Genomic DNA, 71,422 nt, shown 5'->3' on the forward strand with positions numbered 1-71,422 from the left:
ATTGTCCCAATATTTACAAGGTGCTTGAGAAATGGCATGCTGTTATTTATACTGTTTCTGTTGATTGTCATTTCATGACAATTGTGGTTGTTTCCATAAAAATTGATTTCTGTGTAGCATGCTGGTTCAGTTCTCTCAATGCTTGGCCTTACACTAGAAATGACCCCACTCTTCTCTCTTAGCAAATGAAATGCATTGATTGCTCAAGTCTGGCCCTCCTTCACATAATCAAGTGTATATACTGTAATATTTCACCCAGAATGGACTCCATCTGTTTTTCTCTCATAGCATTTCCCTGCACCTTCATGAAAGAGGGAAAGACAGACCAGGCAGTTAAAGTACATATGGAGAACAAATGTGGGATAACATGTGTCTTGTAACTAGCATCAGACCCTCACCCCGAAGCCTCTTTACTTTTACCTCCCTCTGACATTCATTTGCTTCAGTTCTGAAGAAATTACAAAATATAAGAGAACCATCTTATTATAAAAGCCACTCTAAAGCTGGCTGTCCTCTTGTGATTTACTTCTGATACTTTTTACACATAATTCCTTCCAATCAGGCCACTTTTTCAGCTACAAAGTTTCCATGTGTGTGTGTGTGTGTGTGTGTGTGTGTGTGTGTGTGTGTGTGTGTGTGTGTGTGTGTGTGTGTGTGTGTGTGTGTGTGTGTGTGTGTGTGTGTGTGTGTTTTCGTGCGTGTGTGTGTGTGTGTGTGTGTGTGCTTTGTACTATGTAGATTTGTGGGGTATTGGCAGATCTCAATATTTTTGTGTTTTAACAGCAAGGAATTAAGGGCTAGTTCATGATGTTCATTTTTGCATGTCATGGACATGTACACAAACCTACAACATGCATTACAGACCGGCCAGGCAAAAGGAATAGCAGCTTACAAAAGTTTCAGCTTTTATTGGTAGCATGTCTTACTTGCTGAAATTGTTTTGTGTTTTGTATTATTATTATTTTGTTTCCTGTAGACAAGTTGCGAGCCATAACTGAACATCATATTCTTGTGAACTGAGAGCCAGTGATTGACATTCTGGAGAACCCAGCCTAGAACAGCTGGTGTCGAGGTTACTTGGGGACTGACTGGTCAAGAAATACCCTGGGGTAAACACACCGATGTTGATAGGCTATGTTATTCATCAACACAATTGCAGTGATGACCAGCATTATAAGAGACAAATTAAAATAGAAAATAAAAATAATTGCCATTATACTGAACAAAAATATAAACGCAACATGTAAAGTTTCATGAGCTGAAATAAAAGATCCAAGAAATGTTCCATTCACACAAAAAGCTTACTTCTCTAAAATGTTGTGCACAAATTTGTTTACATTTCTCCTTTGCCAAGATAATCCACCCACCTGACAGGTGTGGCATATCAAGAAGCTAATTAAACAGCATGATCATTGCACAGGTGCACCTTTTGCTTGGGACAATAAAAGGCCACACTAAAATGTGCATTTTTGACACAACACAATGCCACAGATGTCTCAAATCTTGAGGGAACATGCAACTGGCATGCTGACTGCAGGAATGTCCAACAGAGCTGTTGCCAGAGAATTAAATGTCCACCTCTCTACAATAAGCCGCCTCCAACATCGCTTTAGAGAATTTGCCAGAACATCCAATCGGCCTCACAACCACAGACCACGTGTAACCATGCCAGCTCAGGATCTCCACATCCGGCTTCTTCGCCTGTGGGATCATCTGAGGAGGGGGAGGGGTGGTGCTGAGGAGTATTTCTGTCAGTAATAAAGCGCTCTTGTGGGGAAAAACAAATTTTTATTAGCTGGGCCTGGCTCCCAAGTCGGTGGGCCTATGACCTCCCAGGCCCACCCATTTCTGCGCCCCTGCCCAGTCATGTGAAATCGATAGATTAGGGCCTAATGAATTTATTTAAATTGATTGATTTGCTTCTATGAATTGTAAAAGTAAAATCTTTGAAAGTGTTGCATTTATATTTGTGTTCAGTATAAATACAAAAGCTACTTCCCACAATGTAAATTAAGACAAAATCTTGGGGAATCTGAGGTGAGGGAAGTGAGAGAGAGTTCTGGAGCTCTGTAAGAGTCTGGTTCAGATTATTACTAGTCTCCCTCCTTCCTTCCCTCCCTCCCTCCCTCCCTCCCTCCTCCTCACGGCACTGCTGTCTGGACAGAGTCTTCTTATCTGAGACTGTACAGTGTGCTGGCAGTTCGTGAGCTTGAGAGATTGATATTGATTGTCAGACAGACACACAGGACCAGACAGAGAAATACTGACAGTGTGGATCTCGGGCTGGCTTTGATTTTGGTTGGGACACACAATCGCTCGTGCATCAGTTTGAAGATACTTCCGCTTGTCTCCTGGTTTTGGATTTTTTAAATTTAAGACTGCAATGCTTCCATTCTACCTCTTCACCCTGTTTGGTGAGTATAGAAAACAAATCTACAGTGAATATGTGCATGTTTTTATACATGCAGTGGTGCTTGTTTTAGTGTCTGTATGATTCATCCATCTTCTCTCTTCTCCCAGCCACAGTCCAAGCCCAGATCCAGCACTTGCCAGGCTCCTGTAGCTTTGAGTCCAGCACCTGTGGATACACGTCAGACCCAAACTTTTTAAGCTGGACGCTCAACAAAGATGGTAGGAGACTTTGAAAAAGGTTGAAGACTGTCCCTTTTAATAACACTGACAAGTGCTTATAATACAGTAGCTTCCCACTGTGCACAGACATCAATTCAACGTCTATTCCACATTGGTTCAACTAAATTTGATTGAAATTACATGGAAACTACGTTGATTCAACCAGTATGTGCCCTGTGGGTTATCCCCCTTAAAGTGCTTGAAATACATGGCAACTTGTTGCTTATTGAAAACATGAGAAGACTGTCCTCTCTTCTGTCTGTAGTAGTGCCTGTAGTAGTGTCTGTAGTAGTGTCTGTAGTAGTGCCTGTAGTAGTGCCTGTAGTAGTGTCTGTAGTAGTGTCTGTAGTAGTGTCTGTAGTAGTGCCTGTAGTAGTGCCTATAGTAGTGTCTGTAGTAGTGCCTGTAGTAGTGCCTGTAGTAGTGTCTGTAGTAGTGTCTGTAGTAGACCTAGTTGTACTAGTTGTACTTGTTGATGTGGTTTATGCAGTTGTTGCTCTGATGGAGAGAAAGTGGGGAGAGAACCATCTGGACTGTGTTTCCAGCACACATCTGGAAACAGTGAAATAACAGATTTAGGCATTCACAGCTCTCAGATTTGGTACTTAGTAGTACTATTATATCCCAGAATGATCAAAGGACACATTAGAATGCAGATTAGATTTTTTATGACAACTACTATATGTAATCATTATGTTTGCCTTAAGACAGTGACTACTATATGTAATCATTATGTTTGCCTTAAGACAGGGACTACTATATGTAATCATTATGTTTGCCTTAAGACAGTGACTACTATATGTAATCATTATGTTTGCCTTAAGACAGGGACTACTATATGTAATCATTATGTTTGCCTTAAGACAGGGACTACTATATGTAATCATTATGTTTGCCTTAAGACAGTGACTACTATTTTTATCATTATGTTTGCCTTAAGACAGGGACTACTATATGTAAACTGTAAGCAGAATGTGTCTCTTCCTGTTTTTGTCTATTACTTGTGTCCTGTTGTGGCAGACCGTCCACCCTCCTTCCTCTTCATCATCTGGTTCCTCTCTTCCTTTTTTCATTCATCCTTCCCTGCCACTGTCACCCTAGGCATCCTTTGAAAAAAGCCTAATGACAATGGAGGTCCTGTTATACTCTCTTCCTCTCTTGCTCTTTTCATAGAACCTCTATTCAAACTGTTTCTCTGTTCTCAGGGTCTTTCATCTCAGTGGACCCAGGCCTAGAGGACCAGGATGGGCAGGAAGAGAGGTCAGAGGGAGAGGAGAGGTCAGAGGGGGAGGGCAGGGCAGTTCTGCTGGGCCCATCCATGGAGCAGGAGGACTGGAGCTGTCTGAGGCTGGTGTACCAACTTTCCGGGTCAGGCTTTCTGCAGGTCCAACAGCGCAGAGAGGGCGAGAGCTTCGACCAGGCCCTGTGGAGCACCCAGACTGCCTCCGACAGCTGGCTCATCTCCAGCATTGACCTCCAGAACAGCACCGAGCCGTACAGGGTAAACAACACACCCTCAGGAACATGGGAGGCACATACACACTGTTAAAATGTATGGGCTAATATAAACACTGCCATACTTAGGTGGAGGAATGGGGCCTGGAAAATATTCTAAAGAGCCCCCCAAAAGATAAACATTGATAAGTCCAAACATGAAATGACATGCATGTACAGTATCTGCTGTTCAATCTCCGGTCTGGTCTGATAACTGCTGCTATGTACTGCATGTGACATCTTAAAGGTGCTTCCTGCTGCACTCAACCTGACTGGTTTGATAGAAATAAGGGAGCATGATAGAAACATGCACTGCACACAGGCAGTCAGGCATGAGCATTACAGTAACAACCATGCACTTGAGAGCTGGGAACCACTCACCTGGGAGCTGGGAACTGTACCATTAGCCTATGGTGGTATAGTCTATATGTCGTACATTTCCACCCAACATAATGGGGCACAGACATACTGTACAATACCTCCATATCCCCTCCTCATTCATTACCGATTGAGGGCTATTACTGAACATCTGTTTCCATCAGATTGCCATTGACGGCAGACCTGGTGAGAGCAAAGGTAGTAGTGTGGCCATCTTTGAGATACGCATCAACCCTGGATACTGCTTAGGTCAGTGAGTCACACCCATATCATATACCCTCGAGATTTGTAAGACTTTGAAAGTGACTGATATCATGCACTACACACAGGTACGCATGAATGCACACACACACGCGCGTGCGCAATGACAACATAATGACTCATTCCGTATCACTTTTCATCCAACAAAACATGTTCATTATGTGACAATAACATTACAATAGTCACATTTATATTTTATCTAGTATATATGAAATGTTAATGATATATAATGTATGTGCTTTCCTCTTTTACTCCTTTTATCATCTGCCTGTTTAACTTGCTCTATTTACTATAATAAAATATAACAAGAAGTTTGTAATGAGAGAGGCCCCTCGGTCCGCTTCCTCACAGTGAAGTGTTGTATTAATGGTTTACTGTCCTGTTGTCTCAAGAGTGTGACTACGAGGAGTCCCACCTTTGTGGCTACAGAAACCAGTGGAACACCAATGTCAACTGGTACAGGGGAGGAGGAGCTGCCCGGGACACTCAGAGCAACATACCTTACATCCACAAACAGCACAACGGAGCAGGTGAAGCCTTAGCAACTCACACATTTAAATGCTAGTAGATGTATAGCAGATATCGCAGCTCAACACTCAAAAAGAATATACCACTGCTCAACACAGGACACAAGCAAATGACACAGCCAAAATGAACAAGAACCAAAACAAATAACTCAATACAGTATTAACATTCAACAGAACAACGACATTTCGTACATTCAGCAGGGGACACTCAACTGGCCTCCTGCTAAGTTCACAAAATCAATTTTTTGTTTTTTTCATATGGCAGCAGAATGCCAAAATATTGTAGCTTGAGGTAGTACAATGGACAACAGAATCTAGGAAATTTGGTTGGTATCATCCATAATGGCTTCAAGTTGAAAATCAAAGCTGCCATTGCCCTCCCAGGTCACTACATGTATGTGGATTCTGTGTACGCCAAGACATTCCAGGAGGTAGCCAAACTGGTGTCTGCTATGACAACGGTGCCCATGTCGGGCTGCCTAAGCTTCCAGTACCAGCGGGGTGAGGAGCGAGGGAACCTGTTCTCTGTCTACACCAGGGACCAGGCAGGCCAGTACCAGGAGCTGTGGAGAGCAGACCCAGAGGACCAGAACCTTAATGACTGGACCGCTACCACCTTGGAGTGGATACCTGTGCAGGTGGACATCAAGGCCCCGTTCCCTCTGCAGGTCAGTGGGGTGCAGATATTTTCATAAGGAGTGCACATTGGATTTACATTCTGATTGAATACTGAGTACAGTGAGCAGCATGTTCACTTCTTCATGTGTTGGCCTGATCTGCGGATGTTCGATGAGTGTGATTGTATGTTCTCTACAGGTGGTGTTTGAAGTCACCTTCAACAGCCCCAGAGGGGGTCACGTGGCACTCGATGATATTGCCTTCTCTCCTGAGTTCTGTAGTGCAGAGACAGGTGGGTCTGTTTGGTCTCTCTCCTCCTGTTTCCATCACACAGTAGATTTACATTTTACTTTACATTAACTCTCATGACTGATATGGATGGAGTTGAAAGGTAAAAGAGGAGAAAAGCATTTTGTTAAAGAGTATTGGGCTGCAGCGTCCTAATGTGTCCCATCTGTGCTACAGAGCCAACATTTGATCCCTCCATCGCCAACTGTGACTTTGAGGTGGGTTTCTGCCACTACACCCAGGATCAGATGGAAGGATCCCCATGGAAGAGAGTGTCAGTGAAGCCCAACATCTACAGGACTGGGGACCACACAACAGGGGCAGGTCAGAAATTATACAATGTTGATCACACAACAAGAGATTGTTTCTCTAGCTGCTCCTGTTGACCATTTGCAATGCATTCAATTTGACTTTGGTAAAACCCTGAAGCGTTTCAAGTGTCAGAAAGACCAGTGCCTGGTGCAAAGTGAAAATGTTCCATGGCAAAACGATAGACAGGAAACAGAGCTGCCAAAGACAATAATAAGAGTTCTTTCTCTCCCCACAGGGTCCTTTCTTCTAGCTCACTCTCGGCTGAATCCACGTGCTGGCTATATTAGCCGGCTGCTCGGGCCTCCTCTGCCCGGCAACATGAAGTACTGTCTGAGGTTCCACTACTCTCTCCGTGGATTCCTACAGACAGACCAGGCTCTCACCGTTTACCTTCAGGGTCAGAGTGGAATCACACAGGACAGGATATGGACCCAGAACGACAAGTCCAGAGGTGTCTGGATAGCAACGGACATCACCTTCCAGAGTCCACAGGCTGCAAAGGTAAAATGTATTCAAATATATTAACCCTCTAATGCACACATTTTGGTTTAAAAATATATATATATTCCATCTTATTTTTTGGAAGATTTAGGCTTTCTGATAATGTATAAATAATAAGAATTTAAAAAAAAAACTTTTACCCCCCCCACACCCAGAAATGTATTTGTTGCCTCAGGTCAACGCTGTGCCATAAGGGTACTAAAACACCAAGGAAAATCATTGCCTCTCTAACCTGATTCTGGGGTCCATTATTCCTTGCTGACAGACCCCCCCCCCCCCCCCCCCCCCCCCTCCTCACTATCAGATGGTATGATTCTAACTCTTCGATTAGGCTACTTTCACTGATAGAATGTCCCTGTGTCCATTGCCTGTGAATATCAATAGATATGTTGGCAAACACATTGACCAAGGCCATCATTTTACATAATTTTATTGAGCATGATATTGCCCTGAAAATTAGCCTAACTGCACAACGTTGCAAATGTTTTGAATATATATAAAAACTAAATATGTTCAAAACCTATAAAATATGCTAATTTAGAGGTCCCTACACAAGGACATATTCTTTTATTGTCAAGTTCTCTCTATTTAAACAAGCAAAATAATGAAATAAATGTATTGCTCACACCATGCACTCACATCGCTCTGCTTCCTGAAAGAAGGCCCCTGCCCCAATTCATACATCATACCAACTTCTGCATCCCATTGGAACTTTTGCAGACATATCACATATTGTCATGAATTTCAAAATAATGCCTGAGGGCAATGATGTGCACTAGAGGGTTAATTAACCCCAGTAGAGGGTTAATTCCCTCTTTAGTTAGTCAGTTGTTTTCATTCCTCGTCACAATTGATATCCTGTGCATGCCCTGCCTATAATGTTTTATATGTAACTGAAACTGTTGTGTTGGGGGCTTTGAAGTTTCTTCAGCCTTACATAGCTCATATCTTTGACATATGTTTTTTATTCTCAGTCCTTTGGTTTGGCTCCAGCTTTGTAAGCAGCAGCAGTTAGATGACAAGGTTTAATACGTTTCACATAAAATGAAACAGGATGCCGAAGTCAGTAGTCAGAGATTGTTCTCACTGGTTTTTCTTTGTAAAATCTTTTGCCCTGATACAACATGCATTATTTGTTCAAAATCGAAACATTACCCTATCACAGTTAATTAAATAGGTGTAACTCTGTCTGGAAACGCATTAAGCAGTTACATTTTTTCAGAAGACATATCCTCTGAGAATGTAGGTCGTTGAAGACTTTGCCCCTGCTGTCCAGGTGGTGTTTGTCAGCACATGTACAAACTTCTGGGACTGTGGTTCAGTTGCTCTGGATGACATCAGTGTGAGCCTCGGGGACTGTGATCTTACAGCAGGTAACTTCACCCTCACTGATGCCCACAGGATCTCTGGGAGTTATAGTGTCTCTGAGATAAACACATTGTCCCTTGAGAGTCATTTTGGGTGTCCATCTGCAGGTTTACTCCTGTCTGTCCCTGGGCACTGTAACTTTGAGATGGGTCACTGTGGGTATATTCAAGACAAGGAGGGTGATAAGGGTGACTGGGTATTGGTGAGAGGGCCTACCCCTACCTCCTACACCGGGCCGAAGGGGGATCACACCACAGGAGTCGGTGAGTATCCAATGCCCTATAACATTCCTTAAAAGGAGTAATTGTGACATCATTGTAGTCTGTTCCCATGTTATACTGTGATAGTTGGAATTTGACCCTGTGAAACTCTGTTAGGGTACTACATGCACATTGAGGCGTCTAACATGCTGCCTGGTCAGAATGCCCGGTTACTGTCCAGTCCTCTGAGGGGGTCCAGTGGTCCTCAGTGCCTACGTTTCTTCTACCAGATGTACGGCTCCGGCACAGGTGAGCTTAGCATCCATCTGAGACAGGATGGAAAGGATGTGTTGCTATGGAAACACACTGGAGAGCAGAGCATCACCTGGCTGAAAGCAACTGTGGAATACCAGAGTGACCAACAGCATCAGGCAAGTGGTGAAAAACTTCTCTACACACCAACCCCAATTTACAACAATATATTCAGGCAACGATTTGAAGAATTAAAGCACCCAGTCTTATTCACATGTGCTCAGGCTAAATACTTTTTTACTGAGCATCATTTGTTGTCCTTTTTCTCCTATTGTTATAGGTTGTTTTTGAGGCCATCAGGGGTTCCTCAATAAGGAGTGACATAGCCATCGATGACATTGTGTTTGAAAGTGGACCATGCCCAGGTATCTGTTGCCCGATTAATGTTATACAACCTCTACAAACAAGGATTGTGTTGAATTGTTTTGCTTTGTGCAATCTTTTAACTCATGGCTAATTTAATTTTTTGTCCACAGATATTGAAGTCAAAATGACCCATTCCCCAGGAAACTCAAATGACATTGAGTGAAGGAGCAAAGGACAGGAAGAGTGCTGAATAAGATGCATGCATCAATACTATGTTGCACATACGGACAAAAATGTACACAAACATATTTTTTATTTTGCCACTGTACTAATAGCACCGAATTGTTTTGCACATATTGAGATCAAACAAAAAATGCCTCGAATTGAGTAAAAGAGATTCCGCATTACAAACAATCAAATTATATCACTGTACACGTTTTTAATTAGTCACACCTGACCCTACTTGCTCTTTGTAGAGAAACTGGTAGTAGTCAGTCAACATTTTCCCAGCAATAGAGGCTGTGTTGTATTCAAAATAATATGCATTAGATTAATGCTGAAATAAAGAGGGATGCTTATTCAACATGTGTGTCCTTGTCTTGATCTTATTTATTAAATGTTTTATTTAACTAGGCAGGTCAGTTAAGAACAAATTCTTATTTACAATGATGGCCTACCAAAAGGCAAAAGGACAGGGGCTGGGATAAACATTTTTTTAAATAAAATATAAATATAGGACAAAACACACATCATGACAAAAGAGACAACACTACATAAAGAGAGACCTAATAAAACAACATAGCAAGGCAGCAACACATGACAACACAGCATGGTAGCAACACAACATGACAACAACATGGTAGCAACATAACATGATCAGCAATAACAAAGCATGCTTTTGTCTTATGACTTTGTCTTCATTTTTAAAGGTCTACAAGAGTATTGGCACATATCTTATAGAACTATAGCTAATATTTTAAGAATATTTGGTATTGGTGCACCTCTTACTGTATTCTGACTGCCACTATCTGGCAGACAGAGATACTTCATTACTGCAATGAATTTGATATAGGCATGAAACATCGGGCGTTACTGACACCTAGTGGACATGAGCTGCATGTTGTGTTGTTAGTGAACTACGCTACACGTGACCCACCTTGTCCAATCATCAATCGACAACCGTCCATACTGGGCGCGCAAATTCCACTGAAAGACTGCTAGCACATCTTCGAAGTTTTAAGTCAGCATCATGGCTTCTGCGGGCAAGAAAAAACGAATAAGTAACGTAACGAACACACAACCTTCAAATAATGGAGCAGGTTCGTCCTCTGGTACCGTTGGAGATGGCCAGGTGTCTGGATTTGTCGAAGGATCCATAATTCGCATCACAATGCAAAACTTCCTGTAAGTCAACTGTAACATGTTTCCAAACACGCTAGCTAGCCAGCTAGCGAAAAGATAGCTAGCTATTACGGCGTGATAGCAATTTACCTAACGTTAGATAGTACCCCCATTTATAGACGCTGCTATGTGCTAACTAACGTTACCTTTAGCGCCAATTGACTCGTATCTTCTGGCGGTGAGAGTCGTAGAGCCCCGACGCCTGCGCTAATTAAACGCGTTAACACGCATTGTTTGCGGTATGGTTTTTGTAAACATAGGGGACGTATGTTTCATATCGTCGAGAAATAATTAACCAAAAAACAAAGTTACTACACACCCTTTAACATTGAAGGGTTAGGGTTCCGACACGGGCATATTTCCATGTTAAAGCTCCTGTTTACGGAAAAGAGGTCGGAAGATGGTTGACAACCTGTTTGACGCGACGATGGTGTTGTCGAATTCAAATCTCTAACGTTAATATCATATCTAAACCGATATGACACCAATATTGATACATTCGCAAATCAACTTGTAGTTACACAACACACTTTTTCGTCATGAGCCGTCCATTACCGATAACCTCATACTTGATCTTAACAGGGTCGTTAACAATCGAATTTTTAAATCGTATTTGTTGCGCCTTCCTAGCTCAAATTCTAGACGTCGGATTAAAAAGAGACTAGAGTAGACTCGACAGATTACATTTTTAACTAAGCTTCTTTTTTTATACTAGTTCATTGCATCTGCCATGGAGCCCAGTTTCATAATTTTACCGTATGTCCCAACTGCTTGCCGTAGTTTCGAAGTAATCGCGAAAATGCAGGCCTTATTTTATGATATTTTTCATCCTGTCAACTCCTATTAGTTCTATTGAGCGCGGTGGCACCAACACTCATTCCCAACATTCTATTCCGAGCCAATTGTTCTGCGTCACAATGCCGGTTTCGCTATTGTTAGCAATGAGATTTACCCACATAAACCTTTAAGGTTTACCTCAGGTAAACCGACAGAGTTTTGCAGTTTTTAATCTTATTAAAATCTTCATATACTCCCCCGGGAAGAATATTACACTTTTTAAAAAGCGACATAGTCATTTTCATACATCTTTGGAATGTTTGGTAATTATGTATACTAAGGCATTTGTGAAAATTCTATAGCAATATAGAGTGGGAAAGCGACCTTGCGTTTGGCCAATTTAATAGACATTGCCATAAATACAAATATCTGTCTTGGCCAGGACCGGTCCAATCAGAGCTGCAATTGGCCTTTATGCAAACAAGCTATTTGCCACACTGGCCAGCCATCATTCACTTTGAAGTGGACTGCGTGTTTACAGGCAGTTGCGACTTTAGATCATTAGAAAGCATTCGCCAAAATACACCTCAATGGATTTCTGCCGATCTGTCAATACCACGGGAGTCCTCTTACATTTGAACTTTAGTCCTATTGATCAAACAACCATGAAAAGGTAGGCTCTCTCCCTTAGTTATGCACATCAACAAGATAAGCAACTAATGCTAACCAGAGCAAGATGCGGTGATTAAATCTAACGAAGGAACATTAGATAAACGTCTCAATCTTTTGCAGCTAGTTGGCCATTTCACTGATAAACGATGGGGAATTCTAGCCAACTCAAAATCAAATCAAATTTTATTAGTCACATACACATGGTTAGCAGATGTTAATGCGAGTGTAGCGAAATGCTTGTGCTTCTAGTTCCGACAATGCAGTAATAACAACAAGTAATCTAACCTAACAATTCCACAACTACTACCTTATACACGCAAGTGTAAAGGGATAAAGAATATGTACATAAAGATATATGAATGAGTGATGGTACAGAACGGCATAGGCAAGATGCAGTAGATGGTATAGAGTACGGTATATACATATGAGATGAGTACTGTAGGGTATGTAAACATAAAGTGGCATAGTTTAAAGTGGCTAGTGGTACATGTATTACATAAAGATGGCAAGATGCAGTAGATGATATAGAGTACAGTATATACATATACATATGAGATGGGTATGTAAACATTATATTAGGTGGCATTGTTTAAAGTGGCTAGTGGTACATTTTTACATAATTTCCATCAATTCCCATTTTTAAAGTGGCTGGAGTTGAGTCAGTATGTTGGCAGCGGCCGCTAAATGTTAGTGGTGGCTGTTTAACAGTCTGATGGCCTTGAGATAGAAGCTGTTTTTCAGTCTCTCGGTCCCTGCTTGGATGCACCTGTACTGACCTCGCCTTCTGGATGATAGCGGGGTGAACAGGCAGTGGCTTGGGTGGTTGTTGTCCTTGATGATCTTTATGGCCTTCCTGTGACATCGGGTGGTGTAGGTGTCCTGGAGGGCAGGTAGTTTGCCCCCGGTGATGCGTTCTGCAGACCTCACTACCCTCTGGAGAGCCTTACGGTTGTGGGCGGAGCAGTTGCCATACCAGGCGGTGATACAGCCCGACAGGATGCTCTCGATTGTGCATCTGTAGAAGTTTGTGAGTGCTTTAGGTGACAAGCCGAATTTCTTCAGCCTCCTGAGGTTGAAGAGGCGCTGCTGCGCCTTCTTCACAACGCTGTCTGTGTGGGTGGACCAATTCAGTTTGTCCGTGATGTGTACACCGAGGAACTTAAAACTTTCCACCTTCTCCACTACTGACCCGTCGATGTGGATAGGGGGGTGCTCCCTCTGCTGTTTCCTGAAGTCCACAATCATCTCCTTTGTTTTGTTGACGTTGAGTGTGAGGTTATTTTCCAGACACCACACTGCGAGGGCCCTCACCTCCTCCCTGTAGGCCGTCTCGTCGTTGTTGGTAATCAAGCCTACCACTGTAGTGTCGTCCGCAAACTTGATGATTGAGTTGGAGGCGTGCATGGCCACGCAGTCGTGGGTGAACAGGGAGTACAGGAGAGGGCTCAGAACGCACCCTTGTGGGGCCCCAGTGTTGAGGATCAGCGGGGTGGAGATGTTGTTACCTACCCTCACCACCTGGGGGCGGCCCGTCAGGAAGTCCAGGACCCAGTTGCACAGGGCGGGGTCGAGACCCAGGGTCTCGAGCTTGATGACGAGTTTGGAGGGTACTATGGTGTTAAATGCTGAGCTGTAGTCGATGAACAGCATTCTCACATAGGTATTCCTCTTGTCCAGATGGGTTAGGGCAGTGTGCAGTGTGGTTGCGATTGCGTCGTCTGTGGACCTATTGGGTCGGTAAGCAAATTGGAGTGGGTCTAGGGTGTCCGGTAGTGTGGAGGTGATATGGTCCTTGACTAGTCTCTCAAAGCACTTCATGATGACGGAAGTGAGTGCTACGGGGCGGTAGTCGTTTAGCTCAGTTACCTTAGCTTTCTTGGGAACAGGAACAATGGTGGCCCTCTTGAAGCATGTGGGAACAGCAGACTGGGATAAGGATTTATTGAATATGTCCTTAAACACACCAGCCAGCTGGTCTGCGCATGCTCTGAGGACGCGGCTGGGAATGCCGTCTGGGCCTTCAGCCTTGCGAGGGTTAACACGTTTAAATGTTTTACTCGCCTCGGCTGCAGTGAAGGAGAGCCCGCAGGTTTTGGTAACTCGTCCTACTGCAGCTTGCCTGCCAATGCATCCTTGCCCCAACCAACCACCGAAGCTGACTGGTTAAAGTTCAAGCTAGCCACTTCCAGACACAAATGAGCAAACACCTCACTCTGACCATTTTACCTGCCCTAGCAGAGCTGGTTAGCTAGGCTGTTTACATCTTATCTAGAGTGTTCATGACTAACTATTTTTGTGCCTACGTTTACTGACACCAGTCATATTCAGCGGGTGTTGCACGTTTGTAAATTCATCAGTTATTCTTCGCTCTGGCACACTGACAAGAGTGCTCTGAAATCGGAGTAGATAGCCAGAGTGAATTTGTGAAGGCAAGAGATATGCTAACTGGATAATGTTAAAGTTCTTGCTTGCTAACCAAATGACACCTGCATCTAGCTGTGTTTAGCCACCAAAAAATATGAGGGGGGGGGGATTCTGTCACTCACCCCACTCCAATTACATGACATCCTCGTAGCAGTTAGCTATCTAGCTAACGTTAGGCTTTGTTTTTAGCTTGCTACATAAATCGATACGCTAGCCTATTAGCAACGTTATGACTGACTTGTGATCATTACCCTTGCTAGTTTGATTGTATTGATGTTCCCAGCCTTAGTTACATTTGTCAGTTTTTGTCCAAAATATCATTGACACTGAAACGGTGCATCCCTAATGGAGGAGGTAAACAATGTACCAGGCCAGCTGTGATCTACAACCTGCTAGTAATATTTTCTTTGACTACCAACATGTATTTGAGTTACACTACGTTGCAAACCGGATGCATGTTTTGTATTATTTATTTTTTGCACAGGCTTCCTTCTTTTCACTCTGCCATTTAGGTTAGCATTGTGGAGTAGCTACAACATTGAGCCATCCTCAGTTTTCTTCTATCACATCCATTGAACTCTGTAACTGTTTTAAAGCCACCATTGATCTCGTGGTGAAATCCCTGAGCAGTTTCCTTCCTCTCTGGCAACTGAGTTAGGAACGATGCCTGTATCTTTGTAGAGACTGGGTGTATTGATACACCATCCAAAGTGTAATTAATAACTTTACCATGCTCAAAGGGATATTCAATGTCTGCTTTTATATTTATTTTACCCATCTACCAATAGGTGCCCTACGATGCATTGGAAAACCTTCCTGGTCTTTGTGGTTTAATCTGTGTTTGTAATTCACTGCTCGACGGAGGGACCTTAAAGATAATTGTATTTGTGGTACAGAGATGAGGTAGTCCTTCATGTTAAGCACTATTATTTCACACACACTTATGTGACTTGTTAAGCACATTGTCATTCCTGAACTTCTTTAGGCTTGCCATAAAAGGGGTTGAATACTTATTGACTCGACATTTTTGCTTTTCATTTTTAATTCATTCAAAACAATTCCACTTTGACATTATGGGGTTTTGTGTGTAGGCCAGTGACACTAAATCTACATTTTAAATTCGGGCTGTAACACAACAAAATGGGGTGTGAATACTTTCTGAAGGCGCTGTGTGTGTGTATACTTTTGGTCATGTAGTGTATGTGGACACCTGCTCATCAGACATCATATTCTAAAATCATGGGCAATAATATGGAGTTGGTCCCCCCCTTTGCTGCTATAACAGCCTTCCAAGAAGAGTGGAGGCTTTCTTTCCACTGGATGTTGGAACATTGCTGCTTGGATTTGCTTTCATTCAGCCACAAGCATTAGTGAGGTTGGGCGATTAGGGACATTGTCATGTTGAAACAGGAAAGGGCCTTCCCCAAACTGTTGCCACAGTTGGAAGCACAGAATTGTCTAGAATGTCATTGTATGCTGTAGTGTTAAGATTTCACTTCACTGGAACTAAGGGGCCTATACCGAATCATGAAAAACAGTCTTAGACCATTATTCCTCCTCCACCAAACTTTATAGTTGGCACTATGCATTGGGGCAGGTAGCGTTCTGCTCCAGAGTCCAATCGCGGTGAGCTTTACACCACTCCAGCCGACGCTTAGCGTTCCGCATGTTGGTCTTAGGCTTGTGTGCGGCTGCTCGGCAATGGAAACCCATTTCATGAAGCTCCCAAAGAACAGTTGTTGTGCTGTCGTTGCTTCCAGGGGAAGTTTGGAACTCTGTAGTAAGTGTTATAACTAGTGGTGCAACGGATCACAAAACTCGCGTTAAGGATCGGATCCCGATTTTGAGTCACGGATCGGATAATTTTTCGGATCAGTTAAAAAAAAGTGGAGACAACTTTTGCATTCCATTTATTACTTAAAGAACACTTAAAGCAAGGAACTTAAACACTTTAAAGTAAATCTTAAAATATAATATTCAATACTCAATTATTAAAGTGCAATATGAGACATGATATCTTCTTCCTTTGAACAATAATGAATAAAAATTATTGCCTGTCAACATCATCAAAAAAAGTAAAGTGAGCAAAGCAGACCTGACCTTCAAATTCTTTAAGAAAAGATGAGTATGTCTACATTGTCTGGGGAGAGTGTAGAGCCCCTTTGCAGTCACTATGTCCCCTGCTGTGGAGAACACCCTCTCGCAAGGAACTGAAGTGCCAGGCTCAGCCAGGTAGCGTCTTGCCATGGCAATGTGAGGGTATTTACACATTGCTTTTCCACCATGCCAGTGGATCACCATCCACTGGCATGTTGCTTGCTGCCTTGTAGGATGCCTCCTCATCTTTGATGGTGTTGGCAAACGTCTTGCCTGTGTCCTTGCTCGCAGAGGTCTCCCCGACAAGCCCCTTCATGGCTGAATTATTTTGTGGATATAATGCCTCTGGGTCTGCTCCTGTCGGCTCTGTGGCTTGACCCTGCAGAAAAAATTACTTGATCTATTAAACTAATTATTTATTGTCATATTTCATAGAACTATAATTGTGGCAATAACATTTAATAAAAGCCATTATTCCAAATCAAAAATGGATGATTTTAATAGCAATAGGCTAAGATTAGACTGCAGTATATTTATTATTAAAGTAATTCACTTATTTTTTTACCACCTCAGTGGCCACAATCTCAGTGGTGAGATCACTATGTCCCCCGGTGTAGGGCAGGGTCTAGGTAAGACAGGGACTTGAACCTTGGATCCAGTGCAGGTGATCTATGAAGGTAGTCCTGTACATTAGGGGGGTATCTGGGGTTCAGGTCCTCTCTAATGGCAGCCTTGACATCTCTAGTGATGGTGCTGTCTTCCTCACTTGGGCCCATGGATTGTAGAATCCTTGTTTTCAGAGGTTAGGATCATGGACACTGACGGTGGTGCAGTTTCACTGCTTAATTTGGATATTTTCCTGTTCATAAAGATCAGTATGAAGATCGTGCCAGAAGTGGGTGCGCGAGGGGATTTCATAGCGTGGCTCAAGCACTTTCACCATATTTTTAAACCCTTTGTTTTCCACAACAGAGTATGGCCTCATGTCTGCAGCGATTAAACACCCCAATAGATTTGGTGATGCTTTAGTCCGGTCTGATTCTGCAGCAAACGGCTGCTTAAATGCCGCGGTGAGAAGTTGTCTCTTGGCTGAGTTGGCTCCCGTCACTGACACACCAGGGTGATGATGCTTTAAATGAGTGTCCATGCTCTATGTATTTCCATGATTAATACGTCTTTTTTGTGGCGCAATGCCTAAACACCGTAATGCTGTTGTCTACCACCCTTCCGTCATGTTTGACAGGGAAGCCAAAATGCTCCCATACATGAGACTTAAATGAAGCAGGAGGCTTTTCCAGTTCTTCAGCTCATCCTCCTTTTTTTCTCTTTGCTTTTTGCAACACGAGCATCCAGGATTGATTCGGTGGGATTCAACATGCCGCGCTCACGTGAACAGAACACAACTGCTATTTAAAAACAATCAAATCAGGCTTCAGAGTAAAACGCATACTAGACGGATGCGTGCTATTTTTTTCACTGCAACCCTGCATCGGGATTTAGGGAATTATGTAAAAAGTAACAGCGGCAGTAAAGCTATATTTCACACTTTGATGGTTAAACTTTGCAATTGATCCGCGGTTCACATGTGTGCCGAACCGTGTGGGGTGATCCGTACGGATCAACAACGGTCCGTTACACCACTACTTGTAACTGAGGACAGACTATATTTATGCGCTTCAGCACTTGGCAGTCCCGTTCTGTGAGCTTGTGTAGCCGATCCGTTGTTGTTCCTAGACTTTCCACTTCACAATAACAGCACTTACAGTTGACCGGGGCAGCTCTAGCAGGGTAGAAATTTGATGAACTGACTTGTTGGAAAGGTGGCATCATGACTGTGCCACGTTGAAAGTTACGGAGCTCTTCAGTACTGCTATTCTACTGTCAATGTTTGTCTATGGAGATTGCATGGCGGTGCTCAATTTTATACACCTGTCAGCAACGGATGTGGCTGAAATAGTCAATTCCATAAGTTTGAAGTGGTGTCTACATACTATTGGACATGTATTGTGTACATACCAGTAAAGCCTGTAGCCATGGTATACTGGCCATATACCACACCTCCTCAGGCGTTATTGCTTAATTATCCCTTTGAAAAGTGTGAATTAGGCTGTTTTGAGAAGGGTTTGAATCCTAAGCAACTATACATAGTTAGAAGTACAATACCAACATAGCTACTGTAGTAGGTCAAAGCTGTGTGCTGGAAAATCTTGGTAGAGCATGGGTGGAATTGGCATGGTGGTGCTCGTTGTCGTGACTTTTAACATTAATCTGAAGATTTATCTAATCAACTATGTTTAATTGTTACCCTTAATTTTTTACCTGATTAATAAAAAAATAACTCGTTAGAATCTGGGGCAACACGAGAGCGGTTTTTTAGTTACCATCTCACGAATTATTAAAATATAAAAGGTATTTTACCTATCACATCTATAAACAGTCAACTTATTAATCATAACCTCATATCATTCTGAGCAGTTGTAACCTCCTTGCATCTGCTACAACCAGAGCCTTACTTATGATTCAGTACTACACCGTTTTAATTATTTATTTACTAGCTAACTAAATGGTAACACAAGATTAGCATACACACTTAATACGTTAACAGGTCCCTAGCGGACTGATAACAATATGGCTGCTTGTTACAAAAGACAGAGGGCGAGACACTTAACGTTTGTACATTTTAGAAACTACTCTCACTTACAGCACTCCTATACTTTACACACAAACCGCTGCCCGCTTGGAGTAAGAAATCATGAATGTATTTACGTGAAAATGCCTTGGTTCGCGTGTATCTCTCTGAACCGGGCCTTTTCAAAGCATGCTTGTAAGGCTCTTGATTGTCCAAAAGGGTTCCCCACCCGTCTTCTACTGTTCTCCTCTGCAGTCGTCCGGTACCAGTGATTTGTCATGTAGTCCTGAACAGAACTAGTTTATTCTGCTTCTTTTGAAGGTAGACAGACAGGCAGGCCAGCTGTGCCGATAGTTCCCAGTGGGCTGATGAGAGTAGCGGAAATACGATGGTTTGAAAAGAGTAGTAGAATGGTCCCCGTGGGCGAGAGGGGGTCTGGTTGAAGTTATTTATTGCAACGCTGATCTATTTGGATCCTCACAGGACAGTCATGACATCGTGAATTTCCTTTCCTTGGCTTCAGACCAATTCCTATTCTCACTTTTTAAAAGTAGTTTTTTTAAATGTAGTAGCTATCTGCCTGTGACTGTGTAAACAGAAGACTGACGCCACAAACCTGTTGTCACTGCAAAATCGGTCTGTGCTATCCGGAACCCTTGACGTATATCCAATATAACTTTACCTTGGTGCAGAACTACTGGCTCTCTAAAGTCGGGTAAACAATAGTTTCCTGGTGATGTTTTGTCTCATTTCGAGCAGCTTATTCAATGTTTGGACTTGTATGGAACATATACACCATTTTGCAGACGTTAGTTTCAGGCTGTATAAACCAATTCATTATATATTGCAGCCTGATTAATCAGACTAGCTAGCTGTGAGATGTTGCTGTTTTGCAGAGACGCCTGCTTGCACATGGACAACCGAGTCAAAGATTATAATAAATAATCTGTGACCAAGTCTTGTAACCATCTAGCTAAATATTGCTGAATTTGCATGTGTTTGACAGAGGTTGTTGTATAGTAGCCAAGGCTAGTTAATCTAGTCTTGGTTGTGAGGTGTCCTGTTCTTTCGACCAATCGATTGGTCAAAATGTTTAACCTTATTTCTCCATATATAGACACACACCCTGTGTTTGAATAAAATCAACTACAGATGCACTGAGCTTGTCTGATGCTGTAAGCACGCTGTTTGATTAAATAATTAAGACACACAAATGACTAAAGAAAGAACCCGATGGTTACACTGTGTTAAAATAAATGACAGCGAGTGCCTGTGACTGGTGCAAGTTCTCTCCTCCCTACTGCAGCGAAAAGGCACCACAGCAAGTGTTTATTGCCCATGCTGAAGCAACATCATTTCAGCCATTTAGTTTCTTACTTATTTCTGACTAAAGTTCTGTTACCGAAATCCCTATTTTGTTTAGGAAACCTTCCCAACCCTTGCTCTCTTTACATGAAACATGTGAGCATCGCATGCATGTAATCAATGGGGCCTGACCTATAGCCTATCATAATCACATCAATAAATTGGTTATGACAAACTCCGAACACAGTAACACGTGATAGCAAGATGGATACGGAGGACGTGGAAACTTGAAACTGACAAATGTTTACTGGTTGCTCAAGAGGAAAACGAGAAGTCAGATCTGTGGAAGACATTTGCCTTAGTTGTGGAAACTACTAGAAACCAAGAAAAAGGAGGGTATATGAGCAAGCAATGCGTGAGTATTGTGTGCCAAACAGTTGCTGTTCGATTACAGTATAATTTTGGGGGGGACCATTTGGAACAGTAAACAACACCAAATAAGTGTACCAGGGAGTCTGTTCTAACGGGGGAAATGTATACAAATCCTTTATTACAGCAGACTAAAAACAGTTGCATGCATTCGTGAATTGCAGTTTATTTGTTTAGGCTAATTATTCAAAGTTAACTTATTTTTGAAACTAAAACGCTTGATTGCATTTCAAAGCATGAATGTGTCATATGCTCTGTGATGGCATGAACAAATGATTTATTGATACAGTAGCCTATATATATATATATTGAAATATAGGCTTAAGTAAGACTAAACCGGTTGCGCTCTTAGTGGTTATACAAGGCTACAATACAAAGCCTACTGATGATAACATTACTTATTATAATCCTGATCATAATTGTAATAATAAGGAGCTCAAGAAAATGTAAGGTATAGGAGCGAGAGCTGTGTGCATATTTTTTATTTTATTAGGATCCCCATTCGCTGTTGCAAAAGCAGCAGCTATTCTTTCTCGGGTCCACGTGTGATAAACAGGTGCTGTTAGATTACAATATTATTTTTCTGCCTGTTTGGATCAGTGTAAACGACACTAAATAAGTAATACCAGTCTGTTCGAATGCGAAATTGTGAAGCCTTTATCACAGCATAGCAAAGATTAAAAACAGACAACTGTAAAATTGCTTTATCCAACATTTTGCCGTTGCATGAGGCTCGGCGCACATGCAATCAGTAGGCTATTAAACAGGCACCCAAAGCCTGAAAATGCCAAGAACTTGGAACGTTTCTTGAAGTGCTGTCGCAAAAACCATCAAACGCTATGATGAAACCGGCTGTCATAAGGAACGCCACAGGAAAGGAAGACCCAGAGTTACCTCTGCTGCAGAGGATAAGTTCATTAGAGTTACCAGCCTCAGAAATTGCAGCCCAAATAAGTGCTTCAGAGTTCAAGTAGCACACATATCAACATCAACAGAGTGAATCAGGCCATCATGGTTGAATTGCTGCTAAGACATCACTACTAAAGGACACCAATAAGAAGAAGAGACTTGCTTGGGCCAAGAAACACGAGTAATGGGTATTATACCGGTGGAAATCTGACTTTTTGGTCCATGTCCAAATTTGAGATTTTTGGTTACAACTGCCGTGTCTTTGTGAGATGGTTGTTCTCTGCATGTGTGGTTCCCACTGTGAAGCATGGAGGTGTGGGGGTGCTTTGCTGGTTACACGGTCAGTGATTTTATTTAGAATTCACGGCACACTTAACCAGCATGGCTACCACAGCATTCTGCAGCGATACGCCATCCCATCTGGTTTGTGCTTAGTCCCACTCATTTGTTTTTCAACAGGACAATAACCCGAAACACACCTCCAGGCTGTGTAAGGGTTATTTGACCAAGAAGGAGAGTGATGTAGTGCTGCATCAGATGACCTGGCCTCCATAATCACCTGACTTCAACCCAATTGAGATGGTTTGGGATGAGTTTGACTGCAGAGTGAAGGAAAAGCAGCCAACAAGTGCTCAGCATATGTGGGAACTCTTTCAAGACTGTTGGAAAAGCATTCCAGGTGAAGCTGGTTGGGGGAATGCGAAGAGTGTGCAAAGCTGTCATTAAGGCAAAGAGTGGCTGCTTTGAAGAATCTATGAAATATTTTGATTTGTTTAATACTTTTTTGGTTAAGACATGATTCCATATGTGTTATTTCATTGTTTTGATGTCTTCACTGTTCTACCATGTAGAACATAGTAAAAGTAAAGAAAACCCCTTGAATCAGTAGGTGTCTACTGACTGGTACTGTATATGGATGATTTATAAAGCCAGGCACATTAAGAGTTTTGCTATTGCTTGTAGACCTAATTAAGTTTTCCTCGTCTCTGCTGCTGTTGGACCACAATATCACAATATGCTGGTTAACTTTGCTATTATGCACATAGCAACAAAGGGAAAGGCGCCAATTCTACAGTGACCATATCCAATGTGTGAGAGCTTATTTGTTATAAAATAATATCTGATTGATTAGTGTTGCACCATTATTTTTACATAATTTAACCATATACAATTTCTGTATCACATGTCTTAGTGATGGACTGTGCCATCCCCGTGGCCTCCGCAATGGATTTAGTCCACTGAGACGGGTGCGAAATATTGCGACTGCTCGACTAAAGAAAGGCTATTGGTCAACCGCGATCGACCAAACAATCGACCAGTCAACTAAATGGAGTCAGCCCTACTAGCTAACTGAATGTGCAAACATTGGCTAATAAAGTTGCTCTACTTAAGTTAAGCTGACACACTCCCCTCTACTTCCCCCACAGGACCTACGACCACTCCATAGTTTACCCTGGACCAAACCTAAACATGATTGTGGGGGCCAATGGAACTGGCAAGTCCAGTATTGTCTGTGCCATATGTCTGGGTCTGGCAGGAAAGACTGCCATCCTGGGCAGAGGGGACAAGGTAGTTGGCTATTTATTAATAAGTGTCCTAGTTAGCTACACTTAGGATATGTTGTCAAGAGCATGAAACTTTCCTTTGAATGATTTTTCATTATTGCATATATGGCACACTATATTGACTTGTATTTTTTGGGGGGGGTTTTGGACTGAATTTATTTTACCTTGGATATATTCTGACTAGGTTGGGCTGTATGTGAAGCGTGGGTGCAACAAAGGATCGGTTGAGATTGAACTGTAAGTTTGTTTTAGATTATTCAGAAATGCCAACATGGATTCTCTCTGTCTTTGTATAATAACATTGAGGGAACCCTACCTGTGTTTTCAGGCACAAGGCCAAGGGGAACCTGGTGATCAATAGAGAGATCCATGTGGAGAATAACCAGTCGACGTGGATGCTTAATGGGAAACACTCCAGCCAGAAGACTGTGGAGGAGGAGGTGAAGGCTCTACAGATCCAAGTGAGCAACCTTTGCCAGTTTCTGCCACAGGTGAGTGTAAACTTGGAGGTTGTCTTTCTTGCTCATTTACTTGTTTGTTTTTTACTCGATCCGCTCATGTCATACTTCAAATTCTCTGACCACCGTTTGTGCCCTATGACTTTGCAGGAGAAGGTGGGTGAGTTTGCCAAGATGACCAAGATTGAGCTGCTAGAGGCCACAGAGAAGTCAGTGGGACCTCCAGAGATGTATGAGTTCCACTGCGAGCTCAAGACCTTCCGCACCAAAGAGAGGGAACTGGAGGTGAGAACAGTTCTAGTTCTGGATAAATGAAGATGAGTTGTTTTTTCTTGCAGCAAAAGCTTCTTTATAAAGTGTTAATGGCTCAGGGAGAGTAAGTTCTAAGGTAAGCTGTTTTGTTTGGTAGAATGTGTGCAAGGAGAAGGCCAGCGCCCTGGAGAAGTTCAAGCAGAGGAACGAACGGAACAAGCACGACGTTGAACGCTACTACGAGAAGAAGAGACACCTGGACAACATCAAGATGCTGGAGAAGAAGAAACCCTGGGTGGTGAGTGGTCAGAGAGATCATGTGACACCTGGGTCATATTTATTAGTTCACACCAATGTAAACAGTTTATTCACTCTACAACAGGGGTGTCAAACCCATTCCATGTAGAGCCTAGTGTCTGCAGGTTTTTGTTTTTTCCTTTCAATTAAACCCTAGACAACCAGGTGAGGGGAGTTCCTTACTAATTAGTGACCTTAGTTCATCGATCAAGTACAAGGGAGGAGCGAAAACCTGCAGACACTCGGCCCTCCGTGGAATGAGTTTAACGCCTGTGCTTTACAATGTGGCGGAAATGTTTTTTTGCAAAACATTTTGCTACGGTGTGCACTTATAAATACAACCCTAAAGTCATTTATAGCTTGTTAAAAGAGCCTGGACATGGATAGATACTCCTCCATTTAAAAACCAAATGCATATCTAAGTATGTTATGTCAGCATTCATGTTAACAATCTTTGACAACCCTCTGTCCTTTCCAGGAGTATGAGACGGCCCGTAAGGAGCTGGAGGGGGTGAAGAAGTCAAGGGAGGATGCCAAGAAGCAGCTGAAAACCGTGAGGGAGTCCCAGGCCCCCATGCTGAAGAAGATCCAGCACATCGACAGTCAGCTGAGGCCCATCGAGAACCAGATGAAGGACAAGGTCAGAGACTGGCTTTGTAGCTGGGATGGAGGGAGAGGGAGGTCGTTTTAGCTCCAGGGTTGCAGCTTATGCCTTTTGAGACTGGGCCCTGGGGAAAGCATGTGTTATATTTACTTGGTGGGTGATACTGCAAAGACATTTGGGAACCACTGTGTTGTCTAGCCCATAGACAACACGGTGGGGTGGCAGGTAGCCTAGTGGTTAGAGCGTTGGGCCAGTAACCGAAAGGTTGCTGGATCGAATCCCTGAGCTGACAAGGTACAAATTTGTCTTGCCCCTGAACAAGGCAGTTAGCCTACCAGGGAACCGTGGGTTGTCATTGTAAAAAAGAATGTGTTCTTAACTGTCTTGCCTAGTTAAATGTAAAATGGACTGATGGTGGTGATGCATCCTTGTTGTGTTCCAGACGGTCAGCATCAGGGAGGCCTCTCAGAAGTGTAAACAGAAACAGGACCAGCTGGACCGGAAGCACAGAGAGGTCTGGCACTTTTTCTTTTTTTTTCTTTTTTTAAATGTATCTATTTATGCCTTATTGATACCAATGGAAATAGAATGATGTTTTTAAAATTAAATAAGTTTGATCTTCCCCTATCCCTCTAGATTGAGGATATCAAGCAGGCCTTCAGCCTGAAGCAGACGGAGGCGGTGGACCGGCAGAAGCGAATCAGCAACACCCGGCGCATGATTGACGACCTGAGGGCGGAGCTGGCCAACGTAGGCGACCAATCAGACGTGACGCCGCGGATCAATGCGGTGAATGCGGAGCTGAGGCGCATCCAGGAAGAGAAAGCAAAGATGGAGGGAGAAAAGGCCGACATGCGTAGGGAGAAGGACAACTTGAACGGAGAGTGTAGACGTAAGACACACACACACACACAGGGTCTGGGGAGTCCTGGGTCTCAAACGGTCTTGGCACAGAGGCTCACTGCACCATTTTAACCATGGTGGAGCGTTACACGTACAATTTGACTTAGCTTAACTCTTCTTGTTTCCTGTAGTGTTGAAGAACAGGCTGAGGAGTCTGGATGACATGATGAAAATCAAGGAGGAGAAGCTGAGAGGGCGCTCCAAGGACACCTACGCTGCCGTCCAGTGGCTGAGGCAGAACAAACACATCTTCAGTGGCAATGTCTATGAACCTATGATGCTAGTGGTGAGAGCACACTACAGGGATTGTCAACGCTATAGGGATAGTCAAGGCTATATGGGCCTAATTCTCTCCATATACTTTGAAGTGTCATTGTCAAGCGCCCCTCCTACTTTTCTTTGTTTGCTGTTACGTGGAGACCTATCAGAACTTTGAAGTTTTCTTTGATATGTTATCAACTAACGCTTCATTCTACACCCCAATATCCTAAAATGGCCACAGTAGAGTACCACAGTATGAGTCATAATACCCATTAAACCTAGCAGTCCAAGGAAATGGTTCCAATCGTTTTTTCCACAATGAATTGTTCCCATAGGGTATTTTAGGAACACTTAAAATAAGGCCTGTGTGTCATGCAGGCTTAGCCTGGTGTGATGTTTTGATAACTGGAAATCTCTCTAGGACAAGGAGGACTTGAATCAATATATTTGCCAGTATTTACACCCCCCGAAAATGAAATGCTAATGTGGCTATCATAAAGATCTACAAATGCCATGATGAGCTGGACAAGACTGCCGACTCGAGGCAACTATAACAATCTCTAGATTAAGTATTTGTTGGCTAAATGTAGTAATTTAATATATTGCCTACATTTCTTTAAATGGACAATTCTGTGAAGTAAAAAAATAAAAATAAAATGGCACTACCTGTTAGCAAGGTGTCAGCTAGATATGATGTGCAGGAGCTTGCATGGATTTGTAGTCTTGCATGATGTCTACTTGGATTCAAAAATTGTAATTAGCATCAAAGTAAATAGAGCCAAATATATTGATTAGTAACCTGGTCCGAGAGCGATTTCCATTGGTATCGAAACGTCACGCCGGGGTAAGCCTGCATGAAACACAGCCCTTATTTTAAGTGTTTCTAAAATTCCCTGGGTGAAAAATGATTGGAACCATTCCCCATTTGACTGCATTGTTTTAAGGGTATTATGACACCTCCACTGTGGGGCTCAATTCCTGTTGCTCTTTTTATTTATTTATTTTCATTTTAATGAAAAGACTACTTTGTTCGAAGAACAGTATGTATGGCTGATATGTAAACATAATTTGAAAGCCCATATGTAGTCTTTGAAAGAAATGTTCTGCTCTTTTCAGATTAGTGTCCGCAACCCTAACCATGCCAAGTACGTGGAGAACCACATTCCATTCAATGACCTGCGAGCATTTGTCTTCCAGAAGAGGGAAGACATGGAGAAGTTTATGATGGAGGTGAGGCAGACCTGCTCATAAAGAATAGAAAAAGTAATACTCAGTCATTGCACTGTATGATATAGGACCCTGAGTTTTTACTATGTGACCCACCTAACCAGGCCATAGTTATAGGCTCTAATTAAAGTAATAAGTGCGTCAGTAAAAGTTCTGATGATGAATTTGTCCTCAGGTGCGTGACAGCCAGAACCTGAGGGTGAATTCAGTCTTCGCTCCTGAGGAATCCTGCGCCACCCGTGCTCCCTCCCGACCCATCGAGTCTCTGAAGTGAGTAGTCCCCTCATACTGTCTCAAGATGGAATGTATCAACCCTATACCTAACCCTTTCAGTTGTATTGAATATGTAAGATGCATTTTTGTATTTTCTTGTCTGTAGGCGTTTCGGGTTCTTTGCGTACCTGCGGGAGCTCTTTGATGCTCCAGAAGAGGTTATGAGCTACCTCTGCAACCAGTACAAGGTGCACGATGTTCCCGTGGGAACGGACCAAACCAAAGCCATGATCAAGACGGTACGTTCCATACCCTAGAGTGCCTGAGAGGATGGAGAGTCATAAATGTCAATGAATACTTCATTTTCATAGCTTATTTGATTTGAACAGACTGGAATCGAAAGTAAACTGATCCAAACTAATCCTTCGACCATATGTCTCAGGTGATTGAGGAGCCCTACCTGAAGGTGCTTTACACAGCTGAGGAGAAGTACTCCCTGAAGAAGTCCTTTTACTCAGGGAAGACCAGCACCAGTAACTCTGCCGTGCGGCCCTCCCAGTACCTCACCATGGCCGTGGACGCCGAGGAGAAACGCCAGCTGGAGGAGCAGATCAGGGTGAGGCCAGAGACACCTGTCAAGCATTCACCACAGGCACCTCCCCCACTTGGAGAAAAAAGTTTACAATAAGCGATGAATTTGAAACGACACCTTTACACTAGCAATAAACTACACTTGGCGTTTTACAACGGAGAGTAACTTTCCAAGAGTTTGACTTAACACCTTAGAGATATCTGACACTCATAGATGCACAATGATGTAAGTTGACATGCATAACCTGCAGTGATGTTGTCGTAATAACCAGATGTTTAGCAAAGCACTGATATAGCACTACAGCTTGGAAATTAAGTGTAACCTTTGGCTATGCATAGACGGCTGAAAAGAGCATGCAGGCCATTGATGTCCAGATGAGCGCCATGCAGGAACGTACTGCCAAGCTGGATCACTGTGACAATGAGCTACGTGCCCAGAAAAAGGGGCTCTCAGAGATGAAGGGTAAAAAGAGACAGTTGGAACAGAAGATCAGTACCAAGCAGGACAGGTGGGTGGCACACACACACACAGGCTGTGTTCGAATACCCATACTTGTGTCCTAAATAGTAGGTTGTTTGAGTATATGTGGGGGGGGAAATAACATCTAATATACTGAACAAAAATATAAATGCAAAATGTCCAAACCTGCTGTTATCAACTCTCTAAAGAGAGCAGGAGCGTGGGAGCCAGGCCCAGCCAATCAGAATTATGTTTTATTACAGACAGATACTCCCAGTTTCATCAGCTGTTGGGTGGCTTGTCTTAGACGATCCCGCAGGTGAAGAAGCTGGATGTGGAAGTCCTGGGTTGGCGTGGTTACACGTGGTCTGCTGTTGTTGTTTTCGTATCTTACACACCATTTCCTCTTGTGTGCGTGTGTAGTCTTCGGCAGATGGAGCAGGGGGGCATTGACCTACAGAAGGCTGAGGAGGAGACCAAGGCCCAGATCTCAGCAGTCAACTCCCAGAAGGTGGCCATTGTGGCTGAGTTCATGGCCCACATGAAGGTACACAGTCACAGGTTAATGCTGAAGGCTCCAGATACACAGAACCTGGGTGGTGTATACTGACTGCCTTAAGTCTCTCTTTATCATTCTCTCTTTTCCCTCCATATCTAGCTGAGGGCTAAGTTGAGTATGGAGAAGGTGTACATGGCTCTAGAGACCGTGGGCATGACAGCAGAGAAGACCAAGCTGGAGACTGACTGCAGGGAGGGCTCGGCCGAGCTCAGGGTCCTAGAGGTCAGGTCACGCACACTCATACAATTTCACACACTGTAGGTTGTAATCTGTACTCAATGTGTGTGTTCCCCCTTCTCCCCTCTCAGCAAGCGTGTTCCATGCTGGAGCAGAGCAAGGCCCGTCTGTTGGAGATGTGTAAGGGCCTGATGAGGAGGGCCAGGGAGATCTGTAACATGGACCCTGGGGAGAGTGCTGTACCCCCAGACCTACACACGGTCAGTATAGTACTGCACAACTCCACACTGAGTCCTCCATTCATTCTACCAGTTTTAATGCATTCATTCATTTGTGAATTTCTTCATTTGTTTTCTGTAGGCCTTCAGCCAGCTGCCCGACACTATGGATGAGATAGACGCCATGTTGAATGAGGAGAGGTCCAGGGCAGAGTGCTTCACTGGCCTCAGTGAGAATGTAAGTCAGAAGGCTCTTCAAAGCGTGTGCACGTATTGATTCTGCCTCACCATGTAACACCCCCCCTCTTTCCCAGGTGGTGGATGAGTACAACAGGAGAGAGCAGGAGATCAAGAACCTGGAGAAAGAACTGGATGAGAAGAGCAATGCCCTGAAAACCTACAGACAGAACATATCAGAGGTACTCTATGACGGATTAGTCCAGTGACTCAGTCTGTGCCAATTCTATAATTTCAATGCTTTAAAAAAAATTAATTCTGAAAATGCCTAGCAAATCGGAGTTTTATAGTGCATGTTTGAATTCATTACGCCAATTCTGTTGCTAAATGGAAGCCAATGGAACCAAGCGGGGAAGGACCTGAATTTATCCAAAAGAAACTCTTGTTTTTAAAACTTTGCGTTTTGCAATTGTTTGGACTAATGATTACACTAGGTTTGATGTCATCTACAGAGATGTTTCCTTCCTGAAGACTTCTCTCTGTGTGACAGGCAAAGGAGCGCTGGCTGAATCCTCTGAAGCAACTGGTAGAGCAGATCAATGACAAGTTCAGTGATTTCTTCCGCTCCATGCAGTGTGCCGGGGAGGTGGACCTGCATTCAGAGAACGAGGTAAGGCACGCCAAACACCTGCTGTATCCTGTCTGGACTAAGGGGGAGGTGCCAGAGTGTCTTCTTAGATGTTTGTGGGAGCTCTAGTAGCAGTCACATAGGGTTGTCACCATACCAGTGTTAACTCGAAATGACACAACGACAAGGTTCCAGTCTATCAACAACGAGATCCCTACGCAGGTGCACTAATAACAGAGTGATAGCACCGTAATAACAGAAATATAGGGATACTTAAAACATGAACTTAACAATCTCCCACTTTAACCTGTCTAGGACGGAGCGGAACCCCTCCAACAGCCAATAAAATTGCAGGGCGCCAAATACAAATCAACAAATCTCATAAATCAAATTTCTCAAACATACAAGTATTAGGCACCATTTTAAAGATAACATTCTCGTTAATCCAGCCACAGTGTCTGATTAAAAAAAAAAAAAAAAAAAAATGCTTTACAGCGAAAGATCCACAAAAGATTGTTAGGTTACCACCAAGTCACAGAATCCCAGCCATTTTTCCCGCCAAAGAGAGGAGTCACAAAAAGCACAAATGGAGAAAATCAATCACTAACCTTTGATCTTCATCAGATGACACTCATAGGACTTCATGTTACACAATACATGTATGTTCTGTTCGGTAAAGTTCATATTTATATCCAAAAATCTTATTTTACATTGGGTGTTAGATTCAGTAGTTCCAAAACATGCAGTGATTTTGCTGAGCCACATCGATTCACAGAAATACTCATAATAAATGTTGATGAAAATACAGCTATTATACATGAAACTTTAGATACAGCGGTTGCATTAAGGAGAAGTGTGTCAAAACTTTACGGAAAAAGCATAATCTGAGAACGCCGCTCAGAGCCCAAACCAGCCAGAGAAATATCCGCCATGTTGGGTAGTCAACATTATTCATAAATAGCATTAGAAATATTCACTTACCTTTGATCTTCATCCTAATGCACTCCCAGGAATCGCAGTTCCACAATAAATGCTTGTTTTGTTTGATAATGTCCATTTATGTCCAATAGCTTCTTTTGTTAGGGCGTTTGGTAAACAATCCAAAAGCGTGATCTGGTCCATTCGGACGAAACGTTCAAAAAATTATATTACAGGTCGAAGAAACTTGTCAAATTTAGTATAGAATCAATCTTTAGGATGTTTATATCATAAAAGTTCAATAATGTTCCAACCGGGGAATTCCATTGTCTGTAGAGGAGCACTGGAACGAGAGCAAGCTCTCAAGTGAAAGCGTGTGACTGAGAACGAGGCTGTAGGCAGACCCCTTAGTAAAACAGCTCCCATCCGGCCCCCCTTCACATGAGAAGCCTGAAACCACGTTCTAAAAACGGTTGACATCTAGTGGAAGCCTTAGGAAGTGAAAAATAACCCATATCCCACTGTGTATTCGATAGGGGTGAGTTCAAAAATTACAAACCTCAGATTTCCCACTTCCTGTTTGGATTTTTTCTCAGGTTTTTGCCTGCCATGAGTTCTATTATACTCACAGAAATCATTCAAACAGTTTTAGAAACTTCAGAGTTTTCAATCCAATACTAATAATAATGCATATATTAGCATCTGGGACTGAGTAGGAGGCAGTTCACTCTGGGCACGCTATTCATCCAAAAGTGAAAATGCTGCACCCTATCCCAAACAAGTTAACCTTTCTAGCCCAGGGGTTCCGCTAGCGGAACTCCGACAGCATTCCGCTGAAAAGGCAGCGCGCGAAATTCAATTTTTTTTTTTTATATATGTAACTTTCACACATTAACAAGTCCAATACAGCAAAAGAAAGATAAACATCTTGTTAATCTACCCATGGTGTCCGATTTTCAAAATTGATTTACAGTGAAAGCACAACATATGATTATGTTAGGTCAGAGCCAACTCACAAACACACACAGCCATTTTTTCAGCCAAGGATAGGAGTCACAAAAAGAAGAAATATAGATAAAATGAATCACTAACCTTTGATCTTCATCAGATAACAACACTCATAGGACATGTTACACAATACATGTATGTTTTGTTCGATAATGTGCATGTTTATATAAAAAAAATCTCAGTTTACATTGGCGCGTTACTTGCAGTAATGTTTTGATTACAAAACATCCGGTGATTTTGCAGAAATACTCATAAAAAACATTGATAAAAGATGCAAGTGTTATTCACAGAATTAAAGAAACTTATCCTCTATGCAACCGCTGTGTCAGATTTCCCAAAAACTTTACGGAAAAAGAATAATCTGAGAACGGCGCTCAGAACCCAAAATAGCCAAAGAAATAGCCGCCATTTTTGGCGTCAACAGAAGCTACAAAAAACACTAAATATTCACTTACCTTTGGTCTTCATCAGAAGGCAGTCCCAGGAATCCCAGTTCAACAATAAATGACTGATTTGTTCCATAAAGCCCATTTAGCCACTTGTTGTTAGCATGTTCAGCCCAGTAATCCATCTTCATGAAGCACGAGAACTTCCTCCAGACAAACTCAAAAAGTTCCGTTACAGGTCGTAGAAACAAGTAAAATGATGAATGCAATCCATATTTAGGATGTGTTTAACATTAATCATCTAAGGTTCCAACCGGAGAATTTCATTGTCTGAAGAAAAGCATTGGAACGAGAGCATACTCTCTCGTGACCGCGCATCATGAGCACGAGGCTCTCTGCCAGACCACTCAGTAAAAGAGCTCCTATGAGCCCCTCCTTTAGAATCCTAAAACCAGTATCTAAAGATGGCGACATCTAGTGGAAGTTCAGGAAGTGCCTGCACATCCATAACAGGGATTTCAATTGGCACTGTTTTGAAAATCGATTTCTCACTTCCTGTTTGGATTTCTTCTCAGGTTTTTGTCTGCCATATGAGTTCTGTTATACTCACAGACATCATTCAAACAGTTTAGAAACTTCATAGTGTTTTCTATCCAATACTACTAATAATATGCATATATTAGCATCTGGGACAGAGTAGGAGGCAGTTCAGTTTCGGCACGCAATTCATCCAAAAGTGAAAATGCTGCCCCCTATCCCTAAAAAGTTAGACAAAACATCAACAACATAGTGTTATTCAAGTCCCCCATTACAAATGATTTGTGACAAAGTTTTTATTTGTATTACTCAAGCTGCCACTTTCCATTACGGAGTGCCTTTAGGAGCACAAGACTGGATGTGCCCTTTTTAGTCAGTCAGCAAGCTGTTTCCTTGTGGTTGACCACATAATCCACTGGATTCTCTGTTTGTAAGTTCTTTGATGCTGCTAATCTCAAGACAAAGTCTTTTCTCTGTGACAGACTTGGTTGACTTCACAGCATCAACTAAGGAGTAGTTGTCAGTGACACAAACTACAGGTAGAATGTGCCGTTTTGTCTCACCAGTGGTAAGCTCTGAGAACAGAGTTGCAAGAAAGATAGCATTGTCAATTCCATCAGCAAGAGCAAGTGTTTCTCCAACAAGTGTGCTTCGGACAACCCTTTTGATCCTTTTTGACTGCCAACAGATGGGTGAGAATCTTCCTCCGTCACCCATTAACACGATTAGATGTCCACCTTGTGTTCCTCCAGTGATGCTTCACTAGGGCACCTTACAGATGAAGACAAACTCGTTTCAGTCATCTTCTCCAACATGCTGAAACTTGAGTCACTTGTTGTGGTTACAGTTTATGAACAACTTTCTTTGCTTCATGAATGGTTTGTACAGTGGCGTGTTGTTGGATGCCAAGTTGCAGCCATCAAACATTACATCAGGTCTAGTAGAAAGAGAAGCGCTACTAAGGTACACAATAGTACATTTTGGTAGATCGAAGGTGCTCTTGGGTAAATTGGTCATCAAAAAGGAGGACCAAGGCACTTCATATAATTAATAAAAATGCATTTTAGTATGGCATGTTCAATAGAAACTGTTTTTTTTTTTTTTTTTTTTTTTTTTTTTACTGACTCGTTTCGGCTGCATGGCCTTCGTCAGGGAGAACAAAAAAAAGAGAATACAATGTCCTCTTTTGAACAGCTTTTCCAATTAGCCCTAATTAGAAGAGGGAGTGGTTACAAAATTGATTGGACACACCTAGTAAGCAATAATATACACATTAAAAGGGGAAATACTGTAGCTATGTTATCATTAACATACAACTCCAAGCTGTATGTATCAGAACACTTAGAAAGGTAGTTCTAACCTTAAATATTACTGGGAGAAGTGTCAAGAATAAGAAAACAATATATTCCATAGTACACTAGAACACAGCAAAACATGAACAACAGTCTAAACATAGCTGAGGGCAATTGAGCAAAATGTCCACTAGATGACAGCAAATGGATCTATCACGACCCTACAGGAAGGCTGAGAAATCCATATCTTCATTTAAACCAGAGTATTTAGTGGCCTGTAGTTTGTTACTCTGTCTAGCAACCCATAGAATTTGACTTATCTTTGACCTCAATTGATCAGCTTCAATTCCACAGAGAGGGGAATTCCTTTGTAAGGCTCTTGAAGAATCCATGTGGATAGGTTGGAGATTCTTGATATAGCTCTCCTGTTGCATCAGTATTGTTCCATCAACTGTAATAAACTCTATGCCAACATAATTATCATGCTCCTCACGGCCGACCTGGAAAACAGCTTTGAGGTGTGGAATCAGTTGTAGCAAAGTTCTGTGAGCCACCCCAGATGAAGTCATCAACATGACAGGCAAGTACTCCAGTCACATTGCAGTCTTGATCAAGCCAATAGAAGACTGCAGGATCCACTTGTGACATTTTTCCACCTGTACTCAGAATTGTTGCCTTGACTTTGTTGTACCAGTAGAGGGATGCATCTGCGAGACCATACATACATTTCTCGTTTCCACAGTGTTCCTTTGCTCTTAGCTTCAGGCGGCGGTCGGATGTGAATGTCCCTTGACAGCTGTTCCCTGCAAAAATGCAGATTTGATGTCTATGGAATGAAGGTTCCATTTTTTTTTTTTTCTGGCAGATCACTGTCCTCATCATGACTCTGAGGCACATGTCTGAGTCTTTTGGGAGTTGTTTAGCAGCCAGCTCCTCTCAACCTCTAGCCACTAGACATGCTTTTGGCACTATTCCAGTTAAGGACTCTTCAGGGTACACACCCACCTTGATGAGACACATTTTTGGCCAATGTCTTTGACTTCCTCAAACACTCAATTTTTTCCCCCTCCAATTACTGAGCTCATCTAGCTTAGCTGAGTCAAATGACACATCCTTTGTTTCAAGTACATCATATTTTTGAATGTCATTCTTTTCTTTTTTTCCATTGGTTCAATTCTGAGATGATCTACAAGTGACAGGTCAGCTGACCCTGTTGTACCAGAAAGTGTAGCTGGTTCAGAGTACTGCATGTTGTACCAGTTCTGCTGTTTTCCTTTGGCTTATCCTGCTCGTCCAATGACGGTTGCTGTATGCGGAATACCACTTTCTCTGTCCATGTATTTAAGTTTGTCCAGTTTTCAGATTGGAACAACCATGTTGTCTTAACACATGTGGCTGTTCAATATTTTCCTCATTTGAACACTCAACAGTATTACCTGTGGCATGGTTGAAGGTGTCTGCTCCATTTCCTGTGTCAGTTTGTGTCCATATCATTGGATGTGACATCTGGTAGGTTTGTGTCCTTTTCATTAGGAGGCTGATTCTCAGCAACAGACCCTCCATCTTGTTGATCATTTACTTTCCTTGAGTGATGTACCCTAATTGCGCCCTCTTCTGGTTGTCTTGAGTACGTGACTTGTTGGTGCCTTTACTCTGCTGCTCAGTGTAATGTGTCACTCACTTGCGTTCCATCTGTTATTGGCATGACAGACGTCTTTTCACCAAAAATGATTTTTAGTGCCGACTTCATTGACTCAAAAGTCAGCACAGTACAAGCAGTCAAAGCCAACTGTTTCTCCCTACCATCCAGACAGGCAGTATCTAGCAACTTGAAAGATAACCCTGCATCCGGGAGAACCATGTCATACTTGCGCATCCTATTGTACCTCTGTTCAAAATCAATGAGGTAGTCCGTCATTGCAACCAAAATATCTCTAGTAACACTGTCAAAGTTTGAATATGCCTCGTAGGCACGGTCTTTCTCTTTAAGAAACACTGAATCCAGTGCTCTAATCAAAGTTTGCATACCGTCATCCTTGTTCAAATCCTCCAGGGATATTTCCAGTGCTGTATATCTCTCTTCCTTCGGGCGATAATACCACAAGTGCTTGCTTTTTCTCGTCCAGATTCCATGTTAATTTTTCCATCTTTCATACGACATCTTCTTGTCGAACCGAGGTGGCACATTGTAGTTATTAGCCATCCTCTGCTACCAGTGTTAACTCGAAATGACACAACGACAAGGTTCCAGTTTATCAACGTTTACTGAACAGTATTAGCACACTACGTGGTTGCCATTGGACTCAGGCCAGGTCCATCAACAACGAGACCCCTACGCAGGTGCACTAATAACATAGTGATAGCCCCGTAATAACAAAAATAGAAGGATACTTAACATGAACTTTAACAACCATTATCGTGATACTCAGGGGTATCGTGGCAAAGAAACAAAACATGAAGTGGATTGAATTTCCTGGGGAGAACAGTCCTAATGTTGGAAACAAACGGCCTTATGTTGTCACCCAGAATCACGTATCTTTTCCAAGCTATAGCACACAATATTACAGTCGTTTTTTTAGTTTTTACAGATCAAATAGTTTAGTCTCCTTTCTTTCCCTTTTTGCCAAGGAAAATCCAGTATCTTGATAACCCTAAAAGTAGTAAGTCTTACTGGTGTCTGCTCCCTGCAGGAGGAGTATGATAAATACGGGATCCGTATCCGGGTGAAGTTCCGTAGCAGCACGCAGCTCCACGAGCTCACAGCACACCACCAGAGTGGAGGGGAGCGCAGTGTCTCAACAATGCTCTACCTCATGGCCCTGCAAGAGCTCAACCGCTGTCCCTTCCGAGTGGTGGATGAGATCAACCAGGTATGTAACACACACCAACTGCTGCCTGCTTAAGTGGTAAAACCACTTGCACATCCAGACTGTATTCACACAGGCTTTATTTCTTCCTATTTTACCCAGGGTATGGACCCAGTCAATGAAAGGAGAGTCTTTGACATTGTTGTACGGACAGCCTGCAAGGAGACAACCTCCCAGTACTTCTTCATCACACCCAAGGTAAGTGTCACTGCAGAGGTGGTGACTTACTAATGATTGTTGTGGATTAATGTTTGTGTTTTTCTCCAGCTCCTTCAGAACCTCCAGTATGCAGATGAGATGACTGTCCTGTGTGTCCATAACGGACCTTACATGCTGCCCCCCAATAAGTGGGATGAGAAGGCCTTCACCAGGCGCTGTGTCCGCCGCAAGGGCAAATAGTGAAATGACCAGTTCATGATTTTCTGAGCTCTCATTTTTGGTTTGACAGAAAAGATTTGACACAATCATTTTTATTTTTTTAATTGTGGGGGGGGGTTGTATTGTTCCACCTACACATTTGCACAAATTATTTAGGGTTTTTATATACACTGTTTAAATAAATAGATACTTTGTAAATACTGTTCAATATGCATTGTTCAAATGTTTTCTTTGAGATTGGAATGACTCCAAGAAAAGTTACATGTCAATTGTAAAGATGCAAGTGCTGTTCTATTTTGGGTTGAGCAAATGAATAGTGGATTAAATGTTCTTGATGTGAAGCAGTCAGCAGGGCTTGAGACGTTTTTTTTTTTAGCTAATGGTCTTTGCCTAGTTCTTAGGACATCGTCAGTGTGAAATCAACAAGCTTCACCCCCTCCCTCTCTCCCATTCTATCAATGGTCCTTTGATCAAATTAGATACCTTTTAGACAATCAAAGTCCATTGAGGGCAACAATATACTTTTTCGCTTATCACCTCAAAATGTGATCACACAATTGTACTAAAGAGTTGACAACTTCCTATGCAGATGAGCCAAGGTGTAATAGAGTACCATTTGATTTCTTTAAACCTTACCTTTAATATTGTAATGTTTCTGTGCTTTTAATTTTTTTGGTTCAACATTTCAATATAATGATCAATGACAGGGGTGATATTCAGTCTGCATAGATGACACTTTTTTTTTTCTTTTTTTTTTTGCTACCCAAGACTACTTCTATTTACTGGCGTTCTAGTAAGCTATTGTTCAAAGTAAACAAGTTATTACTCAAGTGACTTAATTTACTCCTGTTGTGTGTTGTTGGGGCACCATGTCCAAGCCTACGAATGATGACAGTTGTTTGTTTGGGGTGTTGACTTACCAAATTCACAGCTTTCCAAAACATCCGCAATAATTATTCAAAATGGTTACATTGTACCGGTAGGTAACACTTCGCTTATGTGTTGCATACTGGTTACATATCAGCGGCGACCGAAACTAGGTGTCCCCTACACTCCTGTCTTCCAATCAGAGGGTCGCTATTTTCCATGACGTATGTTGCCACTCGTACTAAAGAAGGCCAAAAAAGAAAAAAGAAAGCGGAAAACAGTCAGTAGCTACGCTAGCGGGCGTACTTTTAGACGGAGCCCTTAGTATCGCAGGAAGGGGAACGGAGAGTCTGCCAGGACTTTTGGTACAGCCAACAACCAACAGAGCAAAAACACTCGTTCTGAAGGTAAGTTAAACGCCCGTTAAAAAATATTGGTCAACTAGGTTGCGCGTTATGAAAAGCAAAGTATTGTTGATGTTTAACGAACGTTACTGGCTCTGTCTTTGAAAGAGGGTATCGATAACGGTAGCTAATGAGCTAGTTTTAAACCAATTTAAGATGTATTTTAACGTTATACAGGTCCGTCAAAACTATTTAAACCTAGTTTCATTACTTTATGATTACACAAGGGTCCATGGCTAGTTAAGTAGTTATTTACCTTTTTCCCCAATAAATGAGGGGTTAAGTTACGCTAGCTAACGTTAGCTAGCTGTTTATTTGGGGGGGTCAAACTATATATTTTTTTATTACATAGAAGGGTTAACTTCACCGCGGAAAACAATTGTTAGCAAGTAGGACTTATCGTCCAAAGGCTTCCCATGAGCCAGCGCCGACCTAAAACGGCAACTATCTGATTCTGTATGCGTCGTCGATGGATAGCTAAGCTAGCTTGAGTGATGTGGATCAACTCGAGGCCACCTGCTCAACCTTCGAATATTTTACATGGTTAAAGTACCTAAAGTCTGTTCAAATTGACATTAGTTTTATTTGACGGTCGCTACAGATGCGTTGGTATACGTCAATTATTGAAAGAACTACATTTGTTCATGTTGAATTGACAAAACAGGAACAAAAGGAAAAGACAAAGCGCTAACCGTAGCTAGCTAACGGTAATCAGCGTGACTTGGATGAACCACATTTCACTAGTTAACTTGCTGGATCATAGTAATAATTACTGCTGTACGATCATTTGTAGTTAGCTGAACAGCTATCACGACGTTGTTTGCTAGTACAGTGATGCTAGGCTTAGATGTCGGAATTACAATCTTCACTAGCTACGTAGCCTAGCGTGACTCAGTGGATTTAAAGAGCAGTTGAGGCCTCTACTCTAGCTCTACTGGTACTGCACCGTCTGACTCGTTCCCCGGGACTGTTGTCCCAGCTAGCTTGCCAGTCTGTGGGGGGGATTTATTACATAGATATTGATAGATCCATTGTAGTTTTGTATAACATTGTCAGTTGATTAATGGGGGGCTCATCAGTATTGCAGACAGCACATATGATTTTGATAAGGGATGGATGGGACTGTTGGTGTTGGCTTATAATGTAGCTACCTAGCAACACACGGGTTATATATATAAGGCAAAGCCACCGCTCTTGTCAATTCAAGGCGTGTGTGTGGCATTGCAGCCTGTATGTTAACATTGCAACATTTACCACATCTCAGTCAAACCTTGAGCGCCCTCCACACGTTTCTGTAGAAATAAATTACGAACGGACCCGTCTCACTGTGAGCAGGGGTTAAGGTTTGGTGACGTAACCAAACGTTAGTGAGGCTTCCAGGGTTGCCTATAAATAGTGTAGCGAGGTCGTGTGAGTGCGCCTTTGAGATCAGCCTGTCACATTGCACCCTTGTGACAGGCGAAAGCTAATACCCCGTCCAAGCGAGTTTGGGACAGCAAAAAACACTGCAGTCAGCAGGCATACACGTGATGGGGAGATTAGAGTGCCTTTCTGGGGGAAACCTCTGACGCATTTCGCTAGAAAGCGTGGCATGGACTTGTGAATCTCCCCCCTGCGCGGCGCCCCTCGGTTCCTAGAAGACTGATACAGGTGCCTCAGCACTTGCTTTTCGTTTTCTTCCATGAACAGACTAGTTGGCTACGGTTAAGTTAATGGAAACTGACTACTTCATTTGGGGTATTTATCAACCTGCCTTAAGACTGTCTTACTGTACCACTATCCCAGTTGTTTGTAGCTGATCAGAACGCTCTGGGTTGGGGAAAGGTTCACACACCAGTCTGTTAATCTCTGGACGTGATAGTGAGTGATGCAACCAGAAGGACTGGTTGCTTCTTGCCAATGATTGAACACTGTTTCCACATCCCGCCATCTGTTTAGACCCCTGTCTTGTCTGTTGACCTTGTGTTGACGATAACATTTACATTTACATTTAAGTCATTTAGCAGACGCTCTTATCCAGAGCGACTTACAAATTGGTGCATTCACCTTATGACATCCAGTGGAACAGCCACTTTACAATAGTGCATCTAGATCTTTTAAGGGGGGGGGGGGGGGGGGGCAGAAGGATTGCTTTATCCTAGGTATTCCTTGAAGAGGTGGGGTTTCAGGTGTCTCCGGAAGGTGGTGATTGACTCCGCTGTCCTGGCATCGTGAGGGAGTTTGTTCCACCATTGGGGTGCCAGAGCAGCGAACAGTTTTGACTGGGCTGAGCGGGAACTGTACTTCCTCAGTGGTAGGGAGGCGAGCAGGCCAGAGGTGGATGAACGCAGTGCCCTTGTTTGGGTGTAGGGCCTGATCAGAGCCTGAAGGTACTGAGGTGCCGTTCCCCTCACAGCTCCGTAGGCAAGCACCATGGTCTTGTAGCGGATGCGAGCTTCAACTGGAAGCCAGTGGAGAGAGCGGAGGAGCGGGGTGACGTGAGAGAACTTGGGAAGGTTGAACACCAGCCGGGCTGCGGCGTTCTGGATGAGTTGTAGGGGTTTAATGGCACAGGCAGGGAGCCCAGCCAACAGCGAGTTGCAGTAATCCAGACGGGAGATGACAAGTGCCTGGATTAGGACCTGCGCCGCTTCCTGTGTGAGGCAGGGTCGTACTCTGCGGATGTTGTAGAGCATGAACCTACAGGAACGGGCCACCGCCTTGATGTTGGTGGAGAACGACAGGGTGTTGTCCAGGATCACGCCAAGGTTCTTAGCGCTCTGGGAGGAGGACACAATGGAGTTGTCAACCGTGATGGCGAGATCATGGAACGGACAGTCCTTCCCCGGGAGGAAGAGCAGCTCCGTCTTGCCGAGGTTCAGCTTGAGGTGGTGATCCGTCATCCACACTGATATGTCTGCCAGACATGCAGAGATGCGATTCGCCACCTGGTCATCAGAAGGGGGAAAGGAGAAGATTAATTGTGTGTCGTCTGCGTAGCAATGATAGGAGAGACCATGTGAGGTTATGACAGAGCCAAGTGACTTGGTGTATAGCGAGAATAGGAGAGGGCCTAGAACAGAGCCCTGGGGGACACCAGTGGTGAGAGCGCGTGGTGAGGAGACAGATTCTCGCCACGCCACCTGGTAGGAGCGACCTGTCAGGTAGGACGCAATCCAAGCGTGGGCCGCGCCGGAGATGCCCAACTCGGAGAGGGTGGAGAGGAGGATCTGATGGTTCACAGTATCGAAGGCAGCCGATAGGTCTAGAAGGATGAGAGCAGAGGAGAGAGAGTTAGCTTTAGCAGTGCGGAGCGCCTCCGTGATACAGAGAAGAGCAGTCTCAGTTGAGTGACTAGTCTTGAAACCTGACTGATTTGGATCAAGAAGGTCATTCTGAGAGAGATAGCAGGAGAGCTGGCCAAGGACGGCACGTTCAAGAGTTTTGGAGAGAAAAGAAAGAAGGGATACTGGTCTGATAACCAGGCAGGCAGCCACACATTTACTGTGATGAACTCACCAGTGGTGCTATCAAGGTTTAAATTATAACTAGGTCTAAACCCCAACTGATAAACATAGTGCTCAAAGAGTGACTAACAGATGGTGCTGAAATGGATGTTGTAAAAAATAAATAAAAATACCTACAGACAGCGAGGCTATTAAAACCCTGGGATTATCAAATCTCTGCTTTAGAGAACTTTAATGTGTCTCCAAATAAAGCCTCTGTGAGTGAGTTGAGTTGAACCCATAGTTAGAGGGCCCTAGTGCCCAAAAGCCTGCTTTGGCATGGGCAGCGCCATTGAGGACTTTCACCATTTTAAGTAGTTGACTGAAGGAAATGACACTGAATTATACTCACGAGGAAACATTCCATAACTACAGATTGTGGTAAATCGCCATCCCTTACTTAATAAGGGTTGGGCGATACTACGATGTAATTGGAAATCAACAATGTTTGATGACATCGTGGTGTGACGGAAGCAAGTTTAATTTTTAACAGACTCAGTTTAGCTTGTTTTAACATGGCTGGCACAGCTGGAGTCGGGCAGCGCACAACAGGCAACATGCCAAATGACCTACCTATTATTTATATATGTTGCCAAAAGCTGTGCAGAATGTCAGAAATTCTCTCACCTCTTCAATGTCGGATAATCATGGGCCTTTTGCAGCGGACACTCCATTGTCTGGCTTCTTACGTTCCCTTTTTTCCCCAATCGTCATTCTATTTGAATGTGACTTGTTGGCTTAAGCATATAGCCTACTCTTTCATGATCAACCTTCAAATGAATCTATGAAGCCAGTAACTGAGTTTTATGTTTGTGAATAGCCTAAATAAAAACATGGTACAGTAATATTGACAGCGCGAGAACCATCTATTACAAAATGGATTAATCAAATGAGAAGTTAAGCAAACCATATGCATTTCTGGCTTTCACCTGACCAAAGCTTTAGGAAAAACACTTTTTTTTTGCTGCTGGAAAATCCCTCCTTGCAAACCAAACAGTCAATACTATAGGCCTACACCAGGCTACTGTCAATAGCACTTCCAGTACATGTTACTTGTACAAGTTAAACATATAAACAAAAGTTTATATTATCGTCGAATGGTTTATTCATAGCCTTGAATTGAGCAAAGGGCATTGCATAAGCTCCCACAGCAGCGCTTTCGATAAGTGGGACTAAAACCCTTCTGCCTATTTTTATTTTAGCTATATCTTACGAAAAGGTTTCTGACAAGGACAAGCATGTTAACTTTTTCTGGCTTTAACCACCTAGAGTCGATTGACGCACTGGTGCGTACTACCAAATTCTCTGAAATGACATTGGAGGCAGCTTATAGTAGAGAAATGAACATTCAATTCCCTGGCAACAGCTCTGGTTGACATTCCTGCAGTCAGTATTCCAATTGCAGGTTCCCTCAACTTGAGACATCGGTGGCATTGTGCTGTGACACAACTGCACATTTTAGAGTGGCTTTTAATTGTCCCCAGCAAAAGGTGCACCTGTGTAATGATCGTGCTGTTTAATCAGTTTCTTGATATGCCACACCTGTCAGGTGGATGGATTATCTTGAAACAAGGGACCAACACTTTACATGTTGCGTTTTATGTTTTTGTTCCGTGTGTCTGTGTCTAGAACTTTCTTTTATCTCCTAGATGTAAGCTAAACACTTAAACCTTGCTTCTTATGATTTGTTTTTTGACTTTGCCATTTATGAATGTGTCATTCAATGCATTTCTCTGGGCTATAGTAGTAGGCCAAATTCAATATTTTTTTTATACCCAAAGAGGTCCTAAAATCTAATTGCTAAATGATCCATAATATGACCATCTTAAAACACGAATTAATAGACTGTGATTGGGGAGTGTTGATTGAGTCTGAGCTCATCACGCAGTTCTCTTCTCGGCTAGATTTTTGGAGAGCCCACCATTGATAGCTCGACGGACACCAAATGCTCTGTCAGTGTTGGCCTTTTCCTGCTTAATAGAATTGTTTGTAACATTGAGATTATGGCCGAAACAGTTCAGCCATGGCCATTTCAACGACGTTAGCGCCATTATCAGTTGTGATGCAGGATTCCAGACATCGCCCAACCCTACTTTATACCTGTTCAAACAAGACTCTAGATGGCAGTGTGCATGCACCCTTTCAGGTTGTTTGCCAAAGTAGTTGTCGTAGTAGTAGTACTCTTAGTAGTAGTAGTCTTAGTTCAAAGTCAAAAGGAAGATGGCCTCACTGGCGACGCTGTGCTCTGACGCCGTAATGGGACAATGGTTGGATATCTATGGTTACCTGAATTAAATGGCAGTGATTTTTTATTTATTTATGGAGGCAAGCAGCTCAATGCTGCAGTGATTACAGGACGGCTCTGAGAATGCTGGAGTAGTCATGTTGCTTCTTAGGTTGTGGGTTCAGTATCTTCTATTGGCAGAGGTCACATTAGCGTTCAGAAATCTGCATTTTCAAAACTCGAAACCATTAAAAAAAACTTGACCGTGGTATTATATTGAAAGTCTTATTTAAAAAAAAATAATCTATATATATATATATATATATTTATATATGTATTCCCATTTTCTAATGAGTCTCTATTTTGATTATGTCCAGGACAATTCAATCAGCAGAGATGGCACAGGAGACCAATCAGAGCCAAGCGCCCATGCTTTGTGCCACTGGCTGTGGTTTCTTCGGAAACCCCAGGACCAGTGGCATGTGCTCTGTCTGCTATAAGGACCACCTGACCAGACAGAACAATGGAGTGAGCCCCCTGAGTGCAATGGGTAAGATCTGCCTTTCCTCCATAATTGGTTTTGTTCATCTTTATCTGTTTGAGAAGCAGATGCCTTACAACTCCATGTTTTTGCAGTCAGTGCATTTTTTCTTAGTAAATCTGATCATGTATTGTCTCATTTAGGTGGCAGTGTGTCCAGTAGCCCCACAATGGAGACCTCGACCATCCAGAGAATTGAGGCCTCCTTGAATAATGCTGCTGAAGCTGAGGCTGAAGCTGCCAGGTGAGGGTCTGTTGCTACTCTGAGATGACCATGGAAACCATTCTTTAAGACCAAGTCTCACCAAATGACTCACTTCTTGCACCACATTTGTTATATCATTACATCTGAATGAGATGGCTAGTATGAAATGTAGGATTTCTTTAGCCTATAGCACCTGTTCTCTTTCTCTCACTGTAGTGGGGCAGCAGCTCTTCCTGTTACGCAACAGATGACCGAGATGAGCATTTCCTGTGAAGAGGAAGGAGCGTCGCCTAAAGCAGAGCTTGCAGAACCTGGTGTGTGTCTGATTCATATGGGTGTTCAGTGCTTCATTTGGGGGGGGGGGGTCACATGAGTGGTTACAGGCCTGTGATGGGAGGTGGTTGTGAATAGTCTCTGGGCTCTGTTTTGAAGTCTTATTTTTCTGGTCTTTCCAGTGGTCACTCAGCCCACAGCCTCAGCTTCCCCTCCCAGTGCTGCCGGCAGTGACGAATCCAAATCACCCGACCCCGCCAAACCGAAAAAGAACAGGTGCTTCATGTGCCGCAAGAAGGTTGGCCTTACAGGTGAGGACAAATAATCCAGTACTGGATAACATTGTTGCTTATTCAGTCAGACCTCAGTCAAGACTGTGGCTTATGTGGCTCTCTATGATTGAGTATAGGATACACTGCAGAGGTGATATGAGCTGGGTCTATTAGTGTGATAGACTCACTGTGCCTTTTTGCTCTGTCAGGTTTTGACTGCCGCTGTGGGAACCTGTTCTGTGGACTCCACCGTTATTCAGACAAGCACAACTGCCCGTATGACTACAAAGCCGATGCCGCCGCCAAGATCCGCAAGGAGAACCCTGTGGTGGTGGCCGACAAGATCCAGAGAATATAAGACCTTCTCTCACTTTGACCTTGAACACTTGGAGTGATTGGCAAAAAAAAAGGACTCGCACTTGACCTGCGTTCTAAAGGACTAGTTTTTTTTACAGTATGGGGGAATCCAGTTGTCTGCAGTGCATGAACGATCACATTTTCTTCTGTTTTTTTGTCTGTCTGAGCTTACGATTTTAGAAAAAATTTAAGACAAAAGAAGAACCAAAAGAATCTCAAAAAAATATTCAGCAGACTAGGACACTTTTTTCCAGGGACGCCTGGACTTGGCTTAATTCTTAGTGTTTTTTGGGAATCTGATTGTTGTCAAGTAGGCAGTCTGATGTGTTGTGGTTGTCATGAGTTTACTACTTTGACTCTCTGTATTTATGAGATTTTTTGGAGGAGAGGGAGGACGTTGTAGCCTATGAGACTGTTACAGCCCCGACCGGATCAGTCCATTTATATGTACTACCAGACATGTTTGTTTCTGTGCTGTATGGGGCCTCAATTCAGGGGAGACCCCCAAGCACATTCTCTATTGTGAGATCAGATGTGAAGAATGACTTTAACAAATGAAGTCTTTTATTTTTTTTTATCACCTAAAGAACAACCTGTTCAAGATGCTTATGAAATGATCATCCGGTATGAATGGTGAAAGGGGCACTGACACTTGGAGGATGGATGTGTTCTGTTCCAGCCCTATAGGTTCTCATCAGGTTCATCTGAATCAAACAGAATATCAGTGTAGTCATACAAGCCTGCTCCACTGGTTCATTCTTCCTGCAATGTGTGCTGCACTAAAAACCATTGCTTAGGTTTACTTGTATCCGTTAAAGATGGGTTTTCTAAAAGGTATTTAGGTCTGATGCTGTGATGTAATGTGTATTTGAAGGGGAAACTTGGCGCTGCCTTTGTCTGGCTGGATGGGAGACTGGCGGAAGACCGTTCACTTCCTGCAATTGAGATCGGGTCACGTGACCCCAAACTGTTGTCATGTGACAGTGCTGATGCCCATTCTGTGATCTTTTTTGAGGATATGGGATGTTTTGCTTAGGTTGTTGTATCAATGACAAATAGCCTAAATTAACCAGTTTGCTGAGGTTGGAAGGGTTAGGTCCACTAATCTTTTTGATCAATATTTCCCATAAAATGTGTGATATATTTCTGATTTATATTGTGTAGTGCGAATCACATGCTATGTATTAAACACATGTCTAATGTATGCCATTTCCTGGATGGATGGTGGCTGAGTATTGTGTGTGTGCAAGTACTTGTGTTCCTCAGTATTCAGAACTGATCCAGTGGACTCTTTTTTTGTGTGTGTGTCTGGCTGCTCAGCTCTAGTCTCTCGGTAGGGCTGTGAGATTTCACCTTTTCATTTGAACCCTTTTTAGTTATGCAAGTTTGTACAAACCATCTTTATATTTATGTACCGCACATATAATCTTGTTACCCAACATTACAGAAAAATTGTACCATGTAAATAAAATTATGTACAGAGATATAGAATCATGTACTCTGTGGCAATTTATTTAACTCATATCGTGGCTTGAGAGTTACCTGTCTAACAGAACGCAGGGTGTTTTTTTAACTTCCTGTTGAACGAGGGAAAGCTTGGTTTGTTTTGAGTCTCAACTGTTCTATTGAAAAAGTTTGGTTACTAGCTAGCTACCTTGTTTTTTGGGGTCCCGCGATGCGGTTGGCGTCAGCAGCGGTCTCCGCAACTATCTGTCCAGGGATCCTGCCAAACAAGGAGCTGCTTGGCATAGCAGCTGGGCTAGCTGCCTATCAAGCTAGTGGGGTTTTCTTGACTTGAATGCAGCCTGCGACGCGATTATCCCTTGTAGCTGGGATAGCGGATTGTCCCGGGTTTTGTGTCTGTCTAGATCCCTGCTGTTTCAATCTTCCTTGTGACCTGCCCTTTCTGGAACTGCGAGGAGTAACAGCGTAGCCTACGTTGCTACCATGACAATTATCAAAGCCAGTGGGAGTACCGTTGAGGACCGTGGTGTCTATCACCGGTTAATTATCTTTTTAAACGAACAAAAATACACTGCTCAAAAAAATAAAGGGAACACTAAAATAACACATCCTAGATCTGAATGAATGAAATATTCTTTTTAAATACTTTTTTCTTTACATAGTTGAATGTGCTGACAACAAAATCACACAACAATGATCAATGGAAATCAAATTTATCAACCCACGGAGGTCTGGATTTGGAGTCACACTCAAAATTAAAGTGGAAAACCACACTACAGGCTGATCCAACTTTGATGTAATGTCCTTAAAACAAGTCAAAATGAGGCTCAGTAGTGTGTGTGGCCTCCACGTGCCTGTATGACCTCCCTACAACGCCTGAGCATGCTCTTGATAAGGTGGTGGATGGTCTCCTGAGGGATCTCCTCCCAGACCTGGACTAAAGCATCTGCCAACTCCTGGACAGTTGGTGGATGGAGCGAGACATGTCCCAGGTGTGCTCAATTGGATTCAGGTCTGGGGAACGGGCGGGCCAGTCCATAGCATCAATGCCTTCCTCTTGCAGGAACTGCTGACACACTCCAGCCACATGAGGTCTAGCATTGTCTTGCATTAGGAGGAACCCAGGGCCAACCGCACCAGCATATGGTCTCACAAGGGGTCTGAGGATCTCATCTCGGTACCTAATGGCAGTCAGGCTACCTCTGGCGAGCACATGGAGGGCTGTGCGGCCCCCCAAAGAAATGCCACCCCCACACCATGACTGACCCACCGCCAAACCGGTCATGCTGGAGGATGTTGCAGGCAGCAGAACGTTCTCCACGGCGTCTCCAAACTCTGTCACGTCTGTCACATGTGCTCAGTGTGAACCTGCTTTCATCTGTGAAGAGCACAGGGCGCTAGTGGCGAATTTGCCAATCTTGGTGTTCTCTGGCAAATGCCAAACGTCCTGCACGGTGTTGGGCTGTAAGCACAACCCCCACCTGTGGACGTCGGGCCCTCATACCACCCTCATGGAGTCTGTTTCTGACCGTTTGAACAGGCACATGCACATTTGTGGCCTGCTGGAGGTCATTTTGCAGGGCTCTGGCAGTGCTCCACCTGCTCCTTGCACAAAGGCGGAGGTAGCGGTCCTGCTGCTGGGATGTTGCCCTCCTACGGCCTCCTCCACGTCTCCTGATGTACTGGCCTGTCTCCTGGTAGCACAGCAAACCTTCTTGCCACAGCTCGCATTGATGTGCCATCCTGGATGAGCTGCACTACCTGAGCCACTTGTGTGGGTTGTAGACTCCGTCTCATGCTACCACTAGAGTGAAAGCACCGCCAGCATTCAAAAGTGACCAAAACATCAGCCAGGAAGCATAGGAACTGAGAAGTGGTCTGTGATCACCACCTGCAGAACCACTCCTTTATTGGGGGTGTCTTGCTAATTGCCTATAATTTCCACCTTTTGTCTATTCCATTTGCACAACAGCATGTGAAATTTATTGTCAATCAGTGTTGCTTCCTAAGTGGACAGTTTGATTTCACAGAAGTGTGATTGACTTGGAGTTACATTGTGTTGTTTAAGTGTTCCCTTTATTTTTTTGAGCAGTGTAGTTCTACAACCAGTTGTTACAACAAGAAAATGTCTTCAAGTGTTGTCCAAATACTGGTGGATTCAACTAATAAAATAATCAACTACCTGAGGGGTACAGGACCTGAAGAACAGTTTGCAGTTCTCCCAAGGTCAGCTCGATGAGTTTAAACAAAACTGCAAGGTGACAGCAATCTGTAAGTCATTGAGAGAGGAAATCAGTTCTGTATGTGAATCCATGATTACAATGACTGAGAAATCAGATTCTCCAGGGACAATCAAGGTGGAACAACATTGTTGGGGAAGGAATTGCAGAATCTCCACATGAGACCTGGATGGAGTCTGAGGACAAAGTGAGGGAAATTATTTCGAAGAAACCGAAGATCGATCACAGGAAGATTTGAGGTGGAGCGCACCCACAGGGCTGGAAAACCCATCACCAGCCCAGGTGACGGGCCCAGGTCGATAGTGGTCAAGTTCCTGAGGTTAAAGGACAAGACAGCTGTTCTGGAAAGTGACAAGAACTCGAGAGGAACGTACATCTTCCTCAACGAGAACTATCCTGCAGCTGTGCGCCAGAAGAGGAGAGAACTTATCCCAGCCATGAAAGCTGCCAGAGCACTTGGTGACATTGCTTACATCTGCTATGACAGGCTCATTGTCCTCCCTCCCAAAAGCCTGGAATGGATGAGGGAGCCAAGCCTATGGATTCGTAGCTTCAACCCCGCAGCACACGAACACACTTACCAACACCAACTGATTAATCTGCTCTTTTCCATGTTATGTCTATCACTGGTATGCTACCCAGGAAAGGGCTGAAAATAGCCCATATTGACAATATATGTAGCCTTAGAAACAAGGTTCATGAAATAAATAACTTGCTAACATCAGATAACATTCATATATTAGCCATTTCTGAGATTCACTTAGATAATTCCTTTGTAGCAATCAATACAAAGATATAACATATATAGAAGATACAGTAATGCTTTTAGGGAAGGTGTTTGTGTATATATTCAGAGCCACATCCCTGTAATGCTTACAGGATATCTCATGTCAAGTGTTATTGAAGTGTTGTGGTTGTAGGTTCACTTGCCTCATCTAAAGCCTATTCTTTTGGGGTCTTGCTATAGACCACGAAGTGTGTGAAATGCTTGATAGTGTATGTGATGTAAACAGAGAGATCTACTTTCTTGAGCTGAATATTGACATTGGGATGCAAAAAAATTACAAAATGCCATCATCAGCTATTGTAACCTGTTTTTACATTGTGAGACTTTAATACATGTTGTTGCAACATTGAAGGTGATTTATTTCCCTATGTCTCTGAGACTCCAATGTCTTATATTTGCTAGTATCACTACATAATTGCAGTGGCTTGCTACACTGCCATGCTATTTTAATATGACCAGAGGGACAAAACCTAAATGACTGTGATATTCTTCCTCAGTGCTATGACAACTGTGGAGGCTTTTTTATGGTCTGTGTCTCTGCCTATGGGTAAATATAGAGACTGGCAACCTACAGCTGCGTAGCCTTCTCTCACGTGAAATACTCACCCCCAGCTTCCACCAGTACAGGACCCGGTTTACCAAAATCATTTTAAGGCTAAGTTCATCATTGGAATCTTGGTAGGAGCATCATTAAATCTCTTCACTATTTCCCAAAACCTTTGTTACTAAAGTTGCACTTGAAAATGCTCGTTCAGACCACTTGTATAACAATGAAGTGTGCTGTTATTTCTTTCCTTTCACTGTATAGGCTATACAGGTCTCTGCTGAACATAATCAAGATGTTTATCTGTCACAGACCACAGATAACTTCACAACGACATTGACTACAAATAGTTTTTATGTCTTTGCAATTGTTACAATCAAGGGAATGATACAAAATATTCTTGAAATGAAAATTGTATAGGCCTATATAATTCAATAATATTGAAATCAATTTTCTATTTTGCTTAATTGTAGGCAACTGTAATTTTGTCTCAATATATTTCATGATGTGTAACGTGCGCAGTGTGCATACATTTCATTTAGTGCATTATTGTAGGGTAAGCATTAGAATAAGCCTCATTAATATTTGCAGCCATAGGTGATAGGCTATTATCTTTCTAGAAGCTGATCTGTTGTCAGTGTTGTGGAATAATTAAGGTCGGATTTGAATAGAGAAAGCTGATCCAAGATCAGCGCTGCCTTTCTTTCGATCCTATCGACACATGCTCTAACGACGACGTTCTCCCTACATGGAGTTTTCAGGAAACACATTTTAAGTCTTAGGCCGTTGTAGGAAATATTCATCTTTAAAACACTTGTAAGCCTAAATTCCATCGCTATTGGGGAAGCGGGCCTAGTATGCTATGTTTAGATGCACACTGTCAGTCAGGCAGGCAGGCAGGCAGGCATACCCAGCCTAAAACAAGCGGCACGTGTTCAGCTACAGAACAACCCACGGTTCACAGTCAAAGCTGGCACCAAGTGGATTACTATAAAAGGCCCCCAAATACCACGTGTGGGAGAAAGAAATCTCTGGGCAACAAGTTGAAGCTCATGTTATTGCCAGCTCTCTGACAGATGTCAACACATACCTACATGTACTTATATCAGTCCAATAACAGGTTTATTTGTCTATTGGCTTGTAGGCGTAGTTCCTGAGTAATATGGTTAATATAACATTGGTGAGAAACACTGTTAGGGCTTGTTATGTGACAGTCATGTCAAGGCTAAGAATAACATGCTATAGAGGGAGGCATGAGATACAGCGTGGTACTTTTCTTTGGCACATTGTTCAATTGAATTTCCTCACACCTTAATTTTATGGGACATTATTTTCTTTGATTGTGAAACCATCTGATGTTAAATATTCACCACTCATTGGTCCTTACTGTAGGGATTATGCTCAAGCAAAACACCCTTTTATTCACAAGACCAATGCTAATATCCCTATTGTCCAGTAGGTGACAAGCTGGAGACTGCTTTGACTGGGTCCTTTGTTTTTGTCGCCCCCTTATCAGATCTAGGTTCAATGTGGACTTGTGCACAAAATTTACTTTGAAAGACATGTTAGACTAGGTTATTATAGCCTACATGATTGTAGTGTTTTTTTTGCCCAGGTTGTACATGAAGTGATATTACTTCTCATATAAATACACATGCATAATTCATGGAGAGAATGCCTTAAATAGATTTACAATCATCTGAGAAATGTTTAAACAGGAATGTGTTCAGAATTGTATGATGACAATATTTGCATGAAAGCTGTTGATCATGATCTGGGGTTTACTTTTATCATTGAAGGTGGAATCATTTCAGGAATATTATTGGTTGGAATAATGAGATTGTAATAACATGATTGCAGTTTTTTTTATTATACTGGTGATAGATGCAATGTCTTATACATGTGTGTGTTTTCTACTTGACAGGGCTGATGACCGTAGTTTATGCTGTGGAAGATGAGCTCCCCTCCATTATTTAATGGCGACCAACAGGTGTGTGTGTTCTATATCTTTGTGAACAGGTTCAGAGGTGTGTGTTCTATATCTTTGTGTGTGTACTGTATGTGTTACTACATATATTCTATATTCTCACTCATTCATTAAACTATTTATGAAAAATATAGTCCTCCAATATTCTGCATGTAGTGTATCAATAGCACATTGAATATGTAAAATGTGCATAATGCGTTTGTTTTACCTAATGGGCTTTGAAAAGGGAACCTAAACGTTCATTAAATCTTTAAGGCTGTTTGTCTTGGTCCGTGTGTGGTCATGGTGTCTGGTGTCCAGACGAGTGAGAATGTCTCTGTTTGAACAGATGAGTGAGAGTGTCTCTAACTGTTCAAATGTCCTGGGCCCGGTTTCCCGATAGCGATGGAACTTAAGCTTACGAGTGTGTTAACGATGCATCGTTCTTAAAACGGCCGAAGAGCTCACATGCATTTCCCAAAATACCACATAGGGAGAACTTTGTTGTTGGAGCAGGTGTCGATACTGATAGGATCGAAAGAAATTCAGTGCTGAACTCAGATCAGCTTTCTCCAGTCAAATCTTACCTTAAGATTAGAATTATACTGACGAAGGATCAGCGCCTATTATCACCTACATGGCTGCAAATATTGCAGCTTATTCTAATGCTTATATAAGGGCACAATGCAAGACCCAAATGCAGACGCAGGAGGTAGATGGTTGAGCTCCGATATTTATTATGACAAAAGGGGTAGGCAAAAGGCAGGTTGGGTACAGGCGAGAGTTCATAAACCAGGTCAGAGTCCAAATGGTACAAGATGATAGGTAGGCTCGAGGTCAGGGGTTGGCAGAATGGTCAGGCAGGCGGGCTCAGAGTCAGGACAGGCAAGGGTCAAAACCAGGAGGGCGAGAAAAGAGAGACTGGGAAAGCAGGAGCTAAGAAACAAAAACACTGGTTGGCTTGACAAACAAGACGAACTGGCACAGAGAGACGGGAAACACAGGGATAAATACACCGGGGAAAATAAGCGACACCTGGAGGGGGTGGAGACAAGCACGAGGACAGGTGAAACAGATCAGGGTGTGACAGCTTAGCCTACCCTATAATAATGCACTAAATTACAGATTTGGCACATCATTGTGCACATGTTGTTTTTTTACAGACAGTAGCCTACAATTAGCAAAATAGAACTCAATTGATGAACATGAAATTTATTTAAATATTGAAAAAGAGCGACCTGGCTTTACATGTTGACCTGTCTGTGACCTACTGACACTGCCTCCAGTTAGAGGGGAATAAGGCAAGAGTTGACACACACAGGAACTTTATTAACACACACAAGAACTTTATTAACACACACAGGAGATGTACACTACTGTTCAAAAGTGTGCGGTCACTTAGAAATGTTCTTGTTTTTTAAGGAAAGTAAATTTTTTGTCCAGTAAAATAACATCAAATTTAACAGAAATACAATGTAGACATTGTTAATGTTGTAAATGACTATTATAGCTGGAAACGGCTGATTTGTTATGTTATATCTACATAGGCGTACAGAGGTCCATTATCAGCAACCATCACTCCTATGTTCCAATGGCACGTTGTGTTAGCTAATCCAAGTTTATAATTTTAAAAGGCTAAATGATCATTAGAAAACCCTTTTGCAATTATGTTAGCACACCTGAAAACTGTTTTTCTGATTGTAGAAGCAATAACACTGGCCTTCTTTAGACTAGTTGAGTATCTGGAGCATCAGCATTTGTGGGTTCGATTATAGGCTCAAATTGGCCATAAACAAAGAACTTTCTTCTGAAACTCGTCAGTCTATTCTTGTTCTGAGAAATGAAGGCTATTTCATGCGATAAATTGCCAAGAAACTGAAGATCTCGTACAACGCTGTGTACTACTCCCCTTCACAGAACAGAGCAAACTGTCTCCAACCAGAATAGAAAGAGGAGTGGGAGGCCCCGGTGCACAACTCAGCAAGAGGACAAGTACATTAGTGTCTAGCTTGAGAAACAGACGTCTCACAAGTCCTCAAATGCCAGCTTCATTAAATACTACTCACAAAACGCCAGTCTCAACGTCAACAGTGAAGAGGTGACTCTAGGATGCTGGCCTTCTTAGCAGAGTTCCTCTGTCCAGTGTCTGTGTTCTTTTGCCTATCTTAATCTTTTCTTTTTATTGGTCAGTCTAAGATATGGCTTTTTCTTTGCAACTCTGCCTAGAAGGTGACTGGAGTCTCAGACAATTTTATGGGCTTTCCTCTGACACCGCCTATTATATAGGTCCTGGATGGCAGGAAGCTTGGCCCCAGTGATGTACTGGGCCATTCGCACTACCCTCTGTAGCGCCATACGGTCAGATGCCGAGCAGTTGCCATACCAGGCGGTGATGCAACTGGTCAGGATGCTCTCGATGGTGCAGCTGTAGAACCTTTTGAGAATCTGGGGACCCATGCCAAATCTTTTCAGTCTCCCGAGGGGGAATAGGTTTTGTCGTTTGTTTTTCTTGGTGTGGTTGGACCATGTTAGTTTGTTGATGATGTGGACACCAAGGAACTTGAAGCTCTCAGCCTGCTCCACTACAGCCCCGTCAATGAGAATGGGGGCGTGCTCGTTCCTCTTTTTCCTGTAGTCCACAATCATCTCCTTTGTCTTCATCACGCTGAGGAAGATTTTATTGTCCTGGCACCACACGGCCAGGTCTCTGACCTCCTCCCTATAGGCTGTCTTGTCGTTGTCGGTGATCAGTCTACCATTGTTGTGCCATCGGCAAACTTAATGATGGTGTTGGAGTCGTGCCTGGCCGTGCAGTCAGGGAGTGAACAGGGAGTACAGGAGGGGACTGAGCACGCACCCCTGAGGGGCCCCCGTGTTGAGGATCAGCGTGGCAGATGTGTTGTTACCTACCCTTACCACCTGGGGGTGGCCCATCAGGAAGTCCAGGATCCAGTTGCAGAGGGAGGTATTTAGTTCGAGGGTCCTTAGCTTATTGATGAGCTTTGAGGGCACTATGGTGTTGAACGCTGAGCTGTAGTCAATGAATAGCATTCTCACATAGGTGTTGCTTTTGTCCAGGTGGGAAAGGGCAGTATGGAATGCAATAGAGATTGCGTCATCTGTGGATCTGTTGGGGTGGTATGCAAATTGGAGTGGGTCTAGAGTTTCTGGGATAATGATGTTGATGTGAGCCATGACCAACCTTTCAGAGCACTTCATTTATTTATTTTTTTACCTTTATTTATACAGGTTTTTCTTATTGAGAAAAAAAAAAATTCCAAGAAAGACCTGGTCCAATAGCAGCAGGGGGAACAATATTTCAGACAAAACAACTTACACTCACTAACACAACATTAAACAAAACTATAAACACACATACAGTACAACAAAAACATTTTACGTTAAAAACACGAAAGTCTTGACAAAAACAGCTGGCCTAAATACAATTACACTCTTCTATGATATATACATCGATCAAGTGTTTAAACTCCATCAACGAAACTAGATCATCACATTTTAATATGTTCAGGAGAGAGTTCCAGACCACGGAGCTAAGTAACTAAAACTATTTCTACCATGACCTGTTCTAATTTTTGGTACTGTTAGAAGCAAATGAGAATGGGACCGTAATTGATATTTATTTACAGACCTGACTAAAAAAGAACAGAGATAAAATGGCATTTTACCCAATATAGCCTAATAAATCAGTGTATACCAGTGTTTAAGCCTACGCAAGGTCAATGACAACCAGCCAACAGTGCTGTAGAGATCACAATGATGTGTTAGACGTTTTTGCATGATACACTGAATCAAGTGCTCTCAGGGTAGTGGCTGAGGCCTGCATATATATAACATCACTCAAATCTAAAACCGCCAGTAATGTACATCGTACCAGCAGCTCATTCCTGGCCTCAAAAGAAAAACCTTATGCCGGTAATAAAACCCTATTCTCATCTTGAGCTTCCTTATCAAGTTCTCTACATGCACAGTGAAGCTCAGCTTATCATCAACCGACACACCCAAATATTTGTACACTTAACTTGCTCTATACTATGTCCAGCCAATGTAGCAATGACAAGATTAGTAACATGCCTGGCATTTGAAAATACCATCCATTTTGTTTTACCCAAATGTAGAACCAGCTTTAAATCATACAGATTCTGTTGTATGATGTTGAATGCTCTTTGGGCATTTTCAAAAGCTAAAGATAAACTACTACCACTTGAATAAAGAACAGTATCATCTGCATAAAAATGAACATCCGCTGTTTCAATAAGATCCCCAATGTTGTTGATATACAAAATGAGCAACAGTGGGCCCTAAATAGAACCTTGCGGAACACCTGAGCACAGCTCTATGGACTCAGATTTACAGCCATCCACCATTACACATTGTGTACGATTTGATAGGTAATTTATAACCCAATCTTGAGCATGACCAATAATTCCACAACATTTTAACCTTGCACTAACACACCATGGTCCACGGTGTCAAAAGCCTTCGACAAATCAATAAAGACAGACACACAATGTAACTTCTTATCAAGAGCACAGTGGATGTCATTTAAAACCTTCAATGTTGCTGAAACAGTGTTGTGGCCAGACCTAAAACCTGATTGCATTCCATTTAAGATGTTTTCTTGGAAGTAGGTCTTTAGCTGCCTACTAACTAAGTACTCCAGTACCTTTGACAGTACAGACAATTTTGATATGGGTTGATAGTTATCAAGTAGCGAAGGATCTCAACCTTTCAGGAGAGGCAGTACAAAAGCAGATTTCCATAACTTCGGTATTTCCTTAACATCAAGCGTGAGGTTAAAAATACATGTTAAGGGGGAGCAATGATGTCTGCAGCTAGGTGTAGGAAGCGGGGGTCTAGTTCATCAGGGCCACAGGATTTTTCCCCATCAATTTCTTTCAGGGCTTTACACACTTCTGTGGTGATATGTAGACAGCTACAAAATCTACAGATGAAACTCTCTAGATAGATAGTGTGGTCTACAGCGTATCATGAGATACTCTACCTCAGGCGAGAAAAACCTTGAGACTTCCTTAGATATCGTGCACCAGCTGTTATTTACAAAAGGCCCCTTTTTCTCCGCCTTCTCTTCACGCAAATGGCGGGGATCTGGGCCTGTTCCCGTGAAAGCAGTATGTAATTCACGTCGGGCTCGTCGGATTCATTAAAGGGAAAAAAGGATTCTGCCAGTTCGTGGTGATTAAATCGCAGTTCTGATGACCAGAAGTTATTTTCGGTCATAAGAGATGGTAGCAGCAACATTATGTACAAAAGAAGTAAAAAAAATAACTTACAAACAATGCAAAGAAACAAGAAAAAAAACACAATTGTATAGGAACATGTAAAATTTCAGCCTCCTTCTCCGGCGCCATATTAACTGTATGGAGCCATTAACTAAAAAGAGGGGTCCTACTAAGCTAACATTGTGAATTGTTTTAAGATGGTCATACCATGGATCATTTAGCTATTTCATTTGGAATTTTATGACCCCTCTACGTATAAAAAAAATCTTTACAAAATCTTTGATATATGGAAAACAGACAGTCCAAAGAAATCATAAGGAATAATGTTTTGAAGTGTCTGTCCTATAAAGTGTCTGAGATATAAGAAAACGAAGGAAATAATTGTGTTTTTTGGATACATGTTTAACCCCTTTTTTTGGGGGCACAAAAAGTCCATTCATTTTTTTTACCGGTACCAGGTTACCTTCAGACGAGGCCCGTGGCAGTTGTGGGTGTGGTAGAACAATACAGAGAAAGTCTTGTGTTCATGATAGTCTCCCCATTCCATAGAGTGGTCATGTTAGTTTGTAGGCCAAACCATTCTAACCACTTTTGTGAGAAGACCGATTTTCGGGATGTCTCCTGGTCTGACAAACAGTGCTGTAGCTCTGCCATATTACACCGCAGATGCGGAAGGCCGATGTAGGCGGATGCAGTGGATTGAGACAGATATCTCTAGAGTAGCCCTTTCCTGCAGTCATAGTCCAAAAGGGCACTCTTTGGCCTGGAATGTTATGAATATTTTTCATAATTTCACAATTAATAAAGTTTTTTTTTAAACAACAATGAAAATCTGGTGTTTCTATGTGAAACAGTTTTGTTATATTTCTGTCTTCTGTGATGTATAGAAATTGTAATATTGGGATGCAAACTCAAAATTGAATACATTTCAACTCTATATCTGACATGGTACAGGTGTCATATTTTTTTTAAAGCCCATAATCATGTGTGTAAGGTGTATACTTTTGTTTCAAAGTAGATTTGTTTAAGATTAACTAGAATCACTCTGTGTGATCATGATTTAGCCCACTGCTGTAAAAGGTTAAATTGACCGATTTAAATTTTTTATTACGTTTTTTTTATTACATTGATGCACGCATCTATAGACTCTTAAGGATTTTAAACTCTGTAACTGTTTTAAAGTCACCATTGGCCTCATAGTGAAATCCCTGAGTTTCCTTCCTCTCCGGCAACTGAGTTAGCAAGCGTGAATGTATCTTTGCAGTGACTAGGTGTATTGATACATCTTCCGAAGTGTAATTAATAACTTCACCATGTTCAAAGGGATATTTTCACATCTGCTTTTCTTTACCCATCTACCAATTGGTGCCCTTCCTTGCGAAGCATTGGAAAACCTTCCTGGTCTTTGTGGTTGAATCTGTGTTTGAAATTCACTGCTCGACCGTACAGATAATTGTATGTTTGGGGTACAGAGATGAGGTAGTCATTCAAAAATCATGTTAAACACTATTATTGCACACAAACATATGTGACTTGTTAAGCACATTTTTATTCCTGATAATTGTACCTAGATAGACTTACCTAGATAGTTTCCCTTGTGTATCAAGAATGGTCCCCCACCTAAAGGACATCCAGCCAACTTGACACAAGTGTGGGAAGCATTGGAGTCAACATCGGCCAACATCCCTGTGAACGCTTTCAACACCTTATAGAGTCCATGCCCTGACAAATTGAGACTGTTCTGAGGGCAAAAGGGGGTGCAACTCAATATTAGGAAGGTGTTCCTAATGTTTTGTACATTCAGTGTGCGTGGGGTATAGAGATTTTATTTTATTTGTATTTTTTATTTAACCTTTATTTAACTAGGCAAGTCAATTAAGAACAAATTCTTATTTACAATGACGGCCTACCAAAAGGCAAAGGGCCTTATGCGGGGACGGGAGCTTGGATTAAAAATACAAATAAATTAAATAAAAATATAGGACAAAACACACATCACGACAAGAGAGACAACACAACACTACATAAAAGATCAGGTAGTCATTCAAAAATCATGTTATTATGTGATTTGTTCAGTAGAGTTTTACTCCTGAACTTATTTAGGTTTGCTATAACAAAGGGGTTGAATGCTTATTGACTCAAGATATTTCAGCTTATCATTAGAAAAACACGAGTTGACTTTGATATGATGTGGTATTGTGTGTATGCCAGTGACAAAAAATCAAAAAATTCAGGCGGTAACACAACAAAATGTGGTAGAAGTCAAGGGGTGGGAATACTTTCTGAAGGCACTGTAAAACTAGCTGAAACGAGCCACCTACGATTCCCCATAGGGCAGCTTCTTGTTATTGTTGCTAGCTATTTGGCCATCCAGAATCATAACAACATGGACTTTTGCTCCATTGAAGCCTGCGCATCGTTTTCGTGACGTTGTCAGTTAACCCATTTATTAAACCGTTCGGACTTTACAGATGTTTTTGTGAGAAGAACCGTTTTCTGATATGTGGACTACAGAGAAGGGTCCACTCCCTTCTGTCTGACAGAGACTGTCCTATGAAATGGTTCCTGGTTATCTCTAGGGGTTCTCATGGGTGTAGTTCAGAAAACTACCACCAGACCATTCTAAAACACCTTCTTTACCCTCTTTGAGGATAATACAGTGCCACCGACACGGCCCGCTACCATGGATTATGGGCCTCCCCCCCCCTTCTCCGTGGCCGAAAGTAAGACATTTAAACGTGTCAACCCTCGCAAGGCTGCCGGCCCAGACGGCATCCAAAACCACGTCCTCGGAGCATGCGCAGACCAGCTGGCTGGTGTGTTTACGAACATATTCAATTGCTCCCTATCTCAGTCTGCTGTCCCCACATGCTTCAAGATGGCCACCATTGTTCCTGTATCCAAGAATGCAAAGATAACTGAACTAAATGACTATATTCCCATAGCACTCACTTCCGTCATCATGAAGTGCTTTGAGAGACTAGTCAAGGACCATATCACCTCCACCCTACCGGACACCCTAGACCCACTTCAATTTGCTTACCGCCCCAATAGGTCCACAGACGATGCAATCGCCATCACACTGCACATTGCCCTATCCCATCTGGACAAGAGGAATATCTATGTAAGAATGCTGTTCATCGACCATAGCTCAGCATTCAACACTATAGTACCCTCCAAGCTCATCATTAAGCTTGAGACCCTGGGTCTCGACCCCGCCCTGTGCAACTGGGTCCTGGACTTCCTGACGGGCCGCCCCCAGGTGGTGAGGGTAGGTAACAACATCTCCACCCCACTGATCCTCAACACTGGGGCCCCACAAGGGTGCGTTCTGAGCCCTCTCCTGTACTCCCTGTTCACCCACAACTGCGTGGCCATGCACGCCTCCAACTCAATCATCAAGTTTGCGGATGACACTACAGTGGTAGGCTTGATACACCAACAACGACGAGACGGCCTACAGGGAGGAGGTGAGGGCCCTCGGAGTGTGGTGTCAGGAAAATAACCTCACACTCAACGTCAACAAAACAAAGGAGATGATTGTGGACTTCAGGAAACAGCAGAGGGAGCACCCCCCTATCCACATCGACGGGACAGTAGTGGAGAAGGTGGAAAGTTTTAAGTTCCTCGGTGTACACATCACGGACAAACTGAATTGGTCCACCCACACAGACAGCGTTGTGAAGAAGGCGCAGCAGCGCCTCTTCAACCTCAGGAGGCTGAAGAAATTCGGCTTGTCACCAAAAGCACTCACAAACTTCTACAGATGCACAATCGAGAGCATCCTGTCGGGTTGTATCACCGCCTGGTACGGCAACTGCTCCGCCCACAACCGTAAGGCTCTCCAGAGGGTAGTGAGGTCTGCACAACGCATCTCCGGGGGCAAACTACCTGCCCTCCAGGACACCTACACCACCCGATGTCACAGGAAGGCCATAAAGATCAAGGACAACAACCACCCAAGCCACTGCCTGTTCACCCCGCTATCATCCAGAAGGTGAGGTCAGTACAGGTGCATCAAAGCAGGGACCGAGAGACTGAAAAACAGCTTCTATCTCAAGGCCATCAGACTGTTAAAGAGCCACCACTAACATTTGGCGGCCGCTGCCAACATACTGACTCAACTCCAGCCACTTTAATAATGGGAATTGATGGAAATTATGTAAAAATTTACCACTAGCCACTTTAAACAATGCCACTTAATATAATGTTTACATACCCTACACTACTCATCTCACATGTATATGTATATACTGTACTCTATATCATCTACTCCATCTTGCCATCTTTATGTAATACATGTATCACTAGCCACTTTAAACTATGCCACTTTATGTTTACATACCCTACATTACTCATCTCATATGTATATACTGTACTCTATACCATCTACTGCATCTTGCCTATGCCGTTCTGTACCATCACTCATTCATATATCTTTATGTACATATTCTTTATCCCTTTACACTTGTGTTTATAAGGTAGTAGTTGTGGAATTGTTAGGTTAGATTACTTGTTGGTTATTACTGCATTGTCGGAACTAGAAGCACAAGCATTTCGCTACACTCGCATTAACATCTGCTAACCATGTGTATGTGACAAATAAAATTTGATTTGATTTGAAGACAGTCAAGTCCGAGTCAAGTCTCAAGTCAAGACCATCAAGTATCAAGTCAAGTCTCAAGTCCTAAACTTTGAGTTTCGAGTCCTAAAGTCATAATGTGCTCTTCACCAAGTGTAATACCATTTCATATTTTAATAGTATATTAATAGTATAATAGTATATTACATTTAAGCAAATTATGAATGCTTTTAAAATATCTATATATTTATTGCTTTCCATGGGTAGCATGTACGTCTCCTGATGTACTGGCCTGTCTCCTGGTAGCGCCTCCATGCTCTGGACACTACGCTGACAGACACAGCAAACCTTTTTGCCACAGCTCGCATTGATGTGCCATCCTGGATGAACTGCACTACCTGAGCCACTTGTGTGGGTTGTAGACTCCGTCTCATGCTACCACTAGAGTGAGAGCACCGCCAGCATTCAAAAGTGACCAAAACATCAGCCAGGAAGCATAGGAACTGAGAAGTGGTCTGTGATCACCACCTGCAGAATCACTCCTTTTTTGGGGGTGTCTTGCTAATTGCCTATAATTTCCACCTTTTGTCTATTCCATTTGCACAACAGCATGTGAAATTTATTGTCAATCAGTGTTGCTTCCTAAGTGGACAGTTTGATTTCACAGAAGTGTGATTGACTTGGAGTTACATTGTGTTGTTTAAGTGTTCCCTTTATTTTTTTGAGCAGTGTATATTGTTGAGGAGAGGGAAAGGATATTGTCTCAACTTATGATAAGCTGGTCTAAGGCATCACAGACTCCTGAACATCTAATCAAATGGCTACCCTGACTATTTGCATTGCCCCCCCACACCTCTTTTACACTGCTGTTTGAGCATTAAAAAAAACAGGAAGCAGGAGGATGGAGTCATGGTCAGATTTGCCAAATGGAGGATGAGGGATGGGCCTCGTATGTGTTTCTGCGGGTAAAATAAACGTGGTCTAGAGTTTTAGCGCACTTTGTGGTGCAGGAGACGGGTTGGTAGAAGTGAGGTATGACGGTTTTAAGTCAACCTGCTTTAAAGTCTCCACTGAGTGGTTTCCTGTTTGTTTATGGCCCCATACAGTTCATTGAGTACCAGAGTGGTGTTGGCATGTGGAGGAATATAGACAGCAGTGATCATTACGGATGAGAACTCTTTTGGTAGATAAAAGGGTCTACAGCTTACCATGAGGTATTCTGTATCAGGTGAGCAAACGTTTGAGATTTCCTTCATACTTGAAGCAGCACACAAGTTGTTATTTATGAAAAAACACCTTTTTATTTCCCCGAAGCCGCTGTCTGATCCTGCATGGAGAATCCACGAGTACTACGTGCATAGCTTCAAATTCCAGCCACATTTCAGTAAGACATGTAATATAACAGCTCTTCAAGTCTCTATGATTGGAGACCCTTGAACTAAGCTCATCCATTTTATTTTCGAGTGAGTAGACATTTGCTAATAGAACAGAGGGGGGCTTCGTTTGGTTCTCTTCTTCACCTTCATTCCAAACAAACATTATCAAGAACGCCTAGCCCTAGCATCACCATCTAAGTTAACTAGCTAGCTAGGCTGTTGGCTTGTAAAAGACAAAGCAAGCTAAACTCGTTTTTATGAATTGCTCATGCATTTATATAGCCAGGCAAATACACAGCTAATTTAGCCATCTAGCTCGGCTAATGTTGCTAACTAACTAACCATGAGCTAGCTAGATAAGTGTACATTTAAAACTTGCCCAAGACAGTTCACAGAAATGTTAATTTAAACAACTTCAGCCAATTGATTAATTACAACATTTTGTTAACATTAGATAGTTAATCCAGAGATTCTTACCTTTGCCTCGATTCGGCAGTCTAGTTCAGATCATCATGGCCCTGGTGAGTGATGTGACGCTTAAGACATTCATTTATAGTTCTGAATGATAAGCCTACACGAAACACAGTTCTTATTTGCAGGGTTTCTAAAATCCACAATGGATCAAATTAATGGTGGACAATTTATTAGAACCATTTCCGTGTTTGACCGCTAGGTTTAAAGGGTATTATGACTCATACTTCTTCTTCTTTGGTATTATGGCAGTGCGCAAACAAATGTTATTGGTTCATGCTGTCACCTACTGTATTGGCTGTGTATCAGCCTACTATTCTGTAATATGATTTCATTACAATTTGTGAAAATAAAAATGCCCTACCAACTAACCCTACACCCATTAAAACCTCAATCATTATTCCACTACTTTGGCCCCATCTGATCCTACACAGGCCAGCAGCCTGGGAGGACAGGACACTATTGTTCAAAACACCTTGTAACGATTCTGCAGTAAACTATTGTACACCCAAGCACTTCTCTGCAGCTGCCACCACAAAATCTGTCCTCTGCGATTTCCATTCCATTCCTGTGGTACAGTTGACAATGGCCATGAACGCAAAAACAAAAAACCTTACTGAAGCACGTGTTATTTATATCACTCTTTATTAAACTTGTCCTACTCACAGGGATTCTTATAGGATCCCTCACCCTGGACCTATCTTTCTCTACTACTCGCTTCACTGCCTCATCATACAACACTTTCTGCGCTACTCTGATCCTGGCAACCTCAACCTGCCTTTCAACGGACACCTCTGATCTCCAGCACCATGGGTACCCCTGCAGTTTACACTCACAACTTTTCCACTGATACTAAACATTCCTTTGTCTCATGTCATCCTGCACACTTCTCACATCTAGGAATCTCCCTCCTACACACTGCTACTACGTTACCATAAGCTTGACAACTAAAGCTCTCACGGGATAACTAGCACACTAACTAGACTTTGTGGTAAAAACTCTGCATCAAAACTCAGTAGTACAGAAAGTGTATTCTCCATTTCACAACAATCTCCACCAGGTCTGCATCGCACCAAAAGGGGGTGTTGCAAATCAGGAATCTTCAACTTCAGTTGACCCTCAACACTTAACGCCACACCAGTTATCACTCCTTTCAATGGTGCCCTGTTCCGGAGAGGAAAGCAAGTCACAGTTCTTGTCCCCAGCCACATGGTGCAGCGCCCACGCTCCCTCTGGATGGCAGAAACACAAAAGAATCGACACGATTCCACATCAAGTCACTTTCACCAACCCAACATTCCCCAACCTCTTGTCCACCCAACTTGACACCACATATGGATCAGCCAGAAGGCAAGGATCCATTCTCTTCAGAAACCGCACTCCCACTGGGTAAAAAACATATTTATCACCAGCAGGATGAGGTTCAAACTCTGTTTCTTCGTTGCACCTGCCACCGCAGTTAATTCATCCTCACTCTCATCATGTTCAATTTCCTTTGACTCATACTTTGGTAGACTATACATCAAGGAAGTCTCGCGATGTTTTGGCCTCTGGGTTTAGAATGTTTTTATTGCAACAATAATAACAATATTACACATCAATACAGGGACATTCCTGTGAATACAACGAAAAAAACTACAAATAGAATACAAGGTGTCACAAGCCGGCTCACACAAAAATGAGGGGACACGAACAACAGGTATAGGCCAATAAAAAGTGTTCTTTATTATAAACCAAACTATTAACTTTAAACTAAGAAAAAGGAATGAGGTGTGGAAGTATCATAATGTAAGGTGTATGTAAAGTGCATGGATGTGTGAATCTGTGTGTGTGAATATGACTGAGTGAAAACTATGCAAAACTACAAAAGGAACAAACAAAACCGGATCATACCTGGAGGAGCAGAGAGAGAGAGAGATTAGTGAAGCAGCAGTTTAAATACCCTGAGCCCAGGTGACTCCAATCACTAACGATCCTCCTCTGCCTGCAGGAGGAACCGCCCCTGCAATGCAGAGGAGGCACCGTGACACAGGCAACCCCCCCACCCCCTAAAAAATGTATAATTCAGGACATCATTAATATGTGACAAGGCAATGAGTCTGTATCAGACATTCAGAGATATGACTTCTGATAATTTCCCCAACTTTTTAAGTTTCACAAGTTTGAGGGATTTATAAAATTGTAACAGTTAAATGAAAAAAACTACAAAATAAGGATTTTTTCCACCCCATTTACATTTGTGAATATAATATTTGGCCAAGAGAATAATAATGTTAATAAAATAGTTATGATCGGAATTACAAGGATAAGCATAATGACATTTAACATCAGGTAATTCTGAAAATGTTATACGCAACCATTCATGAATTTCAAATCCATAGTTTACTTGAATGGCGGCATGAAAAAATAAATGCTCTGTGGATTCAGAGGAACAAAAAACACAAGGCATTTTGTCAAAACTGACTCTTTTGTGCAAGAAATCATTAACAATGAGTTTCTTTAACTTTTGGGATAACTGGACAAGTAAGGTGCAAGGTTGTCGCTTTTGACCATAGCATGGGTTGGTCACTTCCATAGGAATATATTGAATTATAATCACCAACAATTACCTAATTAACTGCCAATTGTATCCACTTTTTGTTGCATTTTTTATCCAAAAGATTCAAGTAATTAATTTGTAAACTTGGAAAGAGAGAACAACCTCATAATACAACAAAGTGTTCTTAATAAGTGGAAAAAGGAAGTGGAATTGCTTTGCAAACCTTCATATATTCTCTGAGTAATATTAACCTGAAATTTACCAATGAACTCATCAAACGGCAAAAACTCCCCAGTGTTGTCTACCAAATCACATACAAAACTGAATACCCTTGTCAAACTAAAGGCCTTTGAAAACGGATTTCCTATTAACTTGAATAACTCTATTATTCCAAGTCAATGTTTTGTGTGGGGAAAAATTGTGCTTGAATACCATTTTCCAAAAAAATAACATATGCTGGTGAAATTTAGACAATTTCACGGGTCATTTTGGAGGGTCAAAATCCACCAAGTTTATTAAACAGACTGTTAGGGATATGATACCACATAGAGATAGGATTAGACAGACATCATTTCAACCATTTAATTCTAAAAGCACCCACTAACGACTCAAAATCAATAGCCTGTAAACCTCTACGATCATAGTCTTTCACTAATTCTGATCTCCGAATATAATGCGTTTTATTCCTCCAAACAAATCTAAATATAACAGCATTGACTTAGAAGAAATAAAAAGGGACTGACTTGGGTAAATGATTCTAGATAAACCATCAGTCTTGGACAAAAGAATACGACCCAAATTGAGATATCGCTTTGCAGCCACTGACTTAATGAAACTCTCGTGGAATTAACCATATTATCGACGTTTAAAGAGTCTCTATCTGACACGTGCCTCTTTCTAGAGCTCCAAAATCCGACCTGAAGATCACTGACGTCATGATTCAACCTAGTTTTTTCCAGAGGTCCTAGCTACAAAGGTTTATAAGAATCTTTGGGGCATGTCATCTATATGGTAAGACACACCTCAACAAAATTGTACATTAACTGTAAGTAAGTACAATACAGTGCCTTTGTTTTGAACTGGATAACTTGCTTCTTATTTATAAGGTGGCAGAAGTCTTTAAAAAAAACAACGAGCTAGATCCTGTCATGTGATTACTGGTCGTCCTAGGAACGCATTCTAATCAGCTGCGTGTCATCCAATCAGATGGCAGCGCATTTTGGAACGCAACGAATGAAATTCGAGTAAACCAGGATTTAAACTACGGCTATTCACCCTTAGAAATTGTGTGCAGTAAGTGTATTCTCTTTCACCGAAGCATCGTATATTTAGAAATGGCTCACCGTACGACCAGAGTAAGTTGTATTTTTCAGATTTTGTTTTGCATTACGATATATTTGGTTTATTGTAGCTATTTGTGTTACGTTTGCAACTTGTTCATTGCTTTTGTTTAGAATTCAAGCTCAAATGCAGAGTGACTCGCCTCGTGCCTCAGCAAAATGTTTTCCTTCTGCCTTCTCTGAAGTTATTGTTTAATCGTTCAAATATATGCTATCGTGTTCTATTTGAATAATAAACTATTATTCTACATGGTTCACTTTTTATTCCTGTAGAATCGTCTGGGTTCCTCAGAGAACCAAACTGCTCTGCAAGGCAAGATGGTTCTGGGAACCAAGCCTACACTGAGAGCACGAGCTGCGCTTGGCGAAATCGGAAATGTTGGTGTACCCAGACAGACTCTGAAAAAGGTGACTTTATCTATTTTGGGAACTTCACAATGCATAGGTTTCTAGCTGCTCTGTTTCTAGTACTAAAATACTGTGCTTCATTTTTATTCTACAGGATGTCAAGGCAGAACCCACAAAGGTGGTTGAGAGGAAGGCCAGCACACGGGTGGCAAAGGTCCCTGAAGTCCAACAACCCCCAAAAGTTGCTATTGCCCCTGTTAAACTGGAGGTTCAGGTGAGATTTCTGGGGCAAAGGGCAAGAATTTGGCTGCTTGTGATTTATTTGTAATAGCCTTCAACCTGCTCAACTCCATGCACTATCATGATTAGACTTAGTTCACCACCATACCCCATATTGAATACTAACACTTGTGTTTTATATATAAATAAATGTTTTTTTTTTGTCTGACAGGTTTTACCTGAGCCAATGTCTCCCACAGCAATGGAGACCTCTGGCTGTGCTCCCATTGAACTGTGCCAGGCCTTCTCTGATGTTCTACTTAATATTAAAGATGTGGATGCTGATGACTATGACAACCCCATGCTTTGCAGTGAATATGTGAAGGACATCTACAAATACCTTCAAAAACTTGAGGTTGGTGTCTTAGCTGAAAGTCGCGGTCCAGGAAATGCATTTTATTTTCCTGCCTGTTGATTACATGTCCCTTTTGTGTCGTCTCCCCTCAAAGGTTGATCAGGCTGTTAAAACCAATTATCTGGAAGGATGGGAAATTACAGGCAACATGCGTGCCATTCTCATCGATTGGCTCGTCCAGGTCCAAATCAAGTTCCGCCTGCTGCAGGAGACCATGTATATGACTGTGGGAATCATTGACCGCTTCCTTCAGGTAATTTGCTTGACCTGCTGTCCTAGCCATCCTGAAATTACTACAGTGTAGCAGGAACGTCACAGCCCACCAGTGGGCTTGCTCGCTGACCACGTTTAAATGCGCACAATATTCTGGTTGGTAGCTCATAGTCTTATTTGGGATACGCTTTTTACATGCACCTTTGGTAAGCTGCTCACAAGTAGCCATGAATAAACAGGTTCCTTGTTAGTTTGTAGGTTAAATGGTAACTGTAATGTGGACACTGACTGTAGGCCTAAAACCTCTCATATGTAGCATAATTAATTCTTGCGGCACTACATTTCTTGCAGTAAAATGATAAACCATGTGTTTTGTCTCTCACATTAGTGGAGAAATGTGACTCAAACATCATATTTTTTATTTCACCTTTATTTAACCAGGTAGGCTAGTTGAGAACAAGTTCTCATTTGCAACTGCGACCTGGCCAAGAAAGCATAGCAGTGTGAACAGACAACAACACAGAGTTACACATGGAGTAAACAATAAGCATTCTTAATAGATGCTGAATCATCTTTGACACTGTTATGCAATCAGACAGCATTTCAACTACACAAGATATCCACCCAAGACAATGCGTTTTCTCTGCTTTTAATTTCCTTAACTAGTCAAACTGATTTAGTCCTGTGCAATATCTTTACATAGTTTTTGGCATTTTCTCCCCGGGCTGTAAACGACATTGACTAGATTACTAATGCGCTCTATTGACGTAAGGCATTTATTCTGGTGAGCATTAGTTCATTTAGTTTTCTAGGGAAACACATTAAGGCAGAAACTGCATGTAGTTGACAAATGGCCTACCAACTTATGGAAATTATAAGCAAAAAATTGTCTCCAACAGGATAACCCAGTGCCCAAAAAGCAACTTCAGTTGGTTGGTGTGACTGCCATGTTCATCGCCTCCAAATACGAGGAGATGTACCCTCCAGAGATCGCAGACTTTGCATTTGTGACTGACCGGGCCTACACCACTGCCCAGATCAGGGACATGGAAATGACGATACTGAGAGTGCTGAAGTTCAGCTTTGGCCGCCCTCTCCCCCTCCAGTTCCTCAGAAGGGCCTCAAAGATTGGCGAGGTATACCAACCCCTCCAACACTGACACTCCATCTGTATTGCCTACAGTCAAACCAGTTATAGAATCAAAATGACTAATT

The 71,422-nt window shown here is 42.4% G+C and overlaps 4 protein-coding genes and 1 long non-coding RNA gene across 6 annotated transcripts in view; 4 read left to right on the forward strand and 1 right to left on the reverse strand.

The window, feature by feature from the left end:
• Positions 1-2,136: 2,136 nt before the first annotated feature.
• Positions 2,137-9,779, forward strand: LOC129818420 (MAM domain-containing protein 2-like). The gene is made up of 14 exons (XM_055874275.1): positions 2,137-2,414; positions 2,521-2,631; positions 3,837-4,132; positions 4,668-4,752; positions 5,157-5,294; positions 5,676-5,959; positions 6,108-6,201; positions 6,375-6,521; positions 6,745-7,010; positions 8,287-8,383; positions 8,486-8,641; positions 8,756-9,009; positions 9,171-9,255; positions 9,367-9,779. The coding sequence occupies exons 1-14, from the start codon at positions 2,384-2,386 to the stop codon at positions 9,417-9,419; spliced, it is 2,097 nt and encodes a 698-aa protein (XP_055730250.1). The 5' UTR covers positions 2,137-2,383; the 3' UTR covers positions 9,420-9,779.
• On the reverse strand, positions 2,647-11,591 carry LOC129818422 (uncharacterized). Of its 2 annotated transcripts, none has more exons than XR_008753942.1 (3): positions 11,353-11,591; positions 10,353-10,452; positions 2,647-7,002 (listed from the first exon to the last, which is right to left on the reverse strand). It is a non-coding gene; the product is annotated as an uncharacterized LOC129818422 (long non-coding RNA). The 2 variants fall into 2 exon arrangements; XR_008753941.1 differs by lacking the exon at positions 11,353-11,591 and adding an exon at positions 10,744-11,346.
• On the forward strand, positions 10,366-38,163 carry smc5 (structural maintenance of chromosomes 5). The gene is made up of 24 exons (XM_055874274.1): positions 10,366-10,600; positions 23,267-23,408; positions 23,589-23,641; positions 23,733-23,895; positions 24,013-24,147; positions 24,272-24,412; positions 24,890-25,051; positions 25,458-25,529; positions 25,652-25,907; positions 26,050-26,204; positions 27,296-27,409; positions 27,582-27,676; positions 27,786-27,918; positions 28,062-28,235; positions 28,550-28,719; positions 29,094-29,217; positions 29,329-29,451; positions 29,538-29,666; positions 29,767-29,862; positions 29,939-30,043; positions 30,352-30,471; positions 37,261-37,440; positions 37,540-37,635; positions 37,705-38,163. The coding sequence occupies exons 1-24, from the start codon at positions 10,446-10,448 to the stop codon at positions 37,834-37,836; spliced, it is 3,225 nt and encodes a 1,074-aa protein (XP_055730249.1). The 5' UTR covers positions 10,366-10,445; the 3' UTR covers positions 37,837-38,163.
• A 773-nt stretch (positions 38,164-38,936) lies between these two features.
• LOC129818421 (AN1-type zinc finger protein 5-like) lies at positions 38,937-47,933 on the forward strand. Its single transcript, XM_055874276.1, has 6 exons — positions 38,937-39,089; positions 45,173-45,345; positions 45,480-45,579; positions 45,757-45,854; positions 45,996-46,124; positions 46,295-47,933. Exons 2-6 carry the CDS (start codon positions 45,192-45,194, stop codon positions 46,441-46,443), a joined length of 630 nt encoding a protein of 209 aa, XP_055730251.1. The 5' UTR covers positions 38,937-39,089; positions 45,173-45,191; the 3' UTR covers positions 46,444-47,933.
• A 20,984-nt stretch (positions 47,934-68,917) lies between these two features.
• Positions 68,918-71,422, forward strand: part of LOC129818423 (G2/mitotic-specific cyclin-B1-like) — a 3,617-nt gene continuing 1,112 nt past the window's right edge. The window contains exons 1-6 of the mRNA XM_055874278.1: positions 68,918-69,027; positions 69,286-69,420; positions 69,515-69,634; positions 69,812-69,994; positions 70,089-70,247; positions 71,107-71,343. Coding sequence (XP_055730253.1) covers positions 69,007-69,027; positions 69,286-69,420; positions 69,515-69,634; positions 69,812-69,994; positions 70,089-70,247; positions 71,107-71,343 — 855 coding nt within the window. The 5' untranslated portion in view covers positions 68,918-69,006. The remainder of the gene's footprint in view (positions 69,028-69,285; positions 69,421-69,514; positions 69,635-69,811; positions 69,995-70,088; positions 70,248-71,106; positions 71,344-71,422) is intronic.

Source organism: Salvelinus fontinalis, chromosome 21 (genome assembly GCF_029448725.1).
Source record: "Salvelinus fontinalis isolate EN_2023a chromosome 21, ASM2944872v1, whole genome shotgun sequence".
Classification (NCBI taxonomy): domain Eukaryota; kingdom Metazoa; phylum Chordata; class Actinopteri; order Salmoniformes; family Salmonidae; genus Salvelinus; species Salvelinus fontinalis.

Bases quoted from the DNA above. Each gene is read 5' to 3' on its own strand.
- smc5 (XM_055874274.1), top strand. From the start codon at position 10,446: ATGGCTTCTGCGGGCAAGAAAAAACGAATAAGTAACGTAACGAACACA. The intron at 25,908-26,049 runs GTAAGACACACA...TGTTTCCTGTAG, and splicing joins CTTGAACGGAGAGTGTAGAC to TGTTGAAGAACAGGCTGAGG. The intron at 30,472-37,260 runs GTAAGGCACGCC...TGCTCCCTGCAG, and splicing joins ACCTGCATTCAGAGAACGAG to GAGGAGTATGATAAATACGG.
- LOC129818421 (XM_055874276.1), top strand. From the start codon at position 45,192: ATGGCACAGGAGACCAATCAGAGCCAAGCGCCCATGCTTTGTGCCACT. The intron at 45,580-45,756 runs GTGAGGGTCTGT...CTCTCACTGTAG, and splicing joins GCTGAGGCTGAAGCTGCCAG to TGGGGCAGCAGCTCTTCCTG. The intron at 45,855-45,995 runs GTGTGTGTCTGA...TGGTCTTTCCAG, and splicing joins AGCAGAGCTTGCAGAACCTG to TGGTCACTCAGCCCACAGCC.
- LOC129818420 (XM_055874275.1), top strand. From the start codon at position 2,384: ATGCTTCCATTCTACCTCTTCACCCTGTTTG. The intron at 2,415-2,520 runs GTGAGTATAGAA...CTCTTCTCCCAG, and splicing joins CTACCTCTTCACCCTGTTTG to CCACAGTCCAAGCCCAGATC. The intron at 9,256-9,366 runs GTATCTGTTGCC...TTTTGTCCACAG, and splicing joins TGAAAGTGGACCATGCCCAG to ATATTGAAGTCAAAATGACC.